Source organism: Prosopis cineraria, unplaced genomic scaffold (assembly GCF_029017545.1).
Source record: "Prosopis cineraria cultivar Desert tree isolate PC_DT_omini unplaced genomic scaffold, ASM2901754v1 PC4, whole genome shotgun sequence".
In the NCBI taxonomy this organism is placed as follows: Eukaryota; Viridiplantae; Streptophyta; class Magnoliopsida; order Fabales; family Fabaceae; genus Prosopis; species Prosopis cineraria.
Genome location: NW_026555335.1, coordinates 6,417,705 through 6,487,851, shown reverse-complemented (window position 1 = coordinate 6,487,851; position 70,147 = coordinate 6,417,705). Strand labels below are relative to the sequence as shown.

At 34.9% G+C, this 70,147-nt stretch overlaps 7 protein-coding genes and 1 pseudogene across 10 annotated transcripts; 6 read left to right on the top strand and 2 right to left on the bottom strand.

The window, feature by feature from the left end:
- The first annotated feature begins 2,326 nt into the window (after nt 1-2,326).
- Nucleotides 2,327-4,959, top strand: LOC129309982 (pectinesterase/pectinesterase inhibitor PPE8B-like). 2 transcript variants are annotated; one of them, XM_054951787.1, is made up of 4 exons: nt 2,327-2,683; nt 2,801-2,831; nt 3,019-3,543; nt 4,075-4,959. In XM_054951787.1, the coding sequence occupies exons 1-4, from the start codon at nt 2,495-2,497 to the stop codon at nt 4,764-4,766; spliced, it is 1,437 nt and encodes a 478-aa protein (XP_054807762.1). In that variant the 5' UTR covers nt 2,327-2,494; the 3' UTR covers nt 4,767-4,959. The 2 variants fall into 2 exon arrangements, with proteins under 2 accessions (XP_054807762.1, XP_054807761.1); XM_054951786.1 differs by having other exon boundaries at nt 2,327-2,831.
- Nucleotides 4,960-9,607: 4,648 nt separating this feature from the next.
- On the top strand, nt 9,608-12,268 carry LOC129309478 (probable pectinesterase/pectinesterase inhibitor 12). Its single transcript, XM_054951067.1, has 3 exons — nt 9,608-10,282; nt 10,374-10,742; nt 11,511-12,268. Exons 1-3 carry the CDS (start codon nt 9,715-9,717, stop codon nt 12,203-12,205), a joined length of 1,632 nt encoding a protein of 543 aa, XP_054807042.1. The 5' UTR covers nt 9,608-9,714; the 3' UTR covers nt 12,206-12,268.
- Nucleotides 12,269-13,351: 1,083 nt separating this feature from the next.
- On the top strand, nt 13,352-15,940 carry LOC129307676 (putative pectinesterase/pectinesterase inhibitor 45). The gene is made up of 3 exons (XM_054948533.1): nt 13,352-14,461; nt 14,709-14,869; nt 14,982-15,940. The coding sequence occupies exons 1-3, from the start codon at nt 13,530-13,532 to the stop codon at nt 15,671-15,673; spliced, it is 1,785 nt and encodes a 594-aa protein (XP_054804508.1). The 5' UTR covers nt 13,352-13,529; the 3' UTR covers nt 15,674-15,940.
- A 2,700-nt stretch (nt 15,941-18,640) lies between these two features.
- LOC129309890 (DNA repair protein RAD51 homolog) lies at nt 18,641-22,000 on the top strand. Of its 2 annotated transcripts, none has more exons than XM_054951640.1 (9): nt 18,641-18,905; nt 19,403-19,547; nt 19,630-19,740; nt 19,864-19,955; nt 20,179-20,273; nt 20,359-20,472; nt 21,141-21,228; nt 21,418-21,539; nt 21,640-22,000. In XM_054951640.1, the coding sequence occupies exons 1-9, from the start codon at nt 18,816-18,818 to the stop codon at nt 21,761-21,763; spliced, it is 981 nt and encodes a 326-aa protein (XP_054807615.1). In that variant the 5' UTR covers nt 18,641-18,815; the 3' UTR covers nt 21,764-22,000. The 2 variants fall into 2 exon arrangements, with proteins under 2 accessions (XP_054807615.1, XP_054807614.1); XM_054951639.1 differs by having other exon boundaries at nt 21,099-21,228.
- An 8,997-nt stretch (nt 22,001-30,997) lies between these two features.
- Nucleotides 30,998-43,939, top strand: LOC129308704 (conserved oligomeric Golgi complex subunit 3). The gene is made up of 25 exons (XM_054950025.1): nt 30,998-31,217; nt 31,509-31,592; nt 31,705-31,812; nt 31,977-32,021; nt 32,112-32,186; nt 32,287-32,382; nt 32,802-32,879; nt 33,355-33,440; nt 33,583-33,649; nt 33,819-33,881; nt 33,991-34,092; nt 34,256-34,360; nt 34,490-34,582; nt 35,072-35,160; nt 35,909-36,128; nt 37,160-37,246; nt 38,100-38,216; nt 38,322-38,354; nt 38,573-38,659; nt 38,737-38,799; nt 40,738-40,854; nt 41,470-41,562; nt 41,966-42,091; nt 42,945-43,045; nt 43,554-43,939. The coding sequence occupies exons 1-25, from the start codon at nt 31,134-31,136 to the stop codon at nt 43,681-43,683; spliced, it is 2,349 nt and encodes a 782-aa protein (XP_054806000.1). The 5' UTR covers nt 30,998-31,133; the 3' UTR covers nt 43,684-43,939.
- Nucleotides 43,940-46,664: 2,725 nt separating this feature from the next.
- Nucleotides 46,665-55,745, top strand: LOC129309087 (AT-rich interactive domain-containing protein 4-like). 2 transcript variants are annotated; one of them, XM_054950455.1, is made up of 15 exons: nt 46,665-48,226; nt 48,315-48,506; nt 49,317-49,370; nt 49,588-49,676; nt 50,046-50,316; nt 50,431-50,487; nt 51,081-51,112; nt 51,321-51,462; nt 51,555-51,728; nt 52,315-52,881; nt 53,070-53,207; nt 53,278-53,376; nt 54,262-54,362; nt 54,478-54,568; nt 55,232-55,745. In XM_054950455.1, the coding sequence occupies exons 1-15, from the start codon at nt 48,071-48,073 to the stop codon at nt 55,325-55,327; spliced, it is 2,259 nt and encodes a 752-aa protein (XP_054806430.1). In that variant the 5' UTR covers nt 46,665-48,070; the 3' UTR covers nt 55,328-55,745. The 2 variants fall into 2 exon arrangements, with proteins under 2 accessions (XP_054806430.1, XP_054806431.1); XM_054950456.1 differs by having other exon boundaries at nt 46,667-48,226; nt 51,321-51,456.
- Nucleotides 55,746-56,839: 1,094 nt separating this feature from the next.
- Nucleotides 56,840-59,904, bottom strand: LOC129307960 (uncharacterized; annotated as a pseudogene).
- A 1,710-nt stretch (nt 59,905-61,614) lies between these two features.
- LOC129307872 (suppressor of mec-8 and unc-52 protein homolog 2-like) lies at nt 61,615-68,118 on the bottom strand. The gene is given in 12 exon segments (XM_054948811.1): nt 61,615-62,002; nt 62,189-62,572; nt 62,968-63,326; nt 63,550-63,657; nt 63,660-63,672; nt 63,773-63,841; nt 66,180-66,269; nt 66,381-66,429; nt 66,568-66,682; nt 67,029-67,078; nt 67,257-67,394; nt 67,904-68,118. Coding segments are annotated over 12 exon segments (1,701 nt in total). The 5' UTR covers nt 67,951-68,118; the 3' UTR covers nt 61,615-61,723.
- Nucleotides 68,119-70,147: the final 2,029 nt, after the last annotated feature.

Here is a 70,147-nt window from a genome sequence, read left to right as displayed (position 1 = left end):
CTCAACCTCGACGCGTCCAAAATATGAACACTTCACTATTTTAGGCCAGCGTGAGACTTCATTCGGATTGGCATTATGTGAAGATGTCATTCAGAAAGCTGTCCTTTTGGAATAATTGGAGGGCAAGCAAATTGGCTTATAAGAAGAGCATTAAATTGGATGAAACGGACTAGAATCTCATATATATCATTGATCTCCTTGTCTTTCAATTTATTTTTCTTTTTCTTTTTTGGGTGTAACCACACGAAGAGGTTGCACTCCTACAACTATTCATATTGTCCCTTTTGATTAAGACACATGACACAAACATGAACAGGTAAATTAACTGATTGGGTTAATAAGTTCAAATTAGGAAAATAAGAGAGAGAGAGAGAGAGGGGGGGGGGGGGAGGGGGAAGCATTTTATTTTAGGCATATTTTAACTAAAAAATTTGGTCTGCTTCACTTTTACTAACTCCTTGTCCATGAAATGGTGGGATTATTGAGTGAACCTTTAGCTTTATTTATTAGTAACTACTTTAATTTAAATAATGATTAATTTTTTTAATAATGACTAAAATAAAACAATCAATTATAATTTTTTTTATGCAAATTTTTTATTCATTAAAGTCAAAATAGTATAAATAATCATGACTACTTTAATTTAAATAATGATTACTTTTCTTCTCACAGTGATCAAAATAAAATAATCAATTATAACTTTTACTATATAATTTGAAAGTAAAAAAGTAATCTTAATTAAATTAAAGTAGTCACTAAAATTTATTTTTCTATTAAAATGTATTTATGCTTTTATACTTTTCTTTAAACAATGCTGGAAATTATGTATTAATGTATGGGAATTTTTACTTTTATGACAAATGGTTTAAGAAAAAATGCTCTATTTATTAGTACAAGATCCTCAGCACTCCTCTAAAGAAAGTATAGGGACAAAAATATACTTTAACACAAAATAATATTATCCAACAATTAAAAAGTAATTTTAATTTTAACCATAATAATTTTAAATGTTTACAGCTATCTTTTTCATGTTGTATCATTCAATATTCAATGCTCGTTTGTCTCTTGAAAATACATGGGGTGGAAGGGAATATGAATTAACATTAATAAGATTATCTATCCTCATTTTTACTTGGCCACTCCTCTATCATTTTATAACTATCTCCTCTCTATTATTTACATCTCTTTATCAATCCATGACATTATTTTTTTAACTCGTTTAATTTTATTTTATTATATGTCCTTTCAACAACCAAATGAGCCCTCGTTCGTTTCATGAAATGTTCAATTCAACGATGCACCAAATTCTTTAAACTATAAATTTTTGTATTTTATTTTAGTATCAATTGTTACATGTTTGCACATGAGCTTCTGTTTAATTTATACTATCCCACCTTGCTCATCTAAGCTAATGTCACATCAAATGGCTTATTATGATATTGATGATTGGCGTTGAATTAAAATTAAACAGATCGCGAGCATGACGGTGACGGAAACCATGTCATCAAAATGTGAGCCTGCACGACCACGATTGGCTTCAGTAATTGATGTTAAAGAAGGCACTGAACAAAGTCATGAATGAGCCTCTCATATTTCTTTCCCAAATACGAAATACTTTTCTTGTTCTAAATTATAATACATTAAATTTCTTGAACTCAAAATATAAGATATTTTAAATAAATTAAAATTTTATTAAATATATTAATTTTAGTATTATTTTTTTTCTTTTTATAATAAATTTTCATTCCTTTTTTTAATGTATTAAATGATGGATATTTTTTAAAGTGTATATATATATATTTAAAAAAGATAAGATTGTTAAATGTATTTAATAAAATTTATTAATATATAAAATTTTATTTAAAAATATTTTATAAATAAAAGATAAAGTTGTCGTAACGAGTACCACACAGCATATTAAAGAACAAGGATGGCAACCTTAGCTCATAATCCAAAAGCTAAAACTTGTTTACTCTCATGTCAAATTAAATTTTATAAAATGGAGGGACCTTGACTCTTGGATGACACTAGGAATAAACATAGATGAACCTATCAAATAGAAACCAAAAAAAAAAAAGTTACAAATAAGACTTGCAAAAGTTGACATTTGAACGTAGACTGTCTCATATTGGATCCGATATTAAGTATCAGTACTTTTACAGTGAACTAGGCGTGGTATGGTGTGGTCTATTTCCCTTCTTTTCGAAGAGTGGCATGCATAATCACCGCCGACACTCGCAAATCAGAAACAAACCTCAGACCTCTGTTGTCTGTAACTCCAACCTATTTTTAGACGATAACTCCTCTCATAAAACTTCATCTCCAACCTTTCTTAAATTCCATTACCTGCCATTCTAACCAACATATTCCTACCTCTCTTTCTCTTCCTTCTCTCCCATCTTAAATAGGCCTCATCTCTGTGTCATTTCTTAGCATTTTCCTAGTCATACACATATCACTGTAGCAACAGTGAGAGCTTGAGACAGAGACACTCATGGCTCTCTCATGTTCAACCAAAATGGAGTCTGGAACACCCACCTCCTTCTCATTCATTATCTCGGTGATTCTGATTCTGGGTGTATTAACTCCTACTAGTGATGCTCGTGGAAGTGATCTCAAGGGGTTAGAGTGCTTGAAGGTTTCCTCTTCGGATTTCAGAGACTCTGTGCAAGGAGTCATTCAGGTTTTACAGCGTGTTACCTCCATCTTGTCTAGGTTTCCCAATGGGAGAGATTTTCGCCTCTCCAATGCCATTTTTGACTGCCTTGACTTGCTTGATTTGTCTTTTGATGACCTCCAGTTGTCTTCCTCTGCTACTCAGATTCCCACAGGTACCATTCTCGATCACTCTTTTATCTCTGTCATGTTTCCTCTGTTCTATGTTATTTGAAAACAGGGGATCTCCAAGCTCGAATCGGTTTCAATTTTTCTTTAACTAAATTGTCACGTAAAAATTCCCATTTTAAGGAAAATAATATGAAGGGAACACACACACACACACACACATTGTTCTTTCAGGCCAGCAAAACGGCACAGGAAACCTGAGCTCCGATCTAAGAACATGGCTGAGTGCTGCACTTGCAAATCCACAGACATGCATGGAAGGGTTCGAAGGCATCAATAGCATTATAGATAACCTGTTATCATCTCTTCTAAGCCAAATGATCTCATCGATCCAGCATCTCTTAACACAGGTTCACCATGTTCCTGACGACTTCCATGCAAGCGAAATACAGTTTCCTCCATGGATCAAACCAAGGGACCAGAAGGTCCTACAATCAGATGAGATTAATGTGGATGTTGTAGTAGCAGCAGATGGAACTGGAACTTTCACCAGTGTGGCAGATGCAGTGCAAGCAGCTCCTGATTATAGCATGAAACGTTTTGTGATATACGTTAAGAGGGGCCTGTACAAAGAGAATGTGGAGATCAAGAAGAAGAAATGGAACATCATGATGATTGGTGAAGGCATGGATGCCACTGTTATCTCCGGTGATCGGAATTTCTACGATGGGTGGACCACATACCGCTCGGCTACTTTCGGTAAGAACTCTCATATTTCCAATCGTCAAAGCTCTGTCTTTTTCTAATTTCCTCTATGTAATTCCCCTCCTGAATTTCTTTAACCTGATATGAAAAGCATCAAGAATGGATATGATAGAATCTACCATCCAAGGCCAAATTTGATTCCTTTCACCATGAAGTTGGGTTATTACTTATTAGGGGTGCCTTTCATGTGTATACATGCAAGACAAAATCAGTGAAGTGATCCTATCCTATTGCTTATAATAGTGACACTCTCAAAAGGGTCAATGGCATTGAAGTCAGAACATGGCTTTTCAACTGTAAGCAGGGTCTTCCTTAACTTGTAAGAACCCCTATCCAACGGTGAGGAGGGCCTTGTTTAACATTAAACCAACATAATCCAGGTCTCCAACCACCTGATTATAATAAATCTTTAAAACGAAGCTCGCATAACCTTGAAAATATGAATAAGAATAAGAACTCTGCAGCTAATCGGTTTTATCCTTTCTTGACCTGCTTTATTCTGCCTAATGTGGACATGATCTGTAGCTGTTAGCGGGAGAGGATTCATAGCTCGAGACATTACTTTCCAGAACACGGCAGGTCCAGAGAAGCACCAAGCAGTGGCACTGAGATCAAACTCTGACCTATCTGTCTTCTACCGCTGCGGCATCTATGGCTACCAAGACAGCCTCTACACACACACAATGCGTCAATTCTACAGAGAATGTCGAATAAAAGGTTCTGTGGATTTCATCTTCGGAGATGCCGCAGCAGTGTTCCAAAAGTGCCAGATTCAGGCCAAAAGAGGGCTTCCAGGTCAGAAAAACGCCATCACAGCCCAAGGAAGAAAAGATCCACACGAACCAACAGGGTTCTCCTTCCAATTCTGCAACATTTCTGCAGATTCCGACCTTCTTCCTTTCGTCGGATCCATCGAAACATACCTTGGGAGGCCCTGGAGGGCATACTCTCGAACAGTTTACATGCAAACCTACATGAGCAACGCGGTGGCGCCACGAGGCTGGCTCGAGTGGAACGGCGATGAATCTTCGTTGTACTACGCAGAGTACATGAACGGTGGTCCAGGAGCTGCCCTGGAGAACCGAGTCAAATGGGCAGGGTTCCATGTGTTGAAGGACGCGAGGGAGGCTTATCACTTCACAGTGGCTGATTTTATTCAAGGTAATCTATGGCTGCCTCACACAGGTGTGATGTACACAGCTGGTTTAAGTGCTTAATGAAGAGAGAGACTCTTTTGGGCTCGTCTTGTTTCTATTTGTTCTTGTACTTGCTAATTACTCGTCTAGTATGTTTTAGTGGCTATGTATAGAAAAAGAGGAGTAAGAAAGAAGAAAAGATGCTATGAAAGAATTGCGAGAGTATGTAGAATTGTTGACGATGGGTTTGGTTTGTGTTATTCGATTATTGTTGAAGAAGTTCCTATTTTTGGAGATAAACATAGCTGGTTTATCAATCTTTTGCTAGGACTCCTTTTGGCATGAATTAACTTAATAAACCCCAGCTCTTCATTACTGCCAACGAATAACAGTCGTTTATAAATGTAAATGGCAATTATTAATTAAAGAGTATTTATAGAAACACCGCTATATGGTGCATTGAATCTATCATATACAGCTATAGAAATTAACCTTCTCATTCTAAGAAGTGGGCAGCTAGCATTAATGACTTTGGATAATCATGAAGACTTGAATTTTTTGAAGAGCTTATCTCACCAAATCTAAACCCAACATTTAATTATCAATGGATATAATTAATGCATACAATAAAATTATATAAAAATAGGAGAATGATATTTATGTCCTCGAATATCAACTTAATTATTGTTACGTCTTCCACAACATTTTCTTTAAAATTAATTGAAAATAAAAAATAACTATCACAAATTTTAAGGTTTCAATTGTAAATCAAATATATATGTTTCAAATGTAACTCTTAATTTATAGTTGAGATTTTTATTTATGACTATTTAAATTGATATTTATCAATTAATTTTTTAAAAAATTGTCAACAACCTAATTATTTAATATTTTGAAATTTTATTATCATTCTTTCTATATTAATCCAAGTTTGTTATAAGCGGCCTTATATAACTCAGTCCAAAAGCCTGCTTAAGACTATGAAGCCCAAAGTAGCGTTTGGGGTGGCTCCTTATGCTATATAAACATGGTTGACATTTGACCCACTGTCAGTGCATGTTCTTTCTTTTATGTTATTTTTATTTTATATTTTAAAATACAATAAAATAAACAAGCTAAGTCATTAAGTGTTATATTTAGTAGTAATGGGCATGGATCGTTTATAATATATACGATACACACAAGTTCAAGTAAATTGCTTTGGCTGATATGTCTCGTGGAAATTAAAGCACTTTTAAAATAAAGCGAACTCCTATGACAAAAAAGAAAAAAAAAAAAGGCCTAATTCTAATTTATATAATCCGAGAGAATGTGTGTACGTGTTATGGAACACAAAGTATTTGCAAATTCTCAAGCAAATTCTAACTAGTGCTTTTTATTTTTATTTTTATTTTTTTTATGATGACAGACTAGATGTAGCTAGTGCATTTATTAGTTCTTTATATAGATCAACACTTATTTTTCGCAAGAATGTTAACTTATTCGACCCAGTTAAGTTTGGCAGTTGAACCTGCCCTTTATCATTGCAAGAACAAGGACAAAGAAATCACAACTCTTTAGAGCAAGAATATAGCATTTTTTTGGTAATATCTTTTAACTAAACAGTTTGCTAAATTAATACAATTTCATCAATAATTGAGACATAATTAAAGAAAAAGAAACAAAGGAACGGGTGACTGAAGTACTATATGTGATCAACTATCTGTTCCAACACGTTCCTTTGTTTTTCTTCATTTCTTTTCGTGTGAATGGATAAGAGCTGATACAAGCTGTATGTGTGTGTGTGTCTGAACATATGAAAATTTATTTATTTATTGTTATAAATACAAAATATTCCTGAACAAAGAATCTGAACATGTGAGATTTTGGTGGGCTGAGGACAAAGAAGTGGCATGCACATTATTCTGACTTTGTCTCGTGAAATTATTTGTCGAATAAGGGTCAAGTTGCAGACGTTGCTTTGCTGATAAAACATGCCTTCAAGAGAAAGATCACGCATTTAAATATGCCGAATTAATTATAAATTGCAAAGGGGACTGGCTATAACCTTAATCATCAATTAATTAATATCGTTAGAAATGAAACTATTATAATTAAGGTAATTGGAAACCATGAACCATATCTTTCTCTCTCCACACACACACACATATTGGGGTGTGGGGTCACAGGTATATCGGGAAAAGGTCGCATATTCCTTGTATCCATGGAAAAACCACTTCACGGGCTGCATCCAACTTATTCAATGCTTCCACTTCAAAGCATCAAGCATGCATATATGTCGGTATAGATTCAATACGCAACTGTGAATTAATATGGACGTCTAAAATATGCTAAGTTTTCTTGTTTCGAGAAAATGTCATGGGACTTTAATTTTTCCAGTCTATGTTTTTTATAGAAAAAAATTTAGGTGATCTCGAAAACTCAATAGGTCTAGGCACACATACACACATATATATGTATTTGGATTCAAAGAATGCTGTGCATCATATTTACAAATCATTTATCAACAAAGTTTTTATATTAGTAGTGAGATTTGAACTTATAATTTTATAATAAGTTATAGAATAATAATTATTTTTATCTATTGCACTAACCTTTATTAACTTCGGTTTATTTTGAATTCGGATCTTCCAAAACTTTTTTATGCTATAAGATTTTAATATGTTGGGTTTTAAAAGAGGGAAATAAAGGTTGGATGGGAGAAAATTCAGACTTTCACGCTTAAGCTCTTTAAATTAATTATCCTCTCTCCTCATCGTTTTCCCCCATCTAAGGTAAAATATTATCAAGAATTACAAGATTATCATGCTGAAATACTTATTATCATAAGTTTATAACCCGTGGGTAACTAATCAAGAGTAATTCAGTCTCTTTAATAAGCTATATATATCCGATGGTTAAGAAAATAAGAAACTTATTGTAACAATAAATTTGTGGGGCAAAAATTTAGTCTTCATCCCAAATTTGTCACAATTTTTTTCTTGATGCATGCATCTTCAAAGAAATTGTGAAATCATGTTGCGAAAAATTAGCAATAAAAAAATTCTGTGACAGACAGATCCGTGTTATGTTCATTGTAAAAAACTCAAATCCGTCGCAAATCTGTCATCATTGCAAATCCGTCCCAAATTTCCCATTTTCTTAGTGTTTTGGGACCAAAAATCAAACCTTTAATCAGTCAACAAAATTGTCCTTTATTTTAAGACTTCAAGCTCATGACAGGGCTTAAATAATAATAACGTGAAGGTTACGGAACGTCAGATAGTTGAGTTTGAGTTTTGTAAATGCGTGATATAAAATCATCACCATCAATATCAATATACATATCATCAATATAATACACATAAAATTATCAAACAAAGAAAAAGAGATGTTAATTTTTAAATGATACACTGTCCACTCTCATAGTCACTCTATGAGACTTAATGTGCGTACCGCACAGTTTTCTAGATATCAAAGAATATATACATAATATGTTATGACACAGAAGAGAAACTAAATAACGCAAACCGACCTCAAGGAAAGCCAATGGATAGGGGCTTGTTTGGGGCAAGCACTGACAGAAACGTGTTGTATTTTTGCTTGGGTTTAGGTATTTAGCTGCAAAACTTGGGGAATGCTTCTGAAACTGAGAATGGCACGAAGGGGTAATTGGATAACGCCCTTTCAACTTACACACACTAGTTTCTAGTTAAACTGTTACTCTCTCCATTTTTATACATAAAGTGTTTTTAACTGAATTTCGCATATTAATAAATATTTATTATTTAGTTGAACTCATATAAAAATATAATAATTTTCCTGTTTTATTCTTAATAATATCTTAATTAATATCATGTTCGTAATAAAGAAAACATACAATTAATGATTTATTTTATTTTTCAAGACAAGGATAAAATTATTTAATTATTTAAAAATATTATTATCACTTTTTATATTTAAAAACAAAATAAGTTTATAAAAAATACCTTATGTATAGAGGTATAGTGAGTAAGCCCAGGTCAGCCATACCATATGATGGTAAAGATAATAATAATAAAAAAAAACTAACCAACAAAGCACTGACCTTAAAAAAAGGGTTATAATAACCACCAAAGTATACCAAAATTTTGAATTTGAATTTGTGTAAACACAGTAAATACTTTTAAAAAAGCTATCTCAGTTAAGCTTGATAATGACATTGTCATACGGTCATATAAAAATAATAATAAATTATTCTTATTATTATTATTATTATTTAGAATGACTTTTTTATTTTTGGCAAATAATAAAAATGACTAGACTATGAAAATTAACCTAGAATGGAATTTTTGCCATACAAATTGCAAGAATATGAATTTTTCTGGGATTTCAGTGGGTTGCGTCCTGGAAACTTAACAAGCTTTAGGACAAATCTTATGAATGGTTTGATTTTTTTTTTTATTATATCACTTACGAAAAATATTTGTGAAATACTCACGAACGAAAGCTTAATGTTGCCAAGAGATCTACATTTCAAGAGGCGTGACATTTATTTCCATGAACTAAACCTGCGTGGATCGGAGTTCCTTATTTTTGTTCCCACATTACATGGTATAATTCAGCCCTTGTTATATACGTTTTTTTTTTTATCAATATCAATATCACTATTTTATCATATAGTACGTAGAATATTGGTTAATCTTACTTGATAATTTATACTTGTATTATTTTTGTTGCCATAAACTCTAATATTAATAATATCATGAAGATAACATATGTGTAGTTTTCACAAACAATAATAAAAAAAGTTTGGTGATATTAATTTTTGTGCCTTGCTAGCCGCGACAACTTTGCTGGTTCCAAGGTTAATCAGTGAGGGCAATACCTCACGCTGTAATGTCTCGTCCCGGCTCGGCCTATAATTGAAAAGCCGCATTGATATTTTGCTCTTCCTCGATTTCTTTTCTTCTTCTTTTTTCTCGTAATTGATTATTAACCTTCCCCAAGTCAAGTTTCCCGTTCCATCGCTTCAAATACTAATAATTCTTCATTTTTTAAGGTCGCTCCCATGGCTTCCTCCACCCTCAAACTCTTCCTCCTTCTCTTCCCAATCTTCATCTCACCCGCTTGCGCCTCTCCTACAACAAAACTACCTCCAAATCTCACTTCCATAAGATCTTTCTGCCGAACCACCCCATATCCAGAAGCTTGCTTCGATTCTCTGAAGCTCGGCATTTCTATCAACATAAGCCCAAACATCCTCACCTACCTGCTTCAGTCTCTGCAAGTTGCCATATCCGAAGCCACCCATCTCTCCGATCTATTCCACAATGCAGGAGGCCATCCAGGTTCCAACCTCGTGGAGAAGCAGAGAGGGTCAATTCAAGACTGTAGGGAGCTTCATCTCTCAACCTTGACTTCTCTCAAAAGATCCCTCTCTGGGGTTCGTGATTCTCCCACTTCTGCCAGGAAGCTCGCCGATGCTAGAGCCTACCTCAGCGCCGCCATGACCAACAAGAACACTTGCCTGGAAGGTCTCGACTCTACTGCGGGCTCCCTTAAGCCTGTTCTTGTCCACTCTACCATCAAAACCTACAAACACGTCAGCAATTCTCTGTCCATGCTCCCTAAGCCAGGTGACCCACAATCTCACGATGTCAATATCATATAACTCTCTCAGTTCAATAGTCTTATTCGGTATATATCATTGCCATTGTACATCACCAGGGTTAAGAGGTTCCAGAGGCAATAAGAACCGGCGTCGCTTGCTGGGAGCTCCGGCGTGGCTGAAGAGGAAGGACCGTCGGATCTTGGAGAGCTCGGACGGGGAAGAATACGATCCGGATGAGATGCTTGTGGTGGCGGCGGATGGAACCGGGAACTTCAGCACCATTACTGAAGCTGTGAACTTTGCTCCCAATAATAGCTTGTACAGGACTGTGATCTATGTGAAGTCAGGGGTTTACGAGGAAAATGTGGACATCCCAAGTTACAAGACCAACGTTGTTCTGCTTGGAGATGGAAGCGATGTCACTCTCATTACCGGTAACAGAAGCGTGGGCGATGCGTGGACCACTTTCAGATCTGCAACTCTAGGTAAACACTTCAGAGAGCTCAGAATTTAGATCCCTCATTAATTTCGCTCGCTCTTTTTACCCCCTTTCCTTTTCTTTTATTTTTTCCTCTTTCTTTTTTAGTTTATGAGCTGTACCTTTTTCAGAAAACTCACGGGGTCGTTATCTCATTATCTAACAACTGTTACATTGTTCGTCTTCATTCAACTCTTCATTCATTAGTTGGCGCCTTGTGATTTTTCTAAAAACAGATAAGAGAAAGAAAACGACATTTAAGAGTACTTTGCTATACCCTTCATTCTCATAAACAGCGACGACACTGTGAAACCCTGACTTCTCCTATAGAATGCTTAAAGGCATCACGATACTCTTGTTTGATAGGAATGACATTATTCTTAAAGCCTAGTCTATCAGGGGATTGTGATTGACATCGAACTTGCTTTTAGAGCATTGATATTTTATATATATCTAAGATATAATCCCTTCATTTTTATAAATATAAAAAAATTATATCATAATTTAAAAAATTGATTAATCCTGAAAATAAAGAAATTGAAGGAAAATATTTTATATTAATCAATATAAATATGTATTAATTATTTTTTATTAATATAAATTATGAAGGATGATTTAAAAAATATATAATAAATGTTTATTAAAACATATAATTTTATTTATATAAAAAAATAAGTAAAAAATGATAGAAACAGAGTAGTAGGTCAAGATAATAATATTTTCTCACCATTAAATTACTGAAGAATCACAGTGATAATTCTGATTTTGTTTTTAGCTGTGTCCGGTGACGGCTTTCTGGCACGAGACATAGCGATAGAAAACAGTGCAGGGCCAGAGAAGCACCAAGCAGTTGCGTTGAGAGTAAACGCGGACTTAATTGCGCTGTACAGATGCGCCGTTTATGGCTACCAAGACAGCCTCTACGTTCACTCCTTCCGACAGTTCTACAGAGAATGTGACATCTACGGCACCATAGACTTCATCTTCGGAAACGCAGCCGCCGTTTTCCAGGCCTGCGACATCGTTTCGAGAAAGCCGCTTCCTCACCAGTTCACCATCATCACGGCTCAATCCCGAGACTCGCCTGACGAGGACACCGGAATCTCAATCCAGAATTGCTCCATCATAGCCTCCCAGGACCTGTATTCGAATTCTAGAAGCTTCAAGAGCTACCTCGGACGCCCATGGAGGCCCTACTCGCGGACTGTGTATCTAGAGTCTTACATCGATGACTTCGTGGACCCAAAGGGGTGGACGGAATGGTCTGATTCTGATGGCGATGATTTGGAGACTTTGTACTATGGGGAGTACGACAATTATGGGCCGGGTTCGGGTACTGGTGGGAGGGTGAACTGGGTTGGGTACCATGTGCTGGGTTATGAGGATGCTTATAATTTTACCGTTTCTCAGTTCATTATGGGTGATGCTTGGCTTCAGTCCACTTCTTTCCCCTATGACGCTGGGATTTGACCATGAACCAATTAGATTTAGCCTAATTTACTGCTTGCTGATAATGTGATTAATTAATGTTCTCGTCGTGGCTTGAGATCCTGCTTTATTGAGGGGCAACACCGTAAAATAAAAGGTTGCGGGGAATGTTAATTGATAGAAATTATATATCAACTACAATACACTTGCAAATTATTGATATATTAATTTATAAATATTATATCTTTATTTCTCAAACTCTATGAAATATTGAAATTAATCAAAAGCCACATTCACAATTCATTAAAGCCTTGTATGAATGTTAAAAAGTTTTACGTTAATTTAATTCATTCCAAGGAATATAATAAATATCTTTATATATTGCGGCACACTTATTTTTTAGAGAAGATGAATTTTGGAGTAATAAATAATTTCATGACAGTTTTATATGGGTGACTATTTGAGATAACTTATATATGTACTATATATACTTAGGATTATGTCTCAGTTATATATTCAGAGGCTAGTTTGAGATGCGCGAAAAGTGTTGACTATCTAACTCCACGTGATTTTCAAAAGCGATGAACTTGATACATATTTTTGGGGAGAATTGAACCAAACCCATAAACATGCATGTGGCTTATATATGGGTTTTCTCAAGTCTTTGCGTACTTGTACGTTTGTCCACAAAGTAGAGATATACAAGTAACCTTGTTTAATTTCAAACACAGATCATCTCGTTAAGGTCCTTCTCTGATATGGATCGATCTATAAGAACCGATTGTTTGGTTGATTGCTGAAGTACATTTTTCTAACGATTGGGCAAGATAAATTGAAGGTACGGGAAGCGAAGGTCCTCGTCACTATATAACTCCTTTCCTTTAGCGATCTTTTTGAGGAGAAACGCTACCGTTGGGTTAATTTGCATGGCTCTTTCTTTTTTCTGGCACTCCCAGTCCTAAGAAAAAGGACGAAAAGGATTTCGAAGTTTGTTTGAATAGGAAGAAAAGAGGCAGAATATTATAGCGTGAAACTCGAACATTGTTGGAAGACCTAAATTAACGTACGCAGTCCAGAAATAGAAATCCCTGAAATGCCTCTCGTCCGGACCACCTTAATCTCCCCCCAACAAACTACCAACGTTAAAATTCCAATGATCAAACACCAAGAATGAAGAGGGAAAGGAATTAACGTTACTAAAATTAAACGCCATCTCTCTCTTACCTTTCCCCACCCTCTCTTTTCCCACCCTGTGCCTGGCTTCTTCCTAAGGCAGGGAGACTCTTCTCTGCCTTAGACAAATCGTTCTCTATTTTCCTCCTCCTCCTCCTCTCTTCTCCTTCTCCTGTATTCTAATTTATATACTATGGCATTTCAAGACTTCGATCTCATCACCGAGAAAAGAAAAAATGATAGGAAACAAAAGCTCAAGCGCAGAATCGCCATTGGCGCAGTTTGCACCATCGTCATCATTGGTCTAATAGGAGCAGCCGCTTTCGTAATCGTGAGCAATAATAATGAAGAAGAAAGCGAACTCAATGACCATAACAAGAAATCCCCACCATCTTCCTCCAAGGGTAGCCCCAACAGCAACTCCAACCAGATTTCTGTAGCAGAGAAACTCGTGAAGACCATTTGCGATATCACCGACTACAAGGACAAATGCGAGACAAGTCTTGACAAGGAAGTGAAAAAGGATCCTAAAATCGCACAACCCAGAGATGTCCTCAAGCTTGCCATCGGCGTTGCTGCGGACGAGCTCAATAAGGCCCTAAATAAAACCAAGGACCTCAACTTTCTAACCGATAAAGAGAAAGGGGCTTACGAAGATTGCAAGAAGCTTTTGGATCGCGCAAAAGACGATCTCGGGAATTCATCCTCACATGTTGGATCCATTGACATGAACAAGCTCGCGTTATCCTCTTCGGATTTGAATAGTTGGCTAAGTGCAGTTATCTCGTTCCAGGGAGCTTGCCTCGATGGGTTTTCTGAAGGGAAACTGAAGACAGAAATGCAGAGTGCTTTTCAGGATTCAATGGAGTATGTTAGCAATTCTCTTGCCATTCTATCGCAGTTAGGCTCCGTGGTTTCTTCAGCGCTAAAGGAAGGTGCTAACCGTCACTTGCTGTCGACCGATGATAAAGGTCTTCCGGAGTGGATGAACGATGAGGATCGAAGGATGTTGAAGGCCGCAGATGATAAGCCTACCCCTAACGTCACGGTGGCTGGCGATGGCAGTGGAGACTTCAAAACCATCTCCGAAGCCTTGAAAGCCATACCACAAAAATACGATGGGCGGTATATATATCATGCGCATGCTCTTAATTATATATATATTTATATATATATAGCTTATTAATCATGCTAATTATGATTTCAACTTGTTACTTATTTTGATTTCTAACGAAGTTAGAGTTAAATAAAACTGAACTATACGTATCTTGAATTCATGAGTGGGTGCGTGTATGAGTGTGCGAGAGTTGCACTATATTTGTACTATGGTTGCTCATGTAATTAGGCTTCTCATTTGTACTGCGAAATGTAGGTATGTGGTTTATGTTAAAGCAGGAACATATGACGAGACAGTGTTAATAGAAGAGCGAATGGTAAACCTAACCCTTTACGGTGACGGATCACAAAAAAGCATAATCACCGGCAACAAGAACTTCGTAGATGGAGTAAGGACTTTCCAAACCGCATCATTTGGTAAGAGTATTTTAGTTTTTTTCGGACTTAGACAAAAAATGTGTGTTCAATCCAATCCATTATATGGGTTAGTTAATATAAGCCAAATTTGCCTTTGTTTATGACATTACAGCCGTAGAAGCAGATGGATTTCTAGGAAAAGCAATGGGGTTCAGAAACACAGCAGGTCCAGAGAAGCACCAAGCGGTTGCAGCAAGAGTGCAAGGAGATCGTGCGGTGTTTGTCAATTGTCGTTTCGAAGCGTTCCAAGACACTCTCTATGCCCTAGCCCACAGGCAGTTCTACCGGAGCTGTGTGATCTCAGGCACGGTCGACTTCATCTTCGGCGACGCAGCCGCCATCTTCCAGAACTGCATAATGAACATAAGAAAACCCTTAGACAACCAGCAGAACATAGTGACAGCACAAGGCAGAATGGACCCACGAGAAACCACGGCCATCGTTCTGCAAGGCTGCCAGATCAAGGCCGACGACTCACTCGCCCCCATGAAAGACAATTTCAAGAGCTACCTCGGCAGGCCGTGGAAGGAATACTCCAGAACCGTTGTCATGGAATCCGAGATCGATGATATCATAGACCCTGAAGGGTGGATGGAATGGGAAGGTGACTTCGCACTCAGCACTTTGTTCTACGCTGAGTTCAACAATACCGGAGCCGGCGCGAATACTGATAATAGAGTGAAGTGGCCTGGCTACAAAAAAATCAGTAGGGACGAGGCTAGCAACTTCACCGTCGACTCTTTCTTGGCCGGTAATTGGATCTCCGGGATCAACGTACCGGTTCAGCGAGGCTTGTACAACTAAGCGGTAGCTTAATCGGGTGGTGCAGTTCACTGTACTGCGGCGGTGGGGTCTTAGTCTGGTTTTTATGCTGTACGTTCGTACGTGCTCAATCCATCGATCGGAACTGCTAGCAATTATTTGTTGTTTCCCCATTTTGATGAATCATGTGCATATTGTTATGGTTATTGCGATGATGGTTGGGTAAGAAAATTTTGCGTTACATCACCTAAACGTTTCAAGGTAAAGTCAAATAATATACAAACAGTTCTGTTGTTTTTCGTTGAAAAAGTTGAACTATCAAAGCGTCAGTTGTCGTCTCACTCGTGGAAGATGCACACATGGTTAACGAGCATTACAGCAACTCAGTTTTAGCGGGGTTTTTAAGTGCGAAATTTTGTTTCTTTGTAGTTTCGCAAAAAGTTAGAGTGACACGCAATATCTCTAACATATGTCTACTACAATGATATCATATTTAAGCTTTGATTTTTTTTTTTTTTTTGCATCATGTTATTTGCATGGAAATATTGGGGAGAGGGGCTAGCACACCGCTTTGTGGATTTGATGATGATCTGTGCATTTGACTTATTTCGCAAGAGCCTTAGATAAATTTAAATGTCTGTTCGTTTCGCTAGACCGAATACTGTACATGCATGCATGTCAAATGGACGCACGACCCAATTTAATTACAGTAAAACGTTGTTTGGTTATACATATTCTCCTAAAGAAAGTCTATTATATTCAACATATCAGTGGAGGGATGTCATGAGTCGTTGCAGGTGAAGGATGGTAGAATGACCTGGTTTGGAGACATCAATGCTCAAGGCATACTGTATTTTGCAGAGCATGGGAATGAAGGCTGTTACGAGTGCCATGTGGGCAGCCTCACTTGTGAGGTGGAATTTCTAAGTATAAGGGTTCTCCTGCTTAACAGGATAATTTTTTAAGGTGGACTCTTCTTTTATATAATTATGCTTGAAATATTAGTGTCTCGTTGAGAGGCCTCTCCTACAAAGAGAACTATTCGCGGGATAATATTGTTATGAGTCCCGCTCGCATCAAGAATGTCACAAGTGAAATATATTTTATAAGTTTAAAAGGCCTTTTTTATTTATTAAATTAGTCTTTTATTATGAACTTTTTTTAAATTTGTACTCATAGCAACGACCTAGTTCCGGAACAGCCGTGAAGTGGCCTGATATGTTTCATGTTATTGGAGCTGACGAGGCTGTAAAGTTCATTGTTGAATCTTTCATTGCTGGAACTTCATATGGCTTCCTTCCACTGAGCGTCACCATCGCCTCAGGCCTCAACTGATTTCAACGCTATCTATTATAAACTCTTTTATTTCTTGCTTGAGATTCTGTGCGTGTGGCTGTGAGTGTGTGTTTGTTCCTGGCTCCAGTGATAAAAATTAGGCCTAAAAAAGGTGTTCTCGTACGTGTTCCAGCTTTCCATCTATTAGAGAAGTTTGGAAAAGACCAAATCGACTCCCATGTGATTGTGCACTGTTGGGGATTATTTGTCAAGGAAAATGTATTACATATAATAGTTTTATTTTTATTTTTATAATCGTATAATTGTTGACCTCCCTAAAGTTAATTGAGATTTCTGCAGGTCCATGTATAGCAGGACTCGTTAGACCAGCACCGTGGTGCTCAGCATAAAAAAACTGCCGTTTGGCAGTGTTTTTTTTTTTTTTATAGCTTTTTTTAAACCACAAACTCATATAATAATAAACAATAAATATTATAACATTATTATTTTAATATTTAATAAATAAATATTAAGAAAATTGAACTTAAATAGTTTAACTCATTAAATTTTGATTTGAACATTTTAGAAATATACTAAAAAAAATTAGAATTGTAATGATATTTTTTATTTTATTGATTTTGCATAGTTGTCTATCTATGAGAGGTAATATCATTCAAGGCATGGTTGGATATTAAATATAAATACTTTTCTTAATAGAAATTCAAATATTGATTTGTTACAGTATAAGAAATCAGTTCATTTTGCTAGATTTAACTTCAATTTTAAACTCTTCAAATTATTTTTTTTATTTTTTCAGTATAGTTCTGAACTGTTCAAACTAAAATTTTTATTTAAACTATTCAATTTCAATTTTAACTTCTTAATATTTATTTATTTATTAAATATTAAAATAATAATTTTATAATATTTATTTATTATTATTATGATGAGTTTGTGGTTAAAAAAAAATAACGCTGCCAAAATGACAGCGTTTTGATACTGAACACCAAAATCAAATCACATGTATATTATTTAAAAATGAAGAAAAGAATGAAAGCAAGGCTGATTAACGTTTCCGATGCCCAAAAAAAAAAGAAGAAGAAAAAAAGCTTACTAATGAAAAAAATCGCCCTGCTAAATGAAAACAAAGAAAAATTATTTAAGGTCCCACTCAAAATAATTAATTATTCTCAAGCCTATTGTGTTGTCATTTTATTCAGCTTAACTGTTAATGGATTTGGAAATAATTAATTATCCTGAGTTTGTGTTGTCATTCTTCAAAATTTATCTATCAATGGACTTGATAATAATAATAATGATAATGATGATGATGATAATAACATTATTGATAGAAGAGGAAAGGAAATAAACACAAGAAACTAAAAACTAAAACAAACAGCTTAGGGTGGCTCAAATAAAACATAAGTCCGCCCCTCCATTTCGTTTCCGAGGGGATATATTCTCCATGCATTCTGCATTCCGGATGTAGCAGCTCACGTGCCTCTTGAATCTCAGAATAATAATCATGAAGGTCAATGTCGCCTCCGAGGATAATCAATTGTCTTGACTAGTTGTATGTAATTCTCCCAAAATAACAAGCACTGGGTTGGGCCAATTTAGCCGACACTGTGGTGTGGGCAACTTTTGTGGGCTAATGAGCTTGGACCCAAGTGACCTGCACGCTTTCAACAAAACTTCTTCGGTACGCTTTGTTCGAACCGAATGCCAAATGTTTTGGCGCCCGTTGAGCGCCTTTGAAAAGACTGCACTTCGCCGATTCTTCCCTTCATCGACGTCCATTCGATCCTTCTTCGACTGTGCACAGTTCGTGAGCTTCGTCTTCCTCTCCGTCACATTCCTCTGCTTCTCTCTCTAAAGGGCTCAGGAAGAATTTGAATCTTTGCCAGAAATGGAGCAGCAAAGGCACCAAAAGGAAGCCCAACGGGAGGAGGAAGCTGAAGAGTTACAACATGGCCCTTTATCTGTTGAAGAGCTTCAGGTGATCGACACATTCGAAACATATTGAATCTTGGCTCGCTCGCTCTCCCTCCCTCCCTCCCCCCCCCCCCCCCCTCTCTCTGTGAAAAAGAAAATAAATAAGAAGTGAGAATACTTTTGCCCGAATTGGGCACCTCAATTCCCAACTAATAATGATACCCACATGGGAGTCTTGGGCCAATGAGGTGTTCTTGCTAGCAACATTAGGGTTCTTGGTTATCTTTTCTGTTCGTCTGGTCATCTTTATGAGGGCTTTCGAAAAGTCTTTCTTTTTTGGTTTCTAATGTCCGATTTGTTCTAATTTCTTGCTGAAGTCTCAATCAAGTACGTAGATGCCGTTCATGAATCTATTATTGTGGTGGGCTTGACTCTATTGCCTTGATCATAATTGAATAGCCATTCTTCTCTTCATCCAGCCATCGGCTGATGTCAAGAATCATTGTAATGTAAATTTGTTCTCCTCCGATTTGACCGTTTTCCTTTTGACCACAATCTTAGGCATCGGGCATATCTGCTACTGACGTTAAGAAACTTAAAGATGCCGGTCTTTGCACGGTTGAATCTGTGGCTTTCTCTCCTAGAAAGGACCTTCTGCAGATTAAAGGAATCAGTGACGCTAAAGTTGACAAGATCATTGAAGCAGGCATGCATCCTCCAATTGTTTCCTTCGATAACTCCATCCAATATATGCCCTTACATGCTTGTTCTCTCTTGTTTGTTGACAGCTTCTAAATTGGTGCCGTTGGGTTTCACTAGTGCTGCCCAACTTCATTCACAGAGGCTTGCAATTATTCAAATAACATCAGGATCAGAAGAGCTAGACAAGATATTGGAAGGTAGGAGTGAGACCTTTAAAGGCTTAGAAAATTGAATTTATTCATGAGCAGCTTCACTTGTTTGTTGATAAATTCATGTTTTTCATTGTTAATGGATCATGACTTATTGTCTCTTTCTACCAGGAGGGGTAGAGACAGGATCTATAACTGAGCTGTATGGTGAATTTCGATCTGGCAAGACTCAGTTGTGTCATACTCTCTGTGTCACTTGCCAAGTAAGTGGTTTTTCATTTTGGTATTACCTGTCGTGCAAGTGCTTGGTGAAAAGTAGTCTTAACATTGGGAGGACACAGACATTTGCGTCATACTTTTTTTTTTTTTTCCCTCGACTTGAACAAGGGGAAATGAAATATAAAAATGCAAACTAGAGTGTGAAAATTATCAATGTAATTCAGCCATTGCATTGCCTGATTATCATTTGTTTTCTTGACATCTTAGCTGCCACTTGAACAAGGAGGTGCTGTGGGCAAAGCAATGTACATTGATGCAGAGGGTACATTTAGACCACAGCGACTCTTACAAATAGCAGACAGGTATGACATTTTTTTTTAACACGTAATGCCTACTCCATTAAGGTTGCATTCAATGTTTATGTTGCATTGATGCTAAATGATGTAGGTTTGGACTAAATGGAGCTGATGTGTTGGAAAATGTTGCCTATGCTAGAGCATATAACACTGATCATCAATCACGGCTTCTGCTTGAAGCAGCTTCAATGATGGTGGAAACAAGGTTTGGCCTGCAGTGATGTTTTGCTCAATGTATTTACTCGTGTAATCCAAAGTCCAGATTGATTGTCTTTTATTTAACATGTTATGCCAAACTAGGCGGATGTTTTCCATGTGTCGTACTAAGTGAGATGCATTAATCAATATTTTCTTGACCTTTTATGTGTGGTGAGTGAGGAAACTCTTTTCTGTTCTACAATTCGGCATTGGGGAGTCTGGTTTCAAGTTGTGCTCAAATGAGAATAGCCTTTTCAATGTGAGTTTTTTTAATCAAGAAGGCTTGGACTTTTAACCTTGTTTATAGGATGCCAAATTCTTTTTTTTAGATCCAACACAAAATTTACAGGGCTTGAATTAGTGACTGCTGTTGGTATCTAATTGTATGCATTAGTGTAACATGTTATTGCTTTTCTTGATGAATTTCGTTGCTCTCTTCTCCTTTAGAAATTTGGAGAATCCGATCTGAACCCATCCAACTAATTAATTTTGTATGAAAAAACTACCACATGTCAATCTTAAAACTTCAACATGTCTGCTTTCTGCTGTGTCAGAATCAGACTCTTGCTATTTCTTTTGAGTGCATTCTAAATTGCATTTAAGCTTTGATCTTATGCATTCTTGTATCCACAGGTTTGCTCTGGTAATTGTTGATAGTGCTACTGCTCTCTACAGGACAGATTTTAGTGGAAGGGGGGAGCTTTCTGCCCGGCAAATGCATCTGGCAAAGTTCCTTCGAAGCCTTCAAAAGTTAGCAGATGAGGTAACAGTCTACGACTTAGTGCCACTCCAGCCAATCTTATAGTTTAAAATAGAGCAAAGTTCTGGTTTTGGTTGGCAGATAATAGATGGTATTAGCGATTCTTTGCTGGTAACACAGTTACTTTGGTTCCTCGACGTGGCAGACAAATTCTTGAGGCTGATTATATTTGTTCTGTTGTTCCAAGTGTAGTTTGGTGTGGCTGTTGTGATAACAAACCAAGTAGTTTCACAAGTAGATGGTTCTGCAGTCTTTGCTGGACCTCAAATCAAGCCTATTGGTGGCAACATTATGGCGCATGCTACAACGACAAGGTCTGGACTTCAAAATATGAAGTTTTCTTTCCCCCCACATTCCCGATTAAAGTCTTGTTCTCACTTTTGTCTGGAATCTGGATGTTTATTACTTTCACAGGCTACATCTTCGGAAGGGTAGAGGGGAAGAAAGAATTTGTAAAGTAATTAGTTCTCCTTGTTTGGCCGAAGCCGAGGCAAGGTTTCAGATTTCTCCAGAAGGGGTTACTGATGTTAAGGACTGACCCATTTCAGTAGCTTTGAGATTTGATGTTGCTTTTTTGTTCATCATTTCATCCTTTAACTGCAAGTGGGTTTACAATAATAGTATGCAATTATGCTTTTCTTGTTCTGTATAGGGTCCTACAATCCTATCTCGCATTCTTCTGTAGGTTTCGTCCCCCACATCATCTCTTCTGCCCTTTTGTATTCATCGTACTGCTTTATTGATGAATGATGATAAAGCACTGTTGCGATGTAAACTAGAGATCTTTTTATTGAAACTTTTGTGCAGATTATGAAATGCTAAATTATCGTTAAACGCATACGCGGCGCTACGTTAGTCCCCCGCGAGATCCTTGGACTTAGAGCAAATTACAAGGAAGGGTCATATATTTTACTACCTTGCATCCCTGAGATATTTTGTATTCATTAGATCAGTTTTAAAGATATTTGAAAACTTTAAATATGTTCAGTTGAAGGTTAAAAAGTTAACTGGATTTGCCAAATTTTATTCATGTGAGTTTTCTTTCTTTAATTTAATGATGCTTGATCATTAATTTGAGATTCATATCATTAATATGCCAAGCAATATTAAATTTGTATGATTAAAAGAAATTGATAGTCTTGCAAAAAAAAAAAAAATTGGTGAAAGCAAGAAGACATATAGTTTATCTTTTAATTTATACTTTTTGAAATTAGCAACGATTTTATTGATTGTCATGTTAATGGTGGAAGGAGTTTTTTTTGTCAAGAAGTTTGTGAAAAATAGTGGCAAAATCATAAGAGAGATTTATTGATAAATAATTGTTTAATAACTTATATTAAAAAAGATATTTTCCTTAGCATTAATAATTAGATGATTGCTCAACGATTTCAAAACATTAAGACACATAGGGCAATAAGAAGGAATGTACCTACTTTTTGAAAAAAATATTAATTTTTTTAAATTATTAATTTTAAAAATGTTGCATCATTGAATTAGGGTCTTGACAATTGTCACAAGTTAAGTGTGATGTGATTTTTTAACTCTGCCAAAGCCATTGAGAGTTTAAATCCTCTAGATTGAAATCACAAAATGTATTCAGGATGACTAACAAAAGAAAAAGTATTAATATAAAATGTAAAATTCATACTAAAGCATACTTTTATAATTTATAAGTTATTTATGATGTGACTTATTTGAAATTTTATGCAATGCATGGAAAACCTCTTAGGTTTTACTCATAAAATGAAAGGTGACTATTAATGAGATGAAAACTAGCAATAGCATCAAAAATAAGGGCTGAACTTAAAGTTTTTATTTAAATAAAGGTTTGTACTTGAAAAATGAGGCATTTTTAGAGCAACCAAACTTCTAGCCTTAGCTTTGACAAGCATTAAAAGAAGGGTTCAAGCTTGGGCAGCCCTCCAAGCCCTATTCTATTTTTTTCTCTTTTACATTAGAACGTATTATTTGGCAAATAAGAAAAAACTCTAAGCATTCTACCAATCTAAGTTCTTTAGCTCTCTTTATCTCTCTACTTAACCTCTCCCTCTCGCTCTCTCCTTTCCTCCAGCTGTTTCACCTTCCCATCTCGTAGCTTTACACACCCTCTGGCTCTCTTTGTCTCTTGATTCACTTCTCCCTCTCATCTTTTAACATTCTATTGCTTTGATTTTTTAACTTCCTTACTCTCAAGTAATTCATCTTTCAACATTAGCCCTTTTTTTAGGCCATCTATCCAAGATTTTAATTTGATACTTGCCTTTAAGATTTCAATTTAATTTGAAAATTTTGATCTTTACCTTATTTTGTGAAGATTATATTGATATGCCTTGTATATTTTATTTCTAGAACTTTTTCATGTATTCTGATGGCATCAACTAACATTTATTTATACTTTTGAATCTTTTACTTATTTTATAGATGATGTGAGATCTTGATTTAGTTTATATTGAATTTTAGAGTTAAATTATAATATTAAATAGGGAAAATTAATCTTTTAATCCTCAAACTTTTAAGCAACTTGTAACTCAATCCCTTAACTATGACTCGTTGTGACTCAGTCCCTCAACTATGACTCACATATAACTCAATTCCTCAACTTTTAAATTACTTACAAATCAGTTCATTAACTTTTGTTATTTTTTTTCATGTTAGCTTATATCTTACATCAATAAGCAAAAGAAGGGTATTTTAAAATAATATATGAGCATTTTTTTATTCCTCTTATTTGATAAGAAATTTTTTTTAAAAATTTAAAAATAAGGACTGAGTTATAGGTGAATCAAAAGTTAAGAGACTGAGTCGCAGCGAGTTATAATTAAAGGACTGAGTCACAGCGAGTCATAGTTGAGGGATTGAGTTATAAGTGAGTTAAAAGTTGAAAGATTAAAAGATTAATTTTTTCTATTAAATATTATGATGAATTAAATTATTTTCTAGAAGAATAACATTAAATTATAATATTAATTTTTATTTTTATTTTTTCAAAACTAAGCTTCTAGGCTAGGCCTTGAGCCCTTTCAATAAGGGCTGAACCTCAATATTTGGTCAAAATTTACAAATATATTCACTTTTACTTGTACAAGTATTTTAGCCCTATTTAGATTTCACATTTAATTCAAATACAACATGTAATATCATCCCTCCTAAACCTTCATTAATTCCAAAATCTTCATTAACTAAGAGATTGGATTAAGGTAAAAACAACTTTACTAAGTATGCAAGTAAGTTATAAAGTTAGTGTCCCAAGTTTTCAAATACTAAATCTATTTCAAAAGATCTCAATATCACAAATTGGAGCTTAAAATTGTGCGAAAGCATGAGATCACTTTAGGAATTAGTGTATTTTCTTAAGAGTCATAAAATAATACAATTCTGTGATTTTTAAGGGCATGCACCGTGACTCGTCGAACAAGAGCCACTGCTTGTTTACCTTTGTACCATAGGCCACGGATCATGGCACCATGTGCCATGGCACATTGCACGTTTGAAGACAACATATTTCTATTGTCAAAATGATAGCTTCTTAGGCAACTTTTGATATGCCCCATTCCTCCATCCGACGTCCAATTGACATAAACTAAGTGTCTACGAAAAGCTCTTTTCGAGCTCTAACTAATGGCCTTAGTTTCATATCAAATTATTACACATTCAAGATTTTGATACTCTTTTCAAAACTTGCACTTTTACAATATTTGTCACAAAACTAAATGTCCAAATCATTCACCACAAATCAAAAGCCATTAACACCACTTAGACCACATAAAATACACCAAAACTAACATGCATAATGCAGCACATCATATCAAACACTTATAATTCACAATTTCAATCCTCAACCCCTTTAGTTCAGAAACATAGAAGGGAGAGTTCAATTATCTATTTCATTAGATGTTTCATAAACATCAGACAATATGCCTAACTCTTACTTGCATTAGTATTTTGGCCTTATTACAAATATCACATTCCACAACACACTTCATAGGGCCTAAAATACACTCATAACTCATAGAACACATAATGCAATTAAGACACAAAAATGGGTGATTCCTAGTTAGCAATTTCAATCATTATATACACATAAATACTCAAAAATATAGAGGCCTATTAATAGGATCGCAGTCTTATGCATTTGGTTATTTTTTTCTGTCTAATCCTCTTGAGTTATTCCTTATAATATTGAAGATGGGGTGAGTATAACTACTTAATAACTAAAGTCCAATTAACTCATATTAATGTATGCCAATTAATTTAAATGCAAGTGGCTAGTACAATTAAATTGCAATAGCACATTTTCAGGCATAATAGCACACACTCATGAAGTAATTCCTTTCAATAGTTTTCATATAGGAAGAGAATTTGTCACATGATCAATTGACACATATTCACAAAGAATTAAGGTTAAATTCATGATTTTCCTTATTATGGTCATAATACAGACAACTATGTACCTTTTTTCACTATATGCATGATTATACCTTCCTTATATCTTCTTTATTTCTCTGACACAAAATCGTGAGCTAAAATATGTTGGAATAGTCTATGATCTTGGGCTTCCTTAGTCTAAACACGTGTAAGAGGTTACCCAGCCAAGATTTTCCTAACTCACTTGTGAAACATGATTTTTTCTATTTTCTCACACTATGGGGTGTCATTCTCCTTATACTAATTTCCTCATTGAACTAATGGATAGCTAGTTAAGTTCAAGTCCCTCGTTGAATCAGGGGACAGTCCCTCGTTGAACAGGTGGGACAATATGCATATAAACAATCTAGACAAGCCATCAACTTGGATAGAAGCTTTACCATATGGATTTAAGCCTCTACTTCTCTACCTAGGCAAACTCCCGTCCCTTAAAATCATATAATGCATAGATATGCAATCTTTCGAGGCATGCAATTACTGAATGTCAAGCATGCACAATCACATCATCGTCACATCTCATACATAAAAATCACATTGACTCATATAATTCAATCATTGAACTCCTCATACTCATCGAACTCTTGAACTTTACTTTTCATTGAACTCCTTGTATTCATCGAACTTCTCAAATTTACTTTTCATTGAACTATGCAATTATCAATTCATTAAACTTAGAAATTCCCATTTCCTTGAATTATTCACAATTAAGTCATTAAACTCACTATCATTTTGTATCATTAAACTCCAAGGAATTTCATTCATAGAACTTCACTAGGCATATTTCATAAAATTTACATACCACATAACATTAAGATTTGCAAAATCTTGATAGTGGATTTCTCAAGTATTTTCTACCACACTTGCATTTCATTTTCTTTTATACATTTTAATGATCAATTATAAATCAATATACTAATTAAACAATAAAAGCACAATACATAATTTTTTCAATTACCTCAAACTTTTGAGAGGTCAAAGATTTTACCCCTTAAACACTCACCCCCAAAGCTTCCGAGAAGCTTGAATGGTGCCAAAGATAGTCATTTTACAAACATTTTCAATGCAGCACAATAATATTCACATTTAGGCTAATTTTTACTACTAACTCAACACTTTTTTATGCTCAAGATTCATTCTCTACTCATATAAAAATACCCATAAAGTTTCTTAGCTTTCTTTAACTCTCATTAATATTATTGAGCTCTTTAATGGTCATTAATGGGACCATATTGTCCCTAATTAACATATTTATTAGAATTTCACATATTAATTGCTTCTTAACTACCAGTCATTATAAACCCATAAATACCAAGTTTTATTAGCTCAATCTACTTTCATTAACTCTATTTAAGTCAATGGGTTTAAACTCATAGCCTCTATGAATTGAAAATCAACATTATCAATCAAACTTTAACTTTTAATACTAAGAAAATGGAAGAAGGTAGAAAGATTTGAGTGTTGAAAGTTTACCTTTAATATTTTATAGCTCCAAAGTACTCCCAAAGGTTGATTTGCTCAGGTCCTAGAATTGCTCTTTCTATTTCTCTTTGCCTCTTCTTTGTTTCTTTTTTCCGTTGCATTAGTTTCGTGATTTTATTATAGCAGAAAAGTGTCCATGTGCAGTTGTGGACGCACAATACACCATGGCACATGTCATAGATAGCATCCCTCCAGGCATGTCAAGACACACATATTGCAGTGGCACTTGGCACATCACCTTGCCGTTCAATTTTTCTTTCTCTTTTCATTCCCAGGTGACGTAACTTTCTTTAGATTCACATTTAGGGCTAAAATTAAAACCAAACACGCTTGTTAGGCTTCTTTGGCCACACACCTTGCTAATATACTTGATTAATCTAATTGGGTTTAATTAATATAGTTTAAAATCGAGGATGTTACACAACCTAGGGCCCAATATACACAAATTAGATCAAGAGTCAAATAATGCAAGTAAGCAAAAACATGAAATCTCCTAGTTGGCATTATCAAGATAAATTATACACATAAACTCTTAAATAAATGAGGCCTACAAATTTAACATAAAAATCCTAAGCCTTTGACTGTTTCCCTCGGCTTGCCTTGATGAGCTATTTTCTGTAATATTAAAGAGAGAGGAATGTGTACAACCACTTAGTAATTAAGGTCAATCTAACATATATAGTTGTATATCAATTAATTATAAATGCAAATGATAATTAATAACTTCACAAATATTATGTGCACATATTTTGAATATAGCCTTAGCTACAAAACTAACAACCTTGTAATCAGGTATAAACATATATCATCACATAATTTTAAAATACACATTATGGTGTCACAATAATAACAACCATGCATCTCTAATAGAAAACATGTCGGACCACAAAAATAATAACCATCTGGCTGAAAATAGAATGCATAATTAATGCCAACCTTATATCCTCTTGATATCTCTAACATGAAATCAGTGGCTATATCCTCAACCTTGACTAACCCAACCTTCTACTTATAAGGAGCTACTGGGTTAAGGTAAACCTACTTACTTGTGATCCATGGTTTCCCCCAATACTAACAATCATGAGGTGTCGTATTCCTAATCTAGCCTCCTCATGAACCAATAGAAATTAGTTAGGTTCGAGTCCCTTGAAAAATAAGTGAGATAGTCCCTAATCAACTATGAGACAATGGCTACCTCCTGATTCTAATGGTAAGCCGCCACTAACACATGGGTTTAATACAACTACTCCTCCTCTTATAGGAGAACTCCCGCCTAAATGATAATGCCATGCACAAATTGACAATTTACATGCCATTCAATAACATTAATCACATCACATCATATTTACACAATTTTCTTTCTCCATTATACTCCATATGCCAAATATTACATATTCATCATTTTCATAATAACATGCTCTCAATCATTATCATTAATCACATATGTATAAACATGCATATTATTCTTAATAATCCAACACACATAATCCATCACACTGCTAAAATTTGCATTAATGAGTCTTCAATTACTTAACAAGTTCTAAACAATTTAATTTAACAAATAATTAACAAACAACTATACAAACTAGATTCTCTTCCAGTTACCTCAAACTTTTGAGAGGTTAAAAGTTTACCCCTCAATAAAAGTTCTTCACAGGCTATACCAAAGTTTGAATAGTGCATAAGATGATCGATCTATAATTAATCATACCAATCATCATTAAAATCATCATAAACACTCTTCCAACTTCCATTATTCAATACTTTAATTCCTTAAAATTCTAATCTCTTGCACTTAAGCATAACCATTAGGTTTATTAACTTTCATTAATTTCATTTACCTTCCATTAACTTAAATAATCACTAATATAACACCTAACAATTCAAAATCACACTTTGAAAGTCTAGAGTTCGTCCAAAATAGATGACTCAAGCTTACAAGCGTGCAAAAACTTTTAACCTAAATGTAAAATACTTAAATAATTTTCATTTGTCCCATTTAGACTAATGGGTTAACCCACATCCAAAAATCATCATCTCCCAACCTTAAATCTTACTTTCAAAATGTGTAGAGAGAAGAAAAAGAGATAAGGAAGGCATACTTAGGTGAAACCAAGCTCGAAACACCTCTAAAATTCTCAAAAGTTGATGTCCTAGTAGAGAACATACTCTGTTAGTTGTACCCTCTCTATTTTCTAGTCTCTACCACTGGCTTGGACTGTTTTTGAGTTTTTTTAAAAAACTAGTTCAGGAAATTATGCTGCAGCATAATGCATAGTGAGTTGAAAATCTAATTTTTCGCTACAATTTGAGCTTGAGTGACTCAATTTACTTCCGGATCCAATCCAAAGGCTAAAGCCAAACCCAATAGCAGTCTCTAACTATTTTCAAATTTAATTATACTTAAATTTATATAATTACCCTTTATTAGATTAATAAATCATGAAATTTTTTTTAAGATGTTACATTGAAGTTATTGGTCCTGGTCATGGTGGGATCTAATAGTTACATCTCGATTGCAGGGGGCTATCTAGTTTTGGTCGACACCAGCAGTCCCATCTTGGTAGTTGCCATGAGGTCCTGTCTTAATCGATGTTGGCGGTTCAGTCATGGTGAAAGTCGAACGTGGGATCCTAGTCGATGCTAGTAGTCCAGTCTTGTTGGAAGTTGATTGTGTGATCCTGATTGTCACCTACGTTTCAATCTCAGTCGTTGCTGGCAGTTCGGTCTCAGTAAAAGTTGGCCATTCGATCCTACTTGATGTTGGCAGTTTGGTCCCGATGGAATTCTTCTGTCTAGTCTCAGTTGGTGCTGGTCGTCCGATCTTGGTTGCAATTCGGTCCTGGTTGTCACCAGAAACCTTGTCCTTTTCGACACTGCTAATGGGCCAATCAAATTACAAAGAAATTGAGGTAAGATTTAAAATAATATGTGTTTAAAAAGGATTTTAAGTTAAAACTTGGATTTGAATTTGATTGAGTTTAGGTCAAATCTAAATTCATATATTTTTAATCATCCAACAATGGATTTAGCCCAAATCAAAATCCCTATGCATCTAAACATGGTATCAAACTTATCATGATCATTTGGAATGAGTTGTGCCACTGATCTTGCATAAACAACAATTAGAGCATAAAACCATATTTTTCTTAAACTCATAAGCACAAACAAATTACTCTTTTTTTTTTTGGCTAAAGTTGATGTGTTTTAAAACTAAGACATATCAAAAGAAGTGGTTATTCAAAAAAAATTTATTTGTAAAATTAGACAATAAACCCCATGCTTCGTGCCAAAACACTTGCAAAGAGTATAAATATAAGGACTACACTTAGAAATATAAAATTTTGTATATTTTATAGGAGGAATTATACGTAGTCCAACCAATACAATTAAATATTATAAAGTTTATTGATAATTTAACATAAAAAAATGACAAATTATGTTATTATTTTTCTTTACTTAATTGTCAATGGATCTTGTAGTATTCAAATATATTGTAGGAGATTTCAAAGTAATTTTCCTTATTTCATATTATGTTTTGATCAAATAGCTATGTATAATTAACACCTTTTAATTTTAACGGTATTTTTTTATTATGCAATATTAATATTTAACTGAATTGAAAGAATCCGGAAAATAATACTAACCTAAAAACTGATTTTCAGGTTCTTCAATGACATCCTGCCAATAATTTGTCTAATTTTGTTTTGGATAGTGGAATTTAAATTTGGGCGTTCTTGCATTTCATTCATGAACTAAACAAATAAACATATCAGGTCGAACCCACCAGTTACGACATTCGTTCACGTCGGATAAGTAGAAAAGTAAAAGGCCAAATGCGAATCAAGGAAACGGTGGACGTATTTAGAAGGGAACGCACCGTTTTGTCGTAAAAATCGTAGCTCTTTCTTCGACTGTCCGTGGGATGTCATGTTAGGAGGAGGAGCGAGGAGGGAGCACTGGGCCTGACGTCCAGAGGAAGGAGACGACCACCGTTCTGAAAAATGGGAAGCAGGAATCCACCTCAAAGCCTTCCGAGAAACGCTGCCATTTCTAGAGGTTACAACTTCGCATCAACTTGGGAACAGGTTCACTTCCTCCTCCATCCTGCATCCTTTCTAATGATAGTTTCACTCGCAGATCCCCTTGTGCTTGCCAATCTTTGTTTATTTCAAGATTTGAATCGAATTAATTGATTTTGAGCTCTTTTTTTCTTCCGTTCTTCTGTCTGCAATGGCTGAATTTTGTAGATCTCAGTACTTGCCAACTTCAATTGCATTTGATTTTACTATGATATATTTGTTTTGCATTTTATTCGATCAGATCTAAGAAATCTCCTGAAGTTATTATACTGAATGTTATTTGATATGTGCTTGCAGAATGCTCCTTTAACAGAGCAGCAACAAACTGCAATTGTATCGCTTTCTCATGCGGTTGCTGAGCGAGCAATGCCGGCCAAGTTGGTAAAGCTTTGTGCTACTGCCAGAATGCGCTGTTTTTTTTTTTTTAATACTTGTAATTCTGATGGATACATCACTACAATTCATTTTAACATAATCTGAGCTTTATTTATAGGCTGTAGATAATGCAGCAGTGCACGAAATTGGCTTGACCGTTTCCACCAAGGATAAATCCTTGGATAACTCTGGAGCTATTGAGGAGATTATGGTCAATACGAATCAGGTGAATTTTTAATTGATTTGTTCCCCGCGTCTACCCCTTTTTTTAATGAAGATTATTTAACATTCTATAATATGACTCTTCTGACCACACTGATAATTACTAAACCTTCTTAAGCTACATAATAAAGACACGAGTTTACATATGTGATTTTCTCTTTCATGCAGTTTTACAAATGGTTTACAGACCTTGAATCAGCCATGAAGTCAGAGGTTAGTAATCATAATTAACAATTCCCTGTGCCAAAGGTTCAAATTGTATGAATTTTGCATATTATACTCAAATTCATTCTCCTAATGTAGACAGAAGAGAAGTATCAACACTATGTGAACACTTTAACAGAGCGCATACAAACATGTGATGATATTCTCCAGCAGGCGAGTTATTTATTTATAGGCATGGTGCAGCAGTCTCTTATGGTTATGATTATTTGTTTACTCATGTAATTTGTTGTTTGGACTTTCTGCTCTTGTGCAGGTTGATGACACCCTTGATTTGTTCAATGAACTCCAATTGCAGCATCAGGCAGTTGCTACAAAGACTAAAACACTACATGATGCGTGTGACAGATTGGTGCAGTTTTATTGTTTCTCACCTTAATTTTTTTTTAAGTTTTGTAGAGGGTTGGCTGTAATTATTATGAAGGTCATATTTTGAATTTTAGTCATTGATAATCTAGGGGGCTGTATGTTGTCTGTTGTCCTTTTAATTTCATGGTCAGAGCATGGGACATGGGTTTATGTAAGTGAGGAGAAAAAGTAAATGGGAATTGAGGTTTTAGGTTTCTCTGTTGAGGTACCCTTGGGCTCAAAGTTGTGTAGATCTTCAGTATGGTAAATGAGTTACATGCAATGCATTTTATAGAACCTATTTTTTTCTTATTTGGAGAATTAAGTATGTAGGATCTAGTTGTTGGTGAAAGCACCTTAGATTTTTCATTATAAGTTTGATATAACTGATTTCGTTGTCTTGCTCCATTTTTCCTGTTACAGCTTCAAGAGAAGCAAAGGCTGATTGATTTTGCAGAAGCACTTCGTAATAAACTCAACTACTTTGATGAACTGGAGAATGTAAGGTTTGACTGCTGGCTTGACTGGAGCTTTTGCTTTGCTTTTCCTTCTGGTCCTTCATTTTCTTCCAATCTAATAGATAAATAAGCTATTGACTATTTAAAGAATGTGAAATGCTTAATGAACACACAGAAGCCATATTCTTAATAGTTAGGGCATTGGGATAGTGGCTGTGGTGAGTGAGAACATTAGACATTTCTTTTGGAACATGTAATTGATGTGACTTTGGCCCCAAACCCCTCCCCCTTTCCAAAGAAGGTTAATATGCCAATGTTTGCCTGGAATCTATTTGCTGGAGTAGCCGTTAGAATATTTGTTACTTCAACTTAAGATATAATTATTTATGTTATCATTTGAGATTAATGGAACTCCTAAGACTGATTTCTTTTTTTAATTAAGCAGTTGAGGCTGTAGAGCAAATTAAGATTGTTGTAATAATATATCTGCTGTTTATGTTTTATTTTTTATTTTCCAGGTCGCTACCAATTTTTATTCTCCAAATATGAATGTTGGGAATGAAAACTTTCTCCCACTTCTTAAAAGGCTTGATGAATGCATAACGTGAGTAATGCTTACATTTCATTCTTGTTCTTTGTGCCAATCGTGCATCTATACTATGTCAATTATCTGCATTTTTATGAGTTTTCACAGTGAACATTAGCATTTGTCACGTTAACATTTTTTATTTTTTCTCTTTATATAGGTATGTTGAAAGCAATCCACAGTATGCAGAATCCAATGTCTATTTGCTTAAATTCCGGCAACTTCAGGTACATGAGAGTATGTAGTACTTTTTTGCTTTTTAGGTATTTTTTATCCTATGCAAGAACTAGTATTGGTCCTTTATTGTTGGTTGGAAGTTATTCATCATGTATGATATATATATATATATATATAAATTTGAATAGTTTGGCTTCTGACTTTATTTTGATTATACAGTCTCGAGCTCTAGGCTTGATGCGTTCTCATGTACTTGCTGTTCTTAGAGGTGCCTCTTCTCAGGTGAAGTTTATTTAACTAGTTAAGTAGATATATGCATACATGAATACTTCAAGCCTATGAAAATTGGGAAATTAATGATTATGTAAATTGGCATGCACTTCTACATTAGGTCCAAGGAGCAATTCAGGAAAGTGGGGGCAACAAAGCATCTGTCTCTGAGGGGGTGGAGGCATCTGTGATATATGTTCGTTTCAAGGCAGCAGCAAGTGAGGTAAGCTTTTCTTTCTCAATTTTTAATAAATATGTTGGATTAGTGGGCATGGAATTATCATAAGTAGAATATACATTGGACAATTTTAATGTGTGTATTCTGGTGCTCCTTTTTACAGCATATTTTTACACCTCTGGTTGATGAAGAATTGTAAATTTTGCAGCTGAAGCCAGTGCTAGAAGAAATTGAAAGCAGGTCATCGAGAAAAGAATATGGTCAAATCCTTTCTGAATGCCATAGATTATATTGTGAGCAACGTCTCTCTTTGGTGAGTTGATACTTGTTTACTTATTTTTTTCCCGGAATAAAAATACTTGTTTGCTTGTTACATATTTTCTGTATTCTTTCCTTCATACTGAATCAGTGATTCCATGCTCCTTTATTTTGGCTCCTTTAGATAAGAGGTATAGTGCAGCGACGCATATCAGAATTTTCCAAGAAGGAGGCCTTGCCATCATTGACTAGATCTGGATGTGCATATCTCATACAGGTAGCGCTTCTTTTTGACATAGCAATCTGTTTTTATCATTTGCACTTTGCATGTCATTGGTCTCTTGTTTGATTGAAATCTCTTGAATGTTTAATAAGGGATTTACCTGGCTGGTTTATGATTGCTTTGTGACAGAGTTGGTGTTATAATTTGAAATTAAAGTATCCATAAATTTGTGATTTTCCATAATTGGAAGGTAGTTATTAAGACGATTTTCAAGGTTAATGGTGGTAGTTGCTGCATTCAAAGTTGAGAAGACTACTTACCAAAGTCCCAAAGTCAAAAGGATTTTGATTATATGTTTCCATAATAAACCTATTGCAAGTTTATACAAAGCTTATGCACTGTAAGCAGAGGAAAAGAATGGGAATACGTGCTATAGTTTATGTAATTACTTGGTTTTAGTTATTTATGATAAATTTGAATTTTTTAAAGTGTATAGCTCGAGTCAGGTCTAGGTGAACTTTTATTGACTGTTATTAACTGCAGGTCTGTCAACTTGAACACCAACTGTTTGATCATTTTTTCCCATCTTCTTCCAAGGATATTTCAAGTTTGGCTCCATTAATGGATCCTCTGTAAGTTTGTATTCCTATCATACAAGTTTAATTTAATTTGTTTGTTTACTGTTTTCACAGAGTTTCAGGTGCATGCATTTGGTGAATGCATTCCTTTGTATGCATAAGCTTTGAAATATCCACTGAATATTTGTTCGTACTGTTTAAGGTGCTACCATGTCCTGTATAATTTGGCACTGGTGAATGCACAAAATATGTAGATTTGAGTCCCTTCCCTTCAAATCCAGACTTGATATTCTGGAAGGCTGGAACTCTTTTTTTTTTTTAATGGAAGTTTCTAGAAGCCTACAGTTGCATTTAATTATTTACTTGTATGTATAATGGTTATGCGTAGGATTGCGAACTCTTTGGCATTGATAAATTTGATATGTTTCCGCTGCTTGTTTGTTTGTCATCTTTATCTCCTATTACGCTGTATGTTCTTTTTTTTTTTAAATGGAATAGAATGGTGTGAAATTGGTGGATTAGGTTTTACTCATATTGACAAACATTTTGGAATAAAATGATATTCATTTATCATTTAACTTATCTAGCATTATACACTGGAAATATTTCCTAGGACTATTGTATTAACAAATAATTGTTATTATTCATGTCTGAAGTGCTGAAGTTGATTGTGTCTACCAAATGTTTAGCGATTTCCCAGATGAGTCTAATAGCACGTGACATGAAAAGCAATAGAACATCATGAGGATGATTCTTCCTAAATTTTACAAATAAGTTTTGATTGGATCAAGTTTGCTTGCAGGTCGACGTACCTGTATGATACATTACGGCCCAAGCTTATTCATGAAACAAACATCGATTTTCTTTGTGAACTTGTTGATATACTTAAAGTAGAAGTCCTGGGAGAGCAGCTTAGTAGAAGGAGCGAATCTCTAGCTGGTTTACATCCAACTTTTGAGAGAATTTTAGCAGATGTGCATGAGAGATTGACTTTTCGTGCTCGTACACATATCCGTGATGAGGTATGATTACTTTTGATCCCCCCCTAACACTAATGCTTTCTCTTTTTTATGATGATAAAGAGACTTCTTTTTTTTGCTGGCTGGGATTCTAGACCCCTGGTTGTTTTATCCGTCAATGCTGAAAGGATTGGAAAAATAATTGGCTTACTTTTAATCTTAAGGTTGTTAAGATAATCAAATATAAAATGGTGGTTTGGAAATGTGCAGGTACCTCATAAATTTTTGGATGTCCAAATATAAACTTGTTTCCAATATTTGAACTGTGTCTAAATTTGAAAGTATTTTAGATTTCTGATTAAATTAAATGTGGCGGTTGGATCTTATTTTGAGGTATCTGGATGACAACGTCACCTAGTTACCTTAACTTGACTATCAGTTGTCTTGAACAAATGCATTAAGAAAGCAGTTGAATATCCACAACCATGTAAAATAGATAATTATGTTTTTATATACTCAAGTCGCATTGGATGTGCTTGTCGAGGGATTTGATTGATGGACAGCCCTTTTTTGAATTGAAGTCTTGCAGTTGGTGTCTTTACTTGTCAGTAATACCTAATACTTGATTTTTTTTTTTAACCATTTCATTCAGGTTTACTTGCTTTTGGCTGAATCACGTGATTTTGAGCTAACAAAACCCTCCTCCTCACCCATGAATCACTTGTTTTTACTTGTTAGTAATGCCTAGTACACTAACATTTTGTTTTGAACAATCTGATACCAAGGCATACTAAAAACTGTCATTTTTGGGTTAAAAAGTTACTTTTGACCCTCCCTTTTCTTGTAGCTGTTACTTGCAAGTGGAATCTGCCACTTTCTATTTCTTTCTAACAAGGATTAGAATTTGAACAAGGTGTCCTTACTAATGATTTTGCTTCGTTTTAGAATTTACTTTTCTAATATTGATTTATAACTTTTAACTGAGAATATCTTCCCCTTAAAGTGGTTATCGTAAGAACTAAAATAGCCCTTCTTAGTATTTTGATTCCTTGGAAAATGAAAACCCATTTCCCCTTTTTTGGCTTTTTCTGCAGATAGCAAATTTCATACCATCTGATGAAGACTTGGACTATCCTGAAAAGCTGAAGCTATCTTCTGAGAGTACATCAGAAATCAATGCCGTAAAGTGTCTTTCTCAGCAATTTCTTATTTGAGCTTGAATACATACTTTAGGTCTTTTTGCTGAAGATAAAGATTTCTTGACGTATCTTCTATTGGTCTAGCTGGGTTAATGTTCTTTAGATTACTCTGATTGATGCGTTACTTAATTCTCTGCTTCTTGAGGCTGTGAAAGTAGTTTATTTGAGTCGTGTTTTCCCATGGTGTTAGGAGGCATATGCATGATTAGGTGATCCTACTTATGATTTTTTGACCGTTTTTCCTTTTCATATATAAATTTTATCGAACTAGAAACTGATATGGTTATCAATTTTTACAAATAAGTTACCAGCGTTTGAAATATGATGGCTGAGATTGATAATTTGATTTTGACTCTATCCCATCTTCCTTCTGCCCCTTATTTTCCTACGAGAATGGCAGGTAAATATTTTGGAGTTATGAGTTTGCCAAATTTTATCTCATGTCCTTGTTTCTGATTTGCGTGTGCTTTTGTGGTAATGAATGTGTATGCAATATAAGAAAGTAGTTGTTACAGAGGTAGGTAGGTGGTTGAGAATAACTAACTTGATCCTATTCCCTATAGCTTATTGAAAAATTCAGACTAATATAACGAGCTTTCTGATGATTGGTTCACGTGAAGCTACATGCAATACATATAGGAAAGGGAGTACACTCTGTTGCAGTGTTCTTAACCTTAGCAACAACTAACAAATTTTGAAACAAATTTAATTTTGTTTGGCTGAATACAAGGCCCACACAATAAGAATTAGCAATCTAATAAGCATGTAGAAACATGACATTCTATCATTTATCACTTTATCTTTTGATCTTCTGTCATTTGGTTTGAACTTGTAGGTTGATGAGAACCCTGATGTATTTAAGACTTGGTATCCACCCCTAGAGAAAACTATATCATGTCTTTCTAAGTTGTACCGTTGTTTGGAGTCTGCAGTTTTCACAGGTCTAGCTCAGGTACTAGAGGCTTTATTTTACCTCTTATTGCTTCTTGTCTTGTGTTTACTTCCTTCGAATATTCTATTGGCAGCCTGCTTTAAATTTTTTTTTTTTTTAAATCAGGAAGCTGTAGAAGTTTGCTCAACATCCATTCAGGTAAGTTAAGTGTGAGTTATCAACGCAATGGAATATTGTGATCATGTTTAAATAATGTGATTAAGATATGCATGTTAAGGAGACAATATTATTTATTTTTAGAAGTGCACAACTTCTCTTAATCATGGAGACTTTGATATGAATAAGATATGTTGGCATACTTGATGTTTCCAATTTTACTTTGTTTTATAATCGGTGATTCTTCTTGTCTCTTGTAGAAAGCAAGCAAATTAGTTGCAAAGAGATCATCACCAATGGATGGACAACTTTTTCTTATCAAGCATCTTTTAATTTTAAGGGAGCAGGTAATCCTTATATGCTCTTCTATTGTGAATTTTTTTCATTCATATTGTATTTAAAAAATCATTTTCTGGCTTTTCAGATAGCACCTTTTGATATAGAATTTTCCGTCACACATAAGGAACTTGATTTCTCTCATTTGCTGGTTAGTGTCTCTTAGCCTTATTAATGTACTTCTTAATCTGAGTGCAATATGTCTGCTTTCTTCTTAGTGGGTGTTTGGATACACCAAAATTCTTTTTGGTAAACTAACTTCCACTAAAACTGTGCTTGGGTAGAAAAGCCTTTTTTTTTAAAGCCCATCCGCAAAACCTAAAAGCTATGAAAAGTCAGTTTGGGAAATGCAAGTGGAAGTTGCTTTTACCATTTTGAAGGTCAATTTGGCAGATGTACTTTTGATCACCTGTAAATGATACGTGCACTTAGTCTGATATGTCTATTGTGGCATTTGACGTTCTTTAGGTTTCCTTTTCTAAAAGCCAGAAAAAGGATTAAGGGTCTGTAATGTATAGTTAAGGGGTCATGTATTGTTAGTTGATGTTGGACTAGACTTAATGATTGATGTTTAAAGGGAACTGTGGTTGGATACAGAAAATGTGCTGGATGAATTCATCATTTTGGGGGGTTTATAATTTGGAAAAAGGGGGGGGGGCTTGAATGCAGTTACTTATGTCTTTCCTATGATGTTCTCCAATTGAATCATGGCAAGTGTATTGGTTTTTGGATCCTGATAGGTTCTCCCATTAAAACGTGACAAGTATGTGCCCGTTTGGATAAGGAGAAAACGCGCGTTTTGGACCCAAAATCGATTTTTTTTGTCAATTTATCCAAACAGTCAAAATTGATCAAAAATCGATTATGGGCCAAAATGCGCGTTTTTCCAGAAGCTCCCTCCGTCCGCTTTCTGCCAAAAGTTTGTCAAAAACATTGGGGAAAATTACAAAAACAGGCCCAAGAAAAAATTACAAAAAAAGCACATAATTTAATAAAAATAAAATTAAACTCTCTTCTTTTTCTTTTTTTTTTCCTTGATAAAATTTAAACTTTATATATTTAAAAAATTAATATTTGATATTTAAAAATTAAATTATATAGTAATTTATATAGTTAAAAATTAATTTTGATTAAATTATCCAAATATCTTCAATTCTGTTAAAATCAATTTTAAAAAAAACAGTATCCAAACAAATTACGTTATAACATAATCAATTATGATTAAAATCTACCACTTAATCAATTATTTTCATAATCTATTATACCCAACTGAAATCCAAACGGACCCTATATTATTTTTCAATAATCACATAACAAGTATATTGTTTTGGATACTTAATCAAGGTTGGGCTTTTAGGCGCTATGTCAAGTAATTGAAAGGTCTGCTTTAGGGTCTTAAAGTTGGAAAATAGTGGTTTAGCAAGTGACTGCGATTTTTCCCAGAAAAACAAATTCACAGGGCTTCGCTGGTGTAATCCATAAGCACTTCCTTCATAATCATTATGTGAGGAAGGTGAGGAAGAGAGAGAATTTGGCTGATCATTCTCTAATAAGGAGCACACAACTTCTCATTATTCTCTCTCTCATTTTACTTTGACTTAAGAGGTTTCTATCTGCTAAGCAATGTTGGGACTTTTTTTTACTACAAGCACTACTTGTATGACCAATGATTCCAATCAAAGGAAGTTGATGTCTTCCCCAAGACAACCAAATCATCTTGGAATCTTCCCTGAGTCATGGCTCCAACCTGCATAAATTTGACGATGATGAATGACAATAGTTATTGCCTTCTAAAATTTGTGAATCGAATCATGAATTTTGGTAAAGACTTCATTTTTTTTTTTGGGTGGAAATTTAGATTCAAGACAAACATTATTTTAATCCCTGAACAAGACTTATGTGATGTCTGGGAACTGCAATTTTGTAATTCCCAGTTCAGTACATGGTTAATGTATGAAGAATTTCTAATCATAAGTAAACCTCTAAATGCTTATTTGTTGCATATGATTTTATCTGAAGTTTACTGATTTAGGGTTAGTATTTGTAAGAACGTCTGATTATGATATGGGCATATAAAATAATCCCTCAGGAGCATCTAAGACGGATCCTCAGAGGTCAAGCCTCACTGTTTGACTGGTCAAGATCAACTTCATTGGCAAGGACTTTGTCTCCAAGGGTTTTGGAAAGTCAAATTGACACCAAGAAGGTTTGTTACATGGTCTTGTTAATGTGGTTTCTTGAGATGACTTGTATAGCAAACACCTTATCACTTGTCTGGTTACACTGTGCTACAGCCAGTGTTGTGCTAGTATAATGGTCTTGCTGATTTAAGAATACATTATATAGACCTATTTCCCCCCGAGAAACTAGGAGTATATATTGTCTTTCTGCACGTGCATCCTTGAGAATAAATTTTAGATTACTAACGTATGTAGTTACATGTAATTTTAGTTTTAATTTTTAATTCGCTACGCTCCCTTGCTAACATAATATCAGGTTTTTCAGCTTCACTGTCACTGCAGCCATGAGCTACCACTTTCTTCTGCTTTTGATTTAGTTTCTCCATTTTTAACAGCCAATCAAAATTAATTTCACCACTGAGCTTTTTTACTAATTTCAGATTGAGTCATGCATAATCATGACTGGAATTGCACGGGCATCAGCATTAATTGTTTTATTTCTTATGTAGCTCTGCTGCATACAGTGATAGGTGTTATAATATTATAGGAATTGGATACTTGCTGCTAATGGCGATGGTCAACTTATGTAATAGTTGTATTGTTGGCATTTCACTTTTTGTTTGACATCCATTTTGTTACAGGAGCTGGAAAAAACCCTTAAAGCCACTTGTGAGGAGTTCATTATGTCAATTACTAAGCAAGTCGTTGATCCTTTGCTCTCATTTGTTACAAAGGTTTGTATTTCAGTCACCAAATTGTTTGTTGCTTTATGAATTAGTGAGATGAAACCAGAGCAAGGTTCTAAGGCAATGGCACTTGTAGAATTTTTAGTTTACTGATTCTTGGGGCATGATTCTTGCAATGCTCAGGAGGCTCATCTTATGTCTTAATTACGCATGTTATCTCTATCGATTTTATTCTTGTAGTATTCTGATATCCTCCTTTCATTTTTTCTAGCCTTCTTTTATTCTCTATCAATTTTGGTGCTATCAAATCTGTTTTCTAGTCTTCTTTGCTATCAAATCTGCTTCACTACTACAATCCCTGTGATGTCTTTGTTTATCATGTTTAAACTACGTCTATCATCACCACAAGGAAAAAAAGATGCTTAGCAGATTTTCCATATTGTTTCTGTAGGTGACCGCAGTCAAAGTTGCATTATCCTCAGGCGGTCAGAATCAAAAGCTAGAGTCAGTTATGTCCAAACCCTTGAAGGAGCAGGCTTTTGCTACTCCAGATAAGGTGGCTGAACTTATTCAGAAGGTACTTCATCTGAGTAATATGAATGGCTTATTTATTGGACTTAGGAAAATACTATTCTGAAAGATCCCATGAGGAGAATCCATACTGCTTGTTAGCCCCTGTATGGTCTATATTAATTTTGTGTTTGTTAATTGCATCTCAACCTCCACCCTAGAGTTGGGAATTTCTTACTATCATTTAAGATTTAATGTGTAGCACCTTGGATCGTACGTTTGGAGCTGGATAGATTGTGAAATGGGTAAGCTAAACCAATCAAATTTTCTTTTGGAAGAGAACAATTTGTCATGCTGAAACAAAGGGAGTTGTTTATTGTGTCTACTGTCTACTTCTCGATAGATGTCATGTCTAGACACGACTAGAAGAGGAATATAGTTATTCCTGATCGAACCTCTGATTTCATCTTGAAAGCTTAAACTCTTAGGGAAAAGCTGATGAATAGTTTTTCATGATTAGTTATAACTTTCATAATAGAGTAATAGAACTGTCACCATGCTGAACTCAAAAGCGGGAAGGCTTGTTGTACCTTATGATGGCTATACTTCAATTTCCTCGATGATGTGTAAATGTATTTTTTCTTTTCTATTTTACTTCTGGAATAGCAATAGGACTTGGAATAGTGATGATGTGTAAATGTTAGAGGATATCACTCTTTTCTGAACGCCTCTCTGTTCATTTGCCATTACTCGTTTGATTATGACTACTAATACTATTACTTTTTTTGTCTTAAATCCTTTCCTTATATGCAGTGTGTATAACTTTGTAATATGGAGACGTGTTTTTGGTGATTCAAGTTTAACATGCATGTTGTCAAGTTTCAACTAGTCTCTTAATAGATGTTTTATGTTCTCAATAGGTAAGGACTGAAATTCAGGATCAGTTGCCAGGAGCGATAGCAAAGATGAAGCTTTATCTGCAGAATCCCTCAACAAGAACAATACTTTTCAAACCAATAAAGTAAGATAATAAGTAGATGTAGAATAGTTATCTAAATGTTCGTCTGCACACAATTAACAGGTGCATCTTGATTTTTACTTCCCATTTCGCTTTATTTTGGGATTTCATGGTATCTTTGTGTGGGAATGGCTAGTTTTGTTGAATAGCTGATGTGTTCTGAGAACCTCTCCAAGCACGATAGCAACCAAGAAGGAAATTATGTTCTGCCTTTATAGTAATCCTCCCCTACAAACAAAAAAGGAAAGAAAATAAAATCTTGCTACCTTTTCTTTATTTATTATGATCTCAACTGTGGCTTCTCTTGTGATAAATATCCTCTATCATTAGTTATGCCCGTGGCATATATAATCTAATGCTCATTTTTTACCAAGTTATGATCAGCTGCTTTAATTTATATGGCTCTAAATTCTAATCTTATATTTGGGTTTATGATTCAGAATATGTTACTAGATTTCTAATTATGCAAAATTTAGAACATCGCCAATCTGAAAAGGATTTTTCCCCGCAGGACAAATATTGTAGAAGCCCATGCCCAAATACGATCCTTACTACAATCAGAATACACCGATGAAGAGATCCAGAACATCAATATGATATCCATCCAGGATTTGCAAACTCTGCTTGACAATCTCCTTTGATCTATTTGTAGAGGCCGTTGAATAACTTAATCCATGGGTTGGATAACCTTAAACATAGAGAGACTTGCGTTTTGTGTTGTCTCTATTTTCATCTCTAGTTAGTTTTACTGCAGAGCATCTTTGCCAATTTTTTGACATTGGTGAGTTTTTTTTTTTTTTTTAATCTTGTACATTTTACATTATTTTCTCTGTGATCTTCTGGACCTCAGATAGTATTGGAATGAAGCAGGCAACTAGCTTTATACTTGCCTTCAAAGGACATTTTACTGGTTTTTTGTTTCAGCATCCAACGAAACTGCCAATCTGATTGGCGGTTAAACGGTGTAATAGAGTAGAATTATTTTTAGTTCCTTTTTTCTCTCAAGGTATTAAGGTGGTCTCGCGATATGCGAGATCTATATGGAATTGCCCCGTTAATGTATTGTAATGTTTATCATATTCTTGTAGTTATATCAATCCTGCTATCTGGCTGTGTTAGTGAGGTATGAAGCTACCCTGGCTGTTCATTTTTGCTCCCTTTCCTTTTCTGTTTGCCGACCCAGTTCCGGCGAGGTATAAAAAGGCACGAGGTTCGGATAAAAAATGGAATTACGGAAAAGCCATTTTGTTTAAGCTTTACCTAATCCTTCAGAGAATCACATTAGTGAACAATATGACATTTTTCACAACAGCAAAGCAAGTCCAAAGATTACCAAGGCTCCTATCACTAATCATTAGCAAATTGGGACTAGGATATGGTAGAAAGAAGTGATCGTAACTTTTTGGGAAACCAGTGGTCAGTGTCACAATGTTAGCAAGCATTCTTTTCAGAAGGTTGCAAGTTCTATCTCTAAGTAGGCTATACCCCTGATTCTTCCTTTATCCAAAGAAACTTTCAATTGAGGAGGAAATATTGATGTCTTCTTATAAGGGTAATAAGCGGCTAACAATGGTTATAAAACGAATAAACAATACCTTCATATTAGCCATATAATTGAATATATTTGTAACCAAACGAAAAAAAGGTGAGGGAAAATCGATACGATATATAAAATAAAATAAGAGATTTCTAAGAAACATTTCCTATACTCATTGATTTGTGTGAGTGAGAGAAAAAAAACTAAATAATAAAAAAGTAATACAATGAGAATAAAAACAAGTTGAATAAAATTAAGGGGAAAAACTCAGACCATGACAATTGTAATGAAAAGAAATTTTGAATGTCACATAAATCTTGAACCAATCAACAATTAGTAATCCTAGTGAAAGGCTATAATCCTTTGAGCATTGTATTTTGAATTCGAATTCATGTAAATACACAAAATGCCTTTGAAATAACTACTTTTAAGTGGTCTCATTAATGTTCAAATCTAACCTAATAATATTGGGTATCATATAGCCATGCGAAAAAATTCTTGACGATCCTCTTCTTCTTATTCTAATTGGTAAAGATATTTGTAATTTTGATATCTTCATATTAATATGCTCTCTAGTCCTATATATAAGGTATTTTTTAAAAAAAAAAATAAAGTTGATCTAATTTATAATATATCGTGTCCAAATATCAAATTATTTTTCTTTTTTATTCCTAGAATTTTAATAGTTGTCTTGTGGCTTAAACCAATGTATTATTATCTCTTTCACAGAGAACAAGTATAAATTAGGGGTATAAATGAAATACTAAAATGCTTTTGAAAAAATAAAGTCATATAAAATTTTTTTATTAATTTATGTGAAAATATCTGAAACATTTTATAATAAATAAAAAAAATTAATCTTTTAGTCCTCCAACTTTTAAGTCACTTGTAACTCAGTCCCTCAACTATGATTCGTTGTAATTCAGTCTCTCAACTATAACTCGCTTATGACTCAGTCCCTTAACCTTTGTTAATTTTTTTTTTCATGTTAGCTTATATCTTACATTAATGAATAAGAAGAGGGTATTTTAAAATAATATATGAGCATTTTGAATCCCTCTTATTTGATAAAAATTTTTTAAAAAATTAAAAATAAGGAACAAGTTATAGGTAAATTAAAAGTTGAGGGACTGAATTGTAGCGAGTTATAATTGAGGGATTGAGTCACAACGAGTCATAATTGAGGGACTGAGTTACAAGTGAGTTAAAAGTTGAAAGACTAAAAAATTAATTTTTTCTAATAAATATTAGAAAAGTAATTATCAAGAAAAACAATAAGAGCTTACAGGAATGCCCATAAATTCGTAGCTAAGATGGCCTCCCTAGTCCAACTCAATAACTATTGAATAGAAATATAATTATTTATTATTTATTCTCAATTATTTATTTATCTTTATTTCAACTTATTACAAATAAATAATAATTCTCCTTTATATTTTTTCAGAACTAATTTATATTTTCATGTCCATAGTGTCTATATATAAAAATGCACTTTTATCATTTTTGATAAATTAAAAACTGCACTTTGTATAAGCAACAGTCAATGCATCTAACCTTTGACGATGTAAAACATGTGTTTATAATGTATTTTTGTGGTTATGACATAGGATAAGAAAAAGTCATATTTTCTCACGTTTTCCAATTTTTTCAAATTAATAAAATATCTATAATATAATAGTAAAATTTCGACAAATAACAAATTTTTTTCCTATAAAATCTATATAAAAAACAGGAATATTCATAAGCCACATGGTTCGCTAGAACTTAAAAAGTCATATTTTTTTAAATTGGTAATATTTGAAAATTAAATAAAATATTAATATAAATATATATAAGTTAAATTTTGAAAAATAAAAAAAATTGGGCTAGTATAACAATTATTTTTGCTACCCAGATCCTAATCAATTATTATTATTATGATTACCATAATATCATGATCTGTTATTTACAGTTACCCCTTCACGCGCGAAGAGGCCTATGTTCCCTCCTAGGCTTTTAGGCTTAGCTGACTCAGCCATCTGGTCGTGTGATCAAGTATCAAGTAACCTCCATTATACATTTTTTCTTCCTCTGCTTTCTATCCAAATCCAATGGTATTAATCGGTTATTTTCATTTCTCGGAGGTAACTGATCGTAGGCAACAACACTTCCAGGTTCCCACAATTTCAAGTGTAGGGTTAACAGTATGATTTATCCGACGCCATTGCCCAATGGAGGATCCTTCAACGTTTCCCACTAACGAAGAATGGATAAACGTTGTTGATAACTTTTTTTAAACTTTGTTTTCTGATAATACCGTTTTTGGTGTATAGCGTCCGAATCGAAGTGCCTAAGAGGAATAATAGAAAAGGCTAGATTAAACCAACAAATACCCAGTCATAATCTATGAGCTAAAAGACACGAGCGGAGGAAGGGAGTGAGAACATAAAGATTAGAATTAGCGAAAAGCCATCTTTGTTTAAGAATGCATAATCCTTTGGAACGGGGTAATATGTTGATGTTGTTGTCGATGCTGTTGAGTGCAAATAATTATAATATCCGAATATCGTGGGTATCATATGTTTTGAAAAGAAGTCGAATCAAGTGTGAAAGAGATTTATTTTCTTTTATTCTATCATCAGCATCAATATCTCAATTCTATATTTCTTTGGGTTCTTTTTTGGGTTTCCTGATTTGTTTGGAGTTTAATGTTTATCGAAAAGCTAATCAGCCTCGTACTGTCGTACATACGGTTTGTGTTTTTAATGTATTCGTTGATTAATTGCTTTGACCGAATCAGTTGTGTTGAGAGTAGAAATGCTTTTGGGACTGTGGTAAATACTGTCGGTTTTTTCTTTATCTTCTCGGAACCAAACAAGGCCTCGATGATTTTTAATCAAAGCATTATTTTTCTAAGATCTTATAAATTTGATTTTCGATTTTGCGAATGATTTTATTTTAAATTAAATCAGGGCATGACCATGATTCATTATTTGTATATGAGAGCGAACGAAGAGATCCTTTGATGTTTCGTATAGATTTCATTATTCTCACGTCAGCCATCTTATAGGGTTCTTCACTCTTTCAACTTTGTGGATCGTTTCGATGAGGGTTGGGAGTGTTTCTTTTGGCCTTTCCGCTTAGTAGTGGCAGGTTTTACCTCGTTTTGACTATTTAGGTCGCTAATTTTGCCATACTAGTATCTTGGTCGCCGGATTTTCTTCAATTTCAATGTGTGCGTTACATTTGTTAGCCCCAATTCCAGGTTTCATGTAACAAAGGTGGAGTTTTTCATTCCCATCTTTGTTTCTTTTGGTTTAGTGGTGATCTTGACGGGGAGTTGTGGGGATGTCTTTTGAATTTTGATTTAATATACGGTGCTTTCAAGGCATTGGTTGAGATAAGCTAGTTGCTGGAGCAGGAGTAATTCTAGTATTTCTTTTTTTTCCTCTCTTTTAAGAGTTGGTTTTACTCTCTAATTCATCATATTTGGAGAAATCTGCTATGCGTACATGATGTTCAATGCTCAGGGCCCTTCAAAAAAATCTAGTCTCCTTGCCATCCTCAGTGGAAATTCATGTGACAATAAACAAAAGCATAGACAGTATGATTTTCAGGATCAATCTCCATACCCCATTCCAGAGCTTACTTCATATGGGCGTCTTGAGGTGGTCATTGAGTTTCTCTGCTGTTGCACTTTTTTTGCTTGAATAAAAATTGCAGCTAGTCAAATACTTGCATTTTATGTGAATGCAGGTTAATGTTTTGATCAAACCAACTGCTGATGAACTTCATCGAGTTTATGAAGCATTGGAGCCAAAGTTTGTTTACCTGCAAGGCGAGCAGCTAGAAGATAATGAACAAATTGGGTCCCTACTATGGGAAGATGTTGATCTGTCTTGCCCAGAAGCCTTATGTGGTTTATTTTCTTCCAAATTACCCAATACTGTGAGTGTTTTGTTGTGCTTTCAGCTATGATCACCTGAAAGTGGAGAAAAAAACCTTAAATTGATTCATGTGAAATCAGTTTCCGTTACTACTATGCCTTCTGAATTTTACTGTTGAATACATGGTGATATGTATGTTACTATGTTTAGACAGAACATGTTAAACTTAGATCTGAGACAAGTTCACCCTTTTTTCATGAATTTATGCTTTCATCTAGTTTAAAGTGTAAGCATGTAGTTAATATTATCGGGTGAGCAAGGTTTGTAAAAATCATATTGTTTTATGAATTATTCACTTCCACTCAGAATGCTGACCAGTGACTTCCAGTATCGGCATATATGATGGAAAAGTAATTGGGGGACATGATACCCACGCATTGACACGAACAATGCACAAATTTACATACCATAATATTTATTCTATATACAATATAAAATTTGTGGGAAATCATATTATATATAAATTATGAATAGTGCGACTCACTTCTCTCTTCATGTAAAGCATGGACCCACAATCTAGTGATGCATTATTTTACTTGTAATTAAAAATTTATTTGAACTGTACTAGTATTTGGGCGAGCTTACTTGGTGAAAAGTCCCTTTACCCTTTAGTAGATAATAACTTCTGGCATTGCACTTTATTTGTAGTTGAGTGGATTGGTGGAACGTGGATTATGTCATGTAGTAGCTCCTTGATTCAAATATACAGTCAAATGAACCTTGGGTAGCCTTAGCGGTTTCTCTTTAAAAGTATTTTTGGCACATATAACGTGATATTTGATGTCCACCCTACTGCCTGATGTTTTTGCAGGTTTATTTGGAAACTCCTAAAGGAGAAAATTTGGCAGAGGCTCTCCATTCTAAGGTTACAATGACGTGAAATTTTTTTTAGCATTTTCTCTGATTTTTTTATTTGATTTGACAAAATAAAAAATGCAGGTTTAAAAACTAATCACATGGTCATTATGCTTGGATGCTTAATGAAGACTAAAAAGATGTGGTGCTGGGTGATTAACCAGCATCCTTCTGATGGAAAGTCATTAAATTGTAATATATATATATATATATATTTTCTTTGGCAGGGAATTCCTTACACTATATATTGGAAAAGCGAATTTTCAAAGTATGCTGCATCACATTTTCGTCAAGCCTTTTTCTCAGTGGCACAAAGGTAGTCATCTACCACTATGCTGTCATAATATGTACTTTCTTTCCTGCTGGTGCCTCTGTTTATTCCTTCTTGGCGATGGGATGAATGATTGGCTCCACAGATTTTTTTTTTTTTTAGTTTTTCTTTAACTGATTGATTTTGTCTTCAAGCCATGAAACAATGACATAAGAAAAGTAATGGGACAAATTTTTCTTAGTTGAGTTGAGTATTTGTGTCCATGTGCTGCAAGTGGGAACTTTCATCCATTGGGTGCAAATTATTTATCTTATCTCTTATATTACTTGAAGCTTGATGGAAAGTACTTGATTAAACAGGATAATAGGACTTTGTCTTATTGTTGTTCCTCACAGTTTATATTGTGCTTTGCAGTACCTCCAGCCATACATGGGATGCTTTCCAGCTTGCTCTTGCATCTTTCAGATTATACTGTACAGAAAACAATGTCTCACCTTCAAACAGCATGAAGAGCAGAAGCAAGCTTGAGCCGCAGATGTTTGGTGACCCTCCTCACATTGATATTACTCCTTTTGAAGCAGACATGAGTGGGGAAGAAAACTCACCTGAGACTATTTCTGCTCTGAAGATTTATGATGATGATGTCAACATGAGAGTTCTTCTGTGTGGAGTTCCCTGCATGCTGGTAGGTCAAAATTAATTTTCTCCTTTTGATGAATTTGCTTGCAGTAGTACATCTTCACATTTTTTTACTTATTGCCGTTTTCCTTTTATTCTCTTCCCACCCTCTGCAAAAAAGGAGACTTGCTTATTGGGATCATTGGAGGACGGACTCAATGCTCTCCTGTGTACAGAAGTAAGTTTTTCTTGTTTGGGTCGGTTATCATTTTCTTCCTCTCTGTATTCTAGATCACTCCATTTTCTGTTGGAAATGTAAAAGAGATAGGCTCTAGTTTGTATCCCGGTAAGGTTCTGTGGGCTTTTCCTTAACCAGATGCGTCATATTAAATTCCGCTTTGAAGATAATATAAGCTCAAATGTAGAGTGATGTTGTCATTATTAAAGAACATAGTAAAGTCCACATTGCATCATCCAACATTTTGACTCTATGTAATCAACATAGATCTAGTGTTTTATTCATTACTCAAGATATGCGTGGACCAATTTAGAACTAGATTCACCTCCCTTCTTGATCCTGAATGAGACAATGCTACTCTTATGATTGAATTCGACATGACTGTCAAGTGACAGTGGTGAAACATGTTGCCAAATAATTGGCATTTTACATAACGGATCTACTTAAAAGTATATAGCTTCAGCAAGTTAGTTGTTTACTTTACTATCTGCTATTGTAGCCATTATGTCACTGTCTGTGTATTTTAGTGTATTGGAATTTTCTTTTAATTGGTTACTTAATTTTTTTGCTTTCCCTTTATGGCTTTTCTACAGATACGTGGATGTAAACTTCACAACCGGACAAGGTAACTTCATGGTTTTCTGAGTTGATATATCGCATGCGTATGCCTCTTGTATTGTAATATTGAGTGGATGATTATCGGTTGACTGGCGTATAATTGGTAACTGTTAATTGTATCCACATGAACACTTACTCATCGGAGTTTTACAATATTTTGTTACTTTGTAGTTTATTCTATTTGTTAATTTCTCTTTTTGTCATATATTTTATAGTGCTCCACCACCTCCTCTTCAGGCAGGGACATTCTCACGTGGTGTGGTGACCATGCGTTGTGATATATCCACATGTAGTTCTGCTCATATATCACTCTTGGTGTCTGGTAGCGCAGATACATGCTTTAATGATCAGGCAAGGGTGAACAATGTTGTTAGGATTTGATATTCCATATATGGGTTATTTTGAATTTTTACTCACCCATGAACATCTCTTTCCTCCTTTCTAATCAGCTTTTGGAGAACTATATAAAAAAGGAGCTGATTGAGAAGAGTCAACTAGTTCAGGCATCACCTAATTGTGAACAAAGCAACTTACCTTCCTCCGAGCCTCGAAGGTCAGCCTCGATAGCTTCTGGGGCTAGTGTATTTGAAGTTTGCTTGCAGGTCCCTACATGGGCTTCACTGGTCAGTCTCTCAAGGCTTCTTCTGTTTCTTATAGTATTACACACACGCGCGCTGATAATTATAGTTGGGAGGGAGGGAAAGAGAGACAGAGAGGGTTTTTTTTTTTTTGGGGGGGGGGGAGATGAGAGATAGACAGAGGGCAAGATAGGACGAGATTCAACACTCAATTCTTATTCAATAATTCCAGGTGGTCTGATTGCAATAGCCTTGACTCCTTATATAGCCTGCTAAAATTCCTAACTACCTATTATAATGTTTACTAACTACCCAACTAACATCCTCTTATTATATTTACATGACACACACACACACAAAATATTTAATCATGTTGGTTCTTTGATACCTTATCCTCCTCTTTTGTGTCTTTCTTTACTGTTAATATTATTCTTTTTTTATATATCTCTAAGAGATCATAATGTTGCTTTGTTGTAACTTTGTATCACCACAATGTGGTGAAAAAGAACCTGTACGTTAAATTGGTTTGATCCTCGCAGCTAGCATATTGATGTTAACATGATCCTTGATGGAGTGTGTTTGATATGGGATATTATCTTTTGACCTAGAGCTTCTTGAATTTTTTTCTCAGGTTCTGAGACAGCTTGCACCAGAAGTGTCGTACCGCAGCCTGGTTATGCTGGGAGTAGCCAGTGTTCAAGGATTGCCTGTTGCATCATTTAAAAAAGTTGATGCGGAACGTCTCCTTTACTTTTGTTCAAGGCAGTCAGAAAAAAATTGCCTTAATGACTCCATTTCTGTTGGGCATCCTAGTTGGCTGATACCTCCACCACCTACTCGAAAAAGAACAGAGCCTTTCTTTGGAATAAAGTCTTTCAATTCTTGTAGCCTTCAAGACAGTTATAGTGGTAACAATAGACAGAAATTGAACATTGCTGCAATGAGACCAATCCCTCAATCACATCGTCAGAAGATTCAACCTTTTTCTGGATTGTCTGAGGGGGAGAGGTTTGATGGAGAACGTGGAAAATCAAATCTGCCAATGGCTCCAACAAAGCATAATGGTATAGGCTCTAATCCAGTCACAAATAGGAAATCTTCGTCAACTTCCTTTCAGGCTCAGCAGATCGTCACATTAAATCCACTACCAATGAAGAAGCATGGTTGTGACAGAGCTCCAATACGGACCTGTTCAGAGGTAAGTTGTTCAGTTTCCGCTTCATATTTTTTAACCTTTGCTTCTTCTTCTTTTTTTTTTTTTTGCTATTCTTATTGTTATCCTAATACCCAGTCTGAGATATTGTCATTGCTTGATGCAATTTAGTTCCTAGTCAAGAATTGTAGGTGTTAGCTATTTTCTTCTAACTGTGATCCACTTTCTGGCAGGAGGAATTCTTGAGGGATGTAATGCAGTTTCTTATCCTTCGTGGGCATTCTCGGCTAATTCCACAGGGTGGTCTTTCTGAATTCCCTGAAGCCATTCTGAATGCTAAACGCCTAGATCTTTTTAACTTGTACAGAGAGGTAAATCATTTGAACTACATGGCCATGGAAGCCAAGAAACTGCTTTTAACGAACTTACATATTATTTCAGGTGGTATCTAGAGGAGGGTTTCATGTTGGGAATGGCATCAATTGGAAAGGGCAAGTTTTCTCAAAGATGCGAAATCACACTTTGACTAATAGAATGACAGTATGAAACCATATCTCTCTCTCGCTGTTTTTTTTAATCTCTGGTTCTTGTGAGAAATTACATGAAAATGAATATTCTCTCAGATTCTTGTGTGGATCACTTTCTAGAAACTGTCCTAGAATTTTACTTTAAAGAAACTCCCCTCCTCAAATGTACAAGTCTCTTGGGGGAAACACAGCAATGCTTTATTTTCCATTGTTTTTACACTTTTGTTTGTGAATAATGCAATCATACATAGTATCCGTTATCTCTTTCTTTATGTAAAGCATTCATATATTTATCTTAATTGGCAACTGCAATACTGTATATGGAACTTTGGCTGGAAGCTGCTTTCTTCTTCTTTAGTGCTAATTTATTAATTTCCATGGGAAGAAAGAAAAGACTGACTTCTGAGCAGTAAATTATTTGGTAATCAAATAATTCGTGAGGTGTCATTATTTGCGGAGCTCCATTAAATGCCATTATTTATATTAGACACTCCCCCGTAGATCAGTGAATGCTGACATAGTATATCAGACAATTTATGTGCTCTTTGAACTATAATCTCCTAGAGTGGAAGCTATATTGCATGATCCATAGACCCAACGGTTATGAGGCAATTATGTTGCTTCAGTGCCTTTTGAGCCCAATATGTAGTCTAAGAATGGCTTTTGGTTATTGCATGTATCTTCATGAAATGAAAAATAAGACAATTACTTGGAAGAAAATCCTTCCGTTTAGTTTCTCTGAGCTTTATGCACAAATTGAGGAAAGTAATATCCTGTTATTGGTTGTATTTTGCATGGCATCTTCATTGCTTACTACTACTTGGTATTTTTAATACCATCTTGGATCCTTCATACAGTGAAATCATGGGGAAGCTAATCATTTCCCTTTTGCTTTCAGGGTGTTGGCAATACACTTAAAAGACATTATGAAACTTATCTTCTAGAGTATGAACTGGCTCATGATGACGTAGACGGAGAGTGCTGCTTGTTGTGCCGCAGGTCTTTCTTGCTCTTATTAACTATTAGATATTGAAAAATAAATTAATGTTTTAATTGCAGAGTTCTCTAAATTTGATCTGATTGACTATCAATTACCTCTCATTTGGGGCAACAGTAGCGCAGCTGGTGATTGGGTGAATTGTGGGATATGCGGTGAGTGGGCTCACTTTGGCTGTGATAGGCGTCAAGGACTTGGCGCATTTAAGGTATCATTAGAATTTGACTTTTAAGTGAATGCTAAGTTTGTGAAATTAATTGCATGTTTAAGTCCCTTCGAAGAGCATGATTTTTACCCTCATATTTTCCATATCACTAGTAATTTGACATTAGCGCATTGAGGAAGAGTATAGTTTTAGCCTCTACCCAAAACTCTTGCTTTTGTTTTCGGTTTTCTGAAGGGATATCAGCAACTGTAGCTGTTCCTCTTGAATGATAATGAAACAAATTAAGAGAAGGATTAACCGGGTTTGAAAAATTGAAGTAGGAGCAAGTAAAGAAGGGGATGTGTGGTACATGAAAACTTTAATTTTCCAAGTACTTGGAATCCTATTCACGAGATATTTTGATCACAAGAGGCACAAAAAACTTATAATCTACGCATATCCCGGAGAATACTGTTTTTTAAAGTTATATCAATATTTTATAGAAGTTTGCAATTGCTTGGAAAAACAGGGTGTCCACGTATCAAACTCCACCTAATCGAATTCCATTTCCCATTATGAACTTTACTGTCGCTGTGCATTCTTGTTTTCTTTAGTTTCGTAATGATTTCTCAAACATAGCTCCAAAATATAGCATATGAGACAAACCGAGACCGAGGTAGTAAAAACTTTCTTTGTTATTTTTAACGTATGCATGTTGAATGGCAGGACTATGCTAAAACTGATGGGCTAGAGTACGTTTGCCCACATTGCAGCATCTCAAATTTCAGAAAGAAATCCCAGAAAACTTCAAACGGATATTAACGGGCCAAGAGTGCTTCTCTTCTCCGAGAATCTTATCTCTCTCATAAACACACACTCAATTGATGAGGCGGGTTTTCACGAATGTAATTATTTTTTTATCGTTTACCCATTGCGCATATTATGGTCAGACAGGGCAGCCAAAGTTTTTGAGCATCACTAGTATGTAGAGAAAGAAAGCCTTGAATAGGATTGTAGCATGAGTATTTTTCCTCAACTGAATTGATTTAGTTACTTATTTAGATGTAAAGAATGTTGATATACTTCATTTAGTGAAGTTATTGATTTAGTTCTCTTTCGACATCATTGTCATGCTGCAATTTTCGAAGGCTCAAAGGTTTGCCAAGTTTGCCTGGATTTCGAACTAATCATTCTTGTCTTGTAACCCTGAGTATAATTAATGTTCATTCCATATTTGTCATTTACTGTCTAAAATGTTGTACATGTGCCTTGACGACTGACCCTGAGTATAACTAATAAAAAAATTCAATATTTCATCATATTCTGATGGAAATTTCATTGGTTTCATGTCAACTGGTACGAAAATTTGGGGGGATAATATATTGAAGATTGTAGATATTTAGTGTGTTACATTTCCCTACTCTCTGGTAACAATCAAAAGATATTTAGAAACCTAACCAACTAGAAAATTACAGGTGTTAATCAGAAGTGAAAGGATACATAATAATTCAGATTACATCGATTTGGTATTCTCAATTTGATCTTATTCAATGGTGGGAGAATATCAAGGAAAGGCCGATAAAATAATTTAATATTAAATAAAATTTGAATGGATTGAATGCTTGTTAAAATTTAAACTTTCACTTATCATTTGTTAATCTTTACTTGTTTCAAGTCTTTCTCTGATAGATCTTGTATTGATATTCTTCCTTAAATTATTTCACACACGAATCAACAGATAATGGGATTAAAATTGTGCTTTCCACTCGTTGTAATGAAGAATTTCTCTGTAATGAAAAAGCTAACGAACAAGCTTCGTTTTCCATTCCGATTCCTCATGGCATTATTTACGCATGTTTACGAGGATGACTTTATGATGCTAGCCCCGCAGGTGTGACAGCGCTCAAGATTTATGCATGAACTTTAGCTTTACCGGCAACAAATTCAAAACATAATTATTGTATATATATTATTTTTTTATAACGAATTGTATATCTATATATATATATATATATATTCTAAAATATAATAGACGTGAATGTAAGGAGAGTTTTTGGATCAATTCTCCATCAAAGCCCATTTGAGCCTGCTTGCATGCTCAAAAAGAACCCAAGAAGCAGGGACCGAAAAAACTTATCAGACTCATTTACTATGTACAATCCAACTCCGATTTAAAAAAAAAAAAATCCAAGTCCGATAACACATAATTTTTACAAGGAACAAGGGGGGGGGGGGGAGCATTATTTGCGGTTGAATTATGATATACGTATCTTGGTTTATTGTGGGAAAGGGAAAGGGGTCCCTTGACCCACGGTATGACTGATTGGCACAGTAGATACCAACGACAATAAATTAGTAAATGAAACTATACACTTCAGGAGTCATAAATGTGACGTACGCATATACAGAACCACAAATTTTCGATGCACCTTCACATGTTGACAGCATGACTGCTGCCGTATGCAACTGGAAGTGGACCTAATGAATCAAACTGGAATATAGTTCTTGAAGAGAGGCGTACAATGGTTCAGCTGCCTTTGGTCTGGCCACCAATCCAAGTAGAATATCAGTCGTAGTGAGATAAGGATCGCCATAAAAGCGCAGGTTGGCTTCCATCCTGGTGGCAACAATATTACCTTCCAAGGACACTCCCACGAATGCACCTACAGTGTGGCAAACATTGGTCATACTTTCAAACTTCACTCTACCTAAAGAACAAAAAAGACAGAAATGATACACAGAGAACAAGGAAATGATATAGAAATGAAGGCGCATTCTTCCAAATTAATGGGATGAAATAATATCTTCTGGACGATGTTGATTCAATTGCATCAGTTTCTAAAACCAAGACTACATAAGTAAATTCAATAGCGTCACCCTTGTACGAGGGCCGGCTCTCACTTTTCTATTGTAATAAATGGTATCTAACAACAGATCTACAACCCCCTTTTGCCAAAAAAAAAAATGATAAAATAAACGCTCTGGAAACACAATTTCACACATCCTCATTATGTAATCTTGAAAATTAAACAGTAGACTATGCTGGACTCTAAGGGGACAGTCATTTCGAAACCCTCCTCCCCCAAGGAAAAATAAGAGAAAAATATAATACATACAAACAAGGAGAGCATGTTATATTTCAGAATTCTGAAATAACAAGGCAAATGCTGGATCATTTGTAACACACCCAAAATATATATATATATATATATTTGTAGGTTTAGCAAATTCAAACACTACTTCTAATGAAATTAAGCCATAAACATTATATGTCCCAATAAAGCTATAAGAAAACGCACAATCCACATTACTCCACACTCCAAAGTTCAAGTTTCATAGGAGCTTTCATACCTAGGTAGTGACATAGGGTCATAGGCACCAGCCCAGTAACTATATTACAACCTTGACTGACTGGTACATTAATTTTCAAATCATTTAACCAAGTTGAAAGCAACAGTACAAACTAACATCACAAAGCAGTTCAAATATGCCCATGCATTTAAATGAAACACTTGTGATAAATCCCCTTGGTTTTTCATGCAATATGAGGTCCATCCATGTGCAACAAAATTTCACAATAAGCTACCTTTACTACAACTGTAGGTGTAACACATTCCAGAACCTCTGTCACCAGCTCGAATATCTGCTTCCAGCACTCTTCCAAGAGGCCCTGCAGCAGCACTACAACCAGCACCAAGAGAAAAGTGCATGCGACTGCAGAATGTCTTCACAGCTTTCATATCATGAAGAACAATTATAAAATCCATGAGTTCTCCACCAATCTGGATACACAGGATAAGCATAGATTCATCAGTGAGGAATAAAGACATCACCAGATCAAGACCCACTTGTACCTGAGACAGAGTGATCAAATTAATCTATCGATTCCCTGTTCAAAGGGTGATATTTCCCCAGATTTATAGAGATACAAATTCTTACTACCAATGCAAGAGAAAGATGCAAACAAGAATTCCAAAATAATATTAAATGTCCAAGCATATTGGGAAACAAGTAACTCTTAAACATATTCCATGGCTCCACGTCCATCTTTCTACTTACATCCTTCATCTTCCATTAAATCAGAGTGATGATAGGCAGAGGTGTGAAGAAATAACTGTAACCCAGCAAATTATTAAACATGCAACATTTCATCACCTGAGCACCCCATCCTAAACCCAGGGAGAATAGGGCTGATGGTGCAGACCACGACCCATCTGATCTCCGAGCAACAACCAGACCAGTACCAAGTTTGTACGAGACCAGCGCACCAGCTTTGGCAACTGTTAAAATTGCTAAGCCCTTGGCTTCTCTGAGAATGGCTAAGGGAATAGACCTCTCAGGATTAGATCTAGCCACCTGTACATTTCAATATTACAAAATAATTTACATAAAAAGGAAAGACAACCTTTTAAAAATGTCAGGTACAAAACAATTCAGAAAGGTAAAGTCCAAAATATTAGAATTATCACCGAAAACATCAACTATAAAATTGCTCATAATTACCAGCTCAATACAAAATAAATTCATATAAAAAACGAACCTGACAGTAGCTTCTCAATGTATTTGATGCTTTATATATATCATGTTCCATACACAAACCAATAGGAGATTAAGCCACCCTCTAGAACAAGTCCAGTCCATCACATCATGCTTTGCTACCTGCACGGCATTGCTAATGGTGTTGACAAGAACACCCTGTAAAGGATCAAGCCTATCATAGCAGGCATCGCACACCCTCTGCGGATTCCTTTCCCTAAACTTAACTGGTAACAAACACCGCCCCTTTGAACAAGCTCGACAAAAAATACCCCCACAAAAACGGCAATGATGTCTTCCACGAGTGAGTGCAGTAAATGGTGCAGTACATTGCATACAAACGGTAGCAGAACTGTCTGGAAGCCACTCAGGGGGGTCAGACTCCAACACCTCTTTGTAGGCACTATAATTAATTCCAGCCGGCTCAAAAAGAGGCGGTGCACTTGGTGTGTAGACTGAAGAGTGTAGGACAGCATCTCCATTCTTTCCAGAACCAAGAAATGAGACATTAGAAATTGAGAATTGCTGATTTGAACTAATGCTTGGACCTCTATTCCGTCCAGTCAAAATTGCAACAATCCCACCGAGCACATTCTTCAAGTTCACCTCTGGAGGGATGTTAGAGGGTTCAATACTACATGGATCTTCACTTGATTCATAACCTCCGTCATACAAATCCTCACTTTCAGAGGGAAACTGGTACAGAAACTCTTGCTTTGAAGACTTTGAGCTACTCGTACAAGAGTTTGGCGCCTTCCAAGTAGACTCAGCATAATGACATTGCCATCATAGTGGAATTCAGAGTTCCCCTTTTCTACATTCGAAAGTGAAGAGTACGTAACTTTACCCTGGGAGGCTGTCATTGACTAGACTGCATATATAAGATAGCAATCAACAAGAAGATACAGAACAGCGATTTGAAATTCCAAGCTACAATCTTCGTCGAAAATACAAGAGATAGAGCATACCCAAAGAAAACAACTACCAAGTAAATTAAATTAAATTAAATAAAACTTGTATATATAGCTCATCAATTATATACGTAAGGAAACAAAATTCAAATAAATAGACACTAGCAATTTCCGATAACAATCAAAACAGAAAATAATACTTCAAGCCCAATATAACCATATTTTCATACATAAAGGCATTCATCAGGATTAAATAACATGAGAGCATAAATATACCGAAAAAAGAGAAGTTCGTGAAGTCGAGGAATTAGGGTTTTTAATGGATAACCCAGAAAGGGATCAAAGCATGAACAAGGAAATCAAGGAACGAAAATATCCTTGGTAGAAGTAAGCTCAGGAGGATTATTCATTATTCAATTAAACCAATCCTGAATCGGGTTCCACGAAACCAAAACGTAGAATGGTGATGAGGGCCGCGAGTCGAGATTACTTCGAAATCTGGGGCATATCTTGGAAAATTGAATACGTTAATGCCAAGACCGGGGAGCCAAGCCAACCAATAATCCAAATGGTTCTGAAGTCGCTTTAGCATCAACGACACCGTTTTTTTATTTTGGGCTAAAGTCCATGTCCATTTAAAAGAAAAAAAAAACGTACAGTATTTCTTATTTAAACTTTTGTGATATAACTCCATTATAAAAATCAAATCAAACAAATAGTTAATATTTATTATACTTTGTATTATGATTAATTTATTATATCTATCAATAATATATCATTATATATTAATAATAAATTTTTATAATTTTTAAATTTTTAATGATAAATCCTTTACATATTAATAATAAATTATTTATATATCAACACAAGGTTGTAAGCAAACTACACTCCCTAATTTTTCTTCTTTTTAAATACATATTTTTTTTTCAGTGAGCCAATTTATCCTTCTTTTTTGGTCGGCGTGCATACTCTCCCACTAACCATTTTACCATTATTAAATTGGATAATTAATATTTTTAAATTTTAAAAAATATTTGACTTTTCAATTTATGCCATGCCAATGCTAAAAAGATTAAAACAACCCACAAATCGTGCTTTAATTTTAAGAAAAAATTATGCGCTTTGAACAAAGTCTAAAATAAAAATTAAATCGTGTTTAATTTATAATCAGGGCAACTTTTAAACATTTGATATAATATATTATATTTAAATTAATAGTAATACCAAGTTTGCTTAACTTGGCCACATGCCGAGTATCCTATTAAAATAAATAAAACACGCCAAGCCCCTTCTTGTGGAGTTAATGACTATGCAAATAATAGTTATCTTTTAATAATAATTAACATATCCGTGCATATAATTTTTAATAATTTATCAGCTTCCATTAAACACTGTTAAACTTACTAAACTCGAGCTTCCCGGATGCTGTCCGAAATTTTTAATTGAAGATTACAAGAACTGAATGCACAAGGACAACCTAACCCTATCAAACATCGACCCCCTTCATTATTACCCGTTCGTCTGAGATTTTTTTTATTCCCAGCCATGGTATATTTCGCTACGCCTCATCAGCGCGCTTGCGGAAAAGAGCGCCAAGTCATTTAGCAATAGCTATGTTCTTCAAAATAGTAACTTCTAAGAAAATAGTGTAAAGTGAGAAGAAAACAAAACAGGAATGTGATATCTAGATAATGCATCATAGATTCATCATCTTCAGGCAGAAATGACCATTTCATTCTATAAATATTACAGTGCGTTTATAAACTAATACTCATATTCGGAGCTTCTTTCCAGGCTGGATCTCGTCATCAAAATGGTGGCCAGCCTCACCATTCGCCTCCTTTTCCATCTTCTTTCTGGCAAGTATCTTGTTGATTTTATGCAGCTCGTTGTTGAGCTTCTGATCCTTGTTTTGCTTCCGTGTCTTCCGACCGTCTTGCATCTTTACACCAAATTGGAATGCAGCCTTTGGCATTGCCTCCTTCTGTTCATTGTAAGTAGCCCATTCCTCTTCTGTTTCAAAGTCCCATCGATGAAGACGACCCTTGGCCTATTAAGTGGAAATTTCAAATTTTTGACTATCAGCATACGGCTCAGTGATAAAGCATATCTTGAGGAGAAAAGAATATCCAATACACATTAACCATTTTTATTTATACCCCACTCAAAATCCACATAAAAGCAAATTCTGCGTCCTCATAAACAAAACATATTATACTGTTAAGATAATACTCACCCTTCCTCCCATATCCATTTTGGACAAGTCATCTTCGTCATCACTGTCAACTATCTCACGATTATACTCTTGATATCCTGGATAACATTCAGAATAACTCTCAGAGATGAAGTTGGGATCTTTTTCACGAGCATCTTTCTCCCTCAACTGTTGAAGTCTCTGATCATCTCGCTTGAAAACTGATCCTAAACCTCGATCCTTCTCTTCTTGAGTCATAAAGCGTGGATCTTGGGGAATATTTAAACCCGCTTGCAAATCAAAAGCCTGCATATTTGGCTGAAGGTATTGGTCTGGGTAAGCCAGTTGTTCTGCGTACTGGTACTCCTGCCAGTCTCCTTGGTAGCCACTGGCCAAGGCTTGTGCTTGCATTACATCATACCCATTCTGAGATTGCATAATCAAACAAAGAGGGTGAGAAACTCATATCAAGATATTATTCAAAGAAGCAAAATTTATTACATGAAGAGTAATAATTTTATACTAGTTCTGAGTTCATCTTGAAAATTTAGGAAGGAAATGAATGTGTAACAGGAATGGAGTTGGTGCACATCTTTTTAATGCATTTCTTTGCACATCTCATTTTTTATTTATGATGAGATGTAGAAAATGGGAAAAGAAGTGCATGGTATAACAAGAGATGCACAAGGAAATGTACACCAAAGAAAAAGTGCATCAGATCCATTCCCAGTGTGTAACAAGGCAAAATTTTCAAGTAACATTCCAATAGGAAGTCCAACAATTAAAAAAAAAAAAAAAAACCATCAGGAAGACCAACTTACTGCTTCTTGCCATCCATGTGGCACAACAGAAGGTGGGACAGGACCATAACTAGGCTCAGTGAAATATGAAGGTTTTTCCTTGTTCCTAGGAGACTCTTCCATGTCCTCTGAAAGAGGGCTTTGGCTCAAGTCTTTACCAGGAACATCGTAGTCAACACCATCCCCAACAAAAATGTCATCCTCTCCTGCTCTTGCAACAGCTGGGCCTTGTTTCTCTCTTGAATTAAGAGAACTCTTTTTGAAAGGAGGAGGAGGTGGTGGGATAAATTCTCTTTCAGTTTGATTCTTCGCCCCCCCACCTTCACTCTTTGACGGCTTATCCTCTTCATCATATCCATTGCCAGCAGCCAAACTCTTTCCTGTGTTTTTTTTAAAGGATAGAGGCAGAAACCAATTATAACTTAAAAATACCAGCAAGGCAATATGAAAAAAATACAGAGATCAACATTCTTTACAAAAGAAAGGTGTAATTTATTTTATAATTCATTTGACAACATTTGCAAATATAAATATTCAACAAAATCAAGCACCTAGATGATAACATCCAAAACTCCCACATGATCTGTCAAGTGCGTTAGTTACCTTTCACATCTTTTTCCTTCTTTTTCTTCTTTAGAACCTTCCCAGAAGAGCCAAGACGAAGATATGACATGATTTTAGCAATCCTATCTAGAACTGATCCATCAACATTACTGTAACCATTTCCTGTACAGAATAAAAGCAAAGTACATAAAGCAACATATATTAGAGAAGTAACCCAACTGAAAGAACAAAAGGTCATCAAGAACACAGCAAGATCATAAACCTCTGGCACTGGACAGTCAGCTTTACTCCGGTGCAAGGTAGTCGGAATATCATGATAATATCCACCTTCCTAGCAAACCAAAAGGGACATTTAAGTCAATAAATGTCTCCTAGAGAACACAAAATGAGGTTATAGAAGGACCATGACTGTTTCAACCAGTCTGAACTGGGTTTTACACATGAAACACCTTATTCTTTGTATGCCAGTTCTGTGGGGAACATGACAACGTTCCCGTCATTATTTTGAGCATTATCAAACCCCCAAACCTTTTAGAAGTCAAAAATCAAAATGATAAGGCATGCAAAATGCAGGACTAGCTACAGTCCTGAGACATTGAAAAACTAACGTTCAAGATGATGATTTGCATTGGACAAACTACAATATTAACAAAGTATAGGCACAAGGAGGACAGAACATCAGAAAAAGAGAGCTACAAGAGGAAGATGGACAGAAAGATTACCATTGATCAACATGCTCAAACCAATAAATAAATGCTACACAATACATATGACATACTAGCTTCTATTGCACAAGTTAGAATTAGCATCCTAGAAGAATATCATTGGAAGCAAAAAAGAGGGGGGATTTGGGAATTAAGGATCTTGAATGCCAAAATAAGGCTTTCATCATGAAGCTTTGCGGGACCATCCTAACTAATCCAGATACTCTTTGGGACAATGCCTGCAAGCCAAGTATGATTATGGTCTGAAAGGCAATTGTTGAGATCTATGATTCTTTCCTCTTAGGGTTGGTAAAAAAATCAATTGTGGGAACAACACTAAGTTTTGGTGGGATCTCTAGACCCCCTTGGATAAAACCCTCCTTCTTCTCGATAGAAATCTTGAGCTCATCAATCCAAAGGATGCCATCAGCCAATTGGCTCTCCCTTCAAGCGAATGGAATCTTCAGGAGTGGCATCGCTTTTTACCTCCTAATGCCATTCAAACACTCAAGGTCATAAAAGCTCCTTCTAATGCCCAACAAGACTTACTTTGGTGGAGAACAGCATCTGATGGCAGGTTCTCAGTCAAATCTGCGTACTCTTTCATCACTAGTGGACAGGTAGAAGTGTTGATCCAGTGCTGGGTAAGATCAAGCATTGGCAAGTTCCTGAGGAAGTTGAATTGTTTATGTGGGAACTGTCCATGAGAGATTAACCACCAACTCAATTAGAGTCAACAGAGGCTTCTCTAATACTAATGATGCCCTTTTGAGTGCCATTGTGAGGAAAGTGTGATACACCTTCTCCGAGATTGTGAGCAAGTGAAATTAGTATGGAAGGTGCTTATTAATCCTAATCATATATCTGCTTTTTTCTCTTTTGATTTGTAGGCTTGGATTAAATGGAACATTACTCACAACCTGGGGAACAAACATGTTAGCAGATGGCCATGGCATAAAACCTTCAATACCATCTGCTTGTTACTTTGTACGCAAAGATGTAAGCATGTCTTCAAAGGGAACAGCTCACAACCAAATGAAATGGTCTACAGCTGGCCACGCCAACTCATTGAGGATGTCTGTAATAACAGGTTCAAGCACCAAATCTTCATTAATTCCTCACCCTCACTGGATCTATGGACTCCTCCCCCCCCAGAAACAGTGAGAATTGATGTTGATGGATGGTCGGGAACATGCAAGCGGCCTGTGGCGATGTCATCAAAAATGCTAACGGTGAGTGGATCCTTGGTTTCAAGAGAAATCTGGAATCATTTCCTCCTGCTGCAGCCAAGATTCTTGCTGTCAAGATAGGACTTGAAGTGTGTAAGGCACATAACTTCACCAAGATTCACTTATACTCATTCATTGGAAGTAGCAATATTCTATCAAGGGATAGTGGCTTGGATCATCCTTTTAGATTAGAGATGAAGAAACCAGAGCACTGTTATACAGTGAGTGGGAGATCAAAATTCACCACAGCAAATAGGAAGCACTCTGATGTGCAGACTTACTTGCTAATGAAGCCCATGGAAATTGTTTTGATACTATTTTGATTCCATCTGTACCTGAAAGCTACTTAGGTATGGTTAGAGATGATTTTCATCATTTCTACGATAGACATGGCCAGTAAGGCCTAACTCTGTTCCTTTTCATTTTCTCAAGCTTTGATTGCCCTCTTATTCCAAAAAAAAAAAAAACAAGAAGAAGAAAAGAATTTATTCCACAGAAAGAAAGCAGGAAGCAAGCCAAAGTCGCAAGGAGATCAGCAGATTGCCAAGTGCACATTTTTCATGGCAAACATGCTCACTTGCATACAAGGAGCTAGACACAAAGTAAATTGAAGCATAAACAGATAACAGCATATATTAGCCAGGCTTGAAAACAAATTAACCTAGGATCACCGAAGATGGTTAACAGTTATGAAATTCCAATAAAACCAGAAATATAAGGAAAGGAATATTCTCACCATGTTAAAAATAAATGACATCCGACCAGGTAGAAACATTTCATTTGTTTTCAAGATGGTCTGGGGTTTGACTATCCACCGATAAACAGACTGAAAGAAGAAGGAAAGGAATCAACGTCAGCTTACTAAGGTTAAATATAAATATTACTACACAAAAATATTCTCAAGCTCCAATTTTACGCAAAAAGGAGGGGAGAAAACCTTTGCAGTTGATGTGCGAATTGATATTTGCTGGTCTTCCTTTGATGCTCTGTCAGCAAAATCAAAGTCATGTATCAAAACTTAATACATTGATTACTAAAATCAATCAACCATATAAATATGCTTTTAATTAACAGCACAAAATGAAAAACCATAACAACCAACGATCCTGATCACACAAAATTACCTAGGTTTCCCATCAACATCATCCCCTGCACCTGGCTTCTTATCAATCTCACTTCTTACTTTATTCAGCAAAGCATAATCTAGCCCTTTAACCAAATGTGTGTGCTCAACATCACCTGACAAACATCAATAAAGCAAATCCAAATCCTCCTCAGTTGATAGCATAAATAATGAAGGTTTTATTCTTTAGGCTACATTAAGAACTTTTCACATTAATATTGACTTATACATGACCACGGCAACAATATCATTATAACAATTCAAAGGACCCGACATGCAGGATTCCCATGTATCAGAGATCTACTCAAAACTTTATTCTAGTAACCAACAAGTCTTGCGCACCAGTTATGATGTTGAGACCTTAGCGATGCTAATTAGTGAAGGTGGTATGAAACTTTAGATTATCTTCTTTTCTGGGGTAAGGGGAGGGGAGACTCAATAAAACTATAGGAAAATACAAACCTCCGAGGTACTTGCTCTTCTCAATGGATAACTTGTGTGCATCAGCTGACCTGCGAAAAGTAGTTAAACTGTCAGAGAAGAGCATGCAATGGCAAAGTGTAAGAAAACACAAAAATCTTTTTTTCTTGGGGGTGGGGGAGGTTATATTGAGGGGAGGAAGGGGATCCAAACTACAAAGACAACAACACATATTACCACAAATACAATAGATAATGGTAGAAACCTTACCGTAGATCAACAGTACCAGGAGGAGCAACTGCATGAAGTCCCAAGTCAGTTGTTTCATAGTCAGGATTTTGGTCTTCTCTTCGCTCTTTAGCTCGGTCTCTATATTTCGGTGGTTCCGGTTCTTCTAGTTTCTCTTCCCTTTGACATTTCCAATATCAAAATCACAAAATGATCACATACCATTTAAATATCCCGATATCCTTCCATCCAATACATATATATCCACACCTGGTTTTATCCCCCCAATAAATGCAAAGCAAATACACACATACAACTGTATAAACATGGACTCATTTGTCGTTGCAATTTTTTCATCACCACTTCAAGAAAGTTGCCGTCAAAACAAATCGCGTTGAAAGGACTCCAATGACATGGGAAATTATATCACGAACGGAGTAACCACCTTAAGACAACAAAAAGAGCCGGAGATATACTCTCTTTGCCCAAAAAAGTACAGAACTTAGAAAAGGAACAATTAAGCTCCTTCATAGTAACTTACATTCTAATACCTTAATACTAACCAACTAACGAGAAAAATCCTCATATTGGAAAGTATCCCATGAAATCAAGCAGAGCCCAAGTGATTCATAGCCAAATTATGCTAATAACAGGTTAAAATCAATAAAAACAAATTAAAAGTAACTTACTTGCGACGGATAGCTTTCTCCTTGTAATTTCTCTTCGACGTCGTCATTTGAAAAGAAATATATACTCTTACAACAAATTTAGATGTGTATCTTCCTTGAATCACGAAATCAAAGGTGAAATTTCCAATCCAATGTGCAAACCTGCATATTATTCACAACGGAGGTTTGCTGGTTAGGGCTTTGTGCTGGAAAACGCAAAGGGGAGCCACCGGGAAACAAAGAAAGACTACGACAAATATCAAATTACAGTAATGTCCTCCTCTGGATAATTTTAAATTTGGATATTTTATCTTAATATTAGACACACACACACACACACTATATTGATCCTAGTGGAAAATAAACCCTGTGCTTTTTTTCCAACAAAAAGTTTAATAAGTGCATGACCCGGGGATCTGGGAAACAGGTTGGGCCGATCAGATTGGCTCATTTAATCTTAGGGCAGAGCTCAAAGTTAAAACCTTCACACTTCGTTCAGGCTTAAATAGGCCAGTTCAAATGGACATGGGTTTTTTCGACCCCCTCCTACCACCCATTCTCTTAACTTGATTGTTGAATCAGTGTGGCTTTTCAAAATTGTTTTTAATGGGAGCAAAATTTTACGCTTTTCAAAATTTTAAATCAGTATTATTGTGTCAATCATGCATTGATCTTGGTAAATCTTCAAAACTCAACTAACTTAAATAGAAAACTATTGAATAAAAATTATTAAAATAATATATAAATATTTTGATAGAACAAATATTTAAATACTTTATAACAAACATTTATAGATGAAAAAATAATAAAAAAAAATAAAATTGTACAAAAAATCAAAAATTATAGACAATGATATAAAAATTATAAAAAATATCAAAAAAAATTTTCATTTTCAAATTAACTAATAATTAAAGTTAATTTTTTAGCAATAGTAGATGTCAAATTACACTATTTTTAAAAGTTGAAAGAAAATATTATATAAAAAATAAGTTTAGAGTTTCAAACACTTCTGAACCTATAATTTAGGTATCAATTTACCCATTGACCCTTTGAATTTTTTTATTAAAATAAACATGGCATTATTTGTAAAAATAAACGTTATTATATTTTTTTCAAACTAGTTAACATTTTATTATTGTGTTTTAAATTAAAATTATAAAAATAATGATAAAATCTCATCGAAATATATAAATGACAATAAAATTTCTCAAAATATTATAATTTCTTTAAAATTTTTGGGTATCTTTTTGACATTAATGATTTTAGGTTAAAGATTAAATTATCTCTTGTTTAAAATAAAAATTATAACTCTAGTTCTATTTTCTCAGTCACAACTTTTGTTTGAGTAATTATAATTTTTATCTTATAAATCAAAAAAATTAAATAATAAATCACAACTTCTCACTTGAAATTTATTTTCTGATTAATAAATAAGTTCTAAAAATAACCAGTCATAATCATAATTTTATTTAAACTATCACAACCTTAACTTTATAAATCGTAAAAATTAAATAAAAAATCACAACTTCTCACATAAAATTTTATTATTATTATTGCAATTTAAATTCTAAAAATAACTAATTATAACTTTTATTCTATAAATTATAAGATATATGAAATTTATTTTGTTATTGAAGTCTAAATTGTTAAAAATAAATAATTATAATTTTTATTTAATTAATCACAACTTTTAATTTGTAAATCAAAAAAATTAAAAAACAAATCAAAATTTCTTACGTATCCCATTATTTTTATTTAAAACAAAGGGTAATTTAATCATTTAATCTAAAATTATTAATGTCAAAAGGATTTCAAAGAAATTATGACATTTAGCGAAATGTGATTGTTATTTATATACTCCCTTCGTTTAAAAATATAAGATATTTTTTTAAAAATTAAATGTTTAAAAAATAAGGTATCTTTAGTTTTTTAATGCGTAATCATTGCTTTTTTTTTAAAAAGTGTTCTATTAATGAATGATTTTATATTTGTTATAAGATGTTTAATAAGAATAAATATGAAAAGATAGGGTTAATTTAAAAGTAAATAACTACTTTATTGGGAAGTAAAATTAGGTTAAAAATTCTTATATTTTTTAACAGGGGGAGTATTTTGGCGGGATTTTATTATCATTTCTCTTAAAATTATTGATTATTTATAAAAAAAAATAAAAATATGTGTATATTTAGATGATATATATGTATATAAACATATTATTTTAATAATTTTTTGCTCAAACAGTTTTTACTCTAACAAACACAACAG

Excerpts from the sequence above, each read along its gene's own strand:
- LOC129309982 (XM_054951786.1), top strand. The coding sequence starts at position 2,495 with ATGGCTCTCTCATGTTCAACCAAAATGGAGTCTGGAACACCCACCTCC. Across the intron at positions 2,832-3,018 it reads TGCTACTCAGATTCCCACAG|GCCAGCAAAACGGCACAGGA; the intron begins GTACCATTCTCG and ends TTGTTCTTTCAG. Across the intron at positions 3,544-4,074 it reads ATACCGCTCGGCTACTTTCG|CTGTTAGCGGGAGAGGATTC; the intron begins GTAAGAACTCTC and ends CATGATCTGTAG.
- LOC129309478 (XM_054951067.1), top strand. The coding sequence starts at position 9,715 with ATGGCTTCCTCCACCCTCAAACTCTTCCTCCTTCTCTTCCCAATCTTC. Across the intron at positions 10,283-10,373 it reads GTCCATGCTCCCTAAGCCAG|GGTTAAGAGGTTCCAGAGGC; the intron begins GTGACCCACAAT and ends GTACATCACCAG. Across the intron at positions 10,743-11,510 it reads TTTCAGATCTGCAACTCTAG|CTGTGTCCGGTGACGGCTTT; the intron begins GTAAACACTTCA and ends TTTTGTTTTTAG.
- LOC129307676 (XM_054948533.1), top strand. The coding sequence starts at position 13,530 with ATGGCATTTCAAGACTTCGATCTCATCACCGAGAAAAGAAAAAATGAT. Across the intron at positions 14,462-14,708 it reads CCACAAAAATACGATGGGCG|GTATGTGGTTTATGTTAAAG; the intron begins GTATATATATCA and ends TGCGAAATGTAG. Across the intron at positions 14,870-14,981 it reads TTTCCAAACCGCATCATTTG|CCGTAGAAGCAGATGGATTT; the intron begins GTAAGAGTATTT and ends ATGACATTACAG.
- LOC129309890 (XM_054951639.1), top strand. The coding sequence starts at position 18,816 with ATGGAGCAGCAAAGGCACCAAAAGGAAGCCCAACGGGAGGAGGAAGCT. Across the intron at positions 19,548-19,629 it reads TGACAAGATCATTGAAGCAG|CTTCTAAATTGGTGCCGTTG; the intron begins GCATGCATCCTC and ends GTTTGTTGACAG. Across the intron at positions 20,473-21,098 it reads TCAATGATGGTGGAAACAAG|GTTTGCTCTGGTAATTGTTG; the intron begins GTTTGGCCTGCA and ends TTGTATCCACAG.
- LOC129308704 (XM_054950025.1), top strand. The coding sequence starts at position 31,134 with ATGGGAAGCAGGAATCCACCTCAAAGCCTTCCGAGAAACGCTGCCATT. Across the intron at positions 34,361-34,489 it reads GTGAGCAACGTCTCTCTTTG|ATAAGAGGTATAGTGCAGCG; the intron begins GTGAGTTGATAC and ends TGGCTCCTTTAG. Across the intron at positions 34,583-35,071 it reads GATGTGCATATCTCATACAG|GTCTGTCAACTTGAACACCA; the intron begins GTAGCGCTTCTT and ends TATTAACTGCAG.
- LOC129309087 (XM_054950455.1), top strand. The coding sequence starts at position 48,071 with ATGATGTTCAATGCTCAGGGCCCTTCAAAAAAATCTAGTCTCCTTGCC. Across the intron at positions 50,317-50,430 it reads GTGGAGTTCCCTGCATGCTG|GAGACTTGCTTATTGGGATC; the intron begins GTAGGTCAAAAT and ends TCTGCAAAAAAG. Across the intron at positions 53,377-54,261 it reads CTTTGACTAATAGAATGACA|GGTGTTGGCAATACACTTAA; the intron begins GTATGAAACCAT and ends TTTTGCTTTCAG.